Source organism: Labeo rohita, chromosome 23 (assembly GCF_022985175.1).
Source record: "Labeo rohita strain BAU-BD-2019 chromosome 23, IGBB_LRoh.1.0, whole genome shotgun sequence".
NCBI lineage: Eukaryota > Metazoa > Chordata > Actinopteri > Cypriniformes > Cyprinidae > Labeo > Labeo rohita.
Window position 1 is genome coordinate 6,422,740 of NC_066891.1, and position 68,087 is coordinate 6,490,826.

The 68,087-nt window shown below is 36.1% G+C and overlaps 3 protein-coding genes across 3 annotated transcripts in view; 1 reads left to right on the forward strand and 2 right to left on the reverse strand.

Annotated features, from left to right (window-relative positions):
- nhsa (Nance-Horan syndrome a (congenital cataracts and dental anomalies)) overlaps positions 1-8,613 on the forward strand; it is a 108,159-nt gene extending 99,546 nt beyond the window's left edge. The window contains 5 exon segments of the mRNA XM_051096449.1: positions 1,635-1,682; positions 3,162-3,293; positions 3,428-6,295; positions 6,394-6,517; positions 6,617-8,613. Coding sequence (XP_050952406.1) covers positions 1,635-1,682; positions 3,162-3,293; positions 3,428-6,295; positions 6,394-6,517; positions 6,617-7,235 — 3,791 coding nt within the window. The 3' untranslated portion in view covers positions 7,236-8,613.
- A 6,612-nt stretch (positions 8,614-15,225) lies between these two features.
- Positions 15,226-22,231, reverse strand: tgm1l5 (transglutaminase 1 like 5). The gene is made up of 14 exons (XM_051096787.1): positions 22,227-22,231; positions 21,593-21,624; positions 21,276-21,467; positions 20,896-21,147; positions 20,647-20,765; positions 19,826-19,933; positions 19,572-19,749; positions 18,476-18,614; positions 17,825-18,017; positions 17,572-17,725; positions 16,899-17,225; positions 15,704-15,864; positions 15,468-15,604; positions 15,226-15,370 (listed from the first exon to the last, which is right to left on the reverse strand). The coding sequence occupies exons 1-14, from the start codon at positions 22,229-22,231 to the stop codon at positions 15,226-15,228; spliced, it is 2,142 nt and encodes a 713-aa protein (XP_050952744.1).
- Positions 22,232-27,537: 5,306 nt separating this feature from the next.
- Positions 27,538-37,621, reverse strand: LOC127154909 (protein-glutamine gamma-glutamyltransferase K-like). The gene is made up of 13 exons (XM_051096788.1): positions 37,273-37,621; positions 32,569-32,760; positions 31,986-32,228; positions 31,740-31,858; positions 31,547-31,654; positions 31,242-31,419; positions 30,980-31,118; positions 30,681-30,867; positions 30,379-30,532; positions 29,609-29,893; positions 28,050-28,210; positions 27,798-27,934; positions 27,538-27,685 (listed from the first exon to the last, which is right to left on the reverse strand). The coding sequence occupies exons 1-13, from the start codon at positions 37,619-37,621 to the stop codon at positions 27,538-27,540; spliced, it is 2,400 nt and encodes a 799-aa protein (XP_050952745.1).
- Between the last annotated feature and the right edge of the window lie 30,466 nt (positions 37,622-68,087).

A 68,087-nucleotide genomic window follows, 5' to 3' on the forward strand; every position in this document is an offset into this window, starting at 1 on the left:
CTGAAGGAGAACTTTGGTCCATTAGGATCTAGTGATGTTGTAAAAGTTGGTGTACAAACATTTTTTTCCTCATACATTGCTAGTAAATTTTACAAACAATTACAAAGAAATGGCAAGTAACACATGGAATTAATTGATGCTCCAGTAATCTTTTTAAAATCATTTTATTTACAACCTTTTTTTTTCACTGTAAGGGAATCAGATAACGCCAGAAGCTTTTGTGCCAATTCTTGATTAAAATGCCATTTTTGGCATTGGCAATTAACTGTAGTAGTAGCAGTAGTAGTAGTTCTAGAACATAACTATTAGTACATCTTGTGTTTTTATTTTTTATAAATACATTTTAGCTATTTTTTGTATCTCATATACTATCAAATGTTCTTATCATCAGCCCTCAGTAGCCATTTAAAAATTAAATTTTTAAATATTGTTGTCCTCAAATATTTAGCATTAGCTATTTCAACCTAATTCCTGCACCAGAAATGACAAGATATTGTCTTTCATATTTTGCCATGATAGTTTTGTTAGCGCAAGAACAGTTAGTAATGCTTTATAATACCTTTCATTAATAGTTCATGAACAAACATTATATAATGCTTAACAGATCATTAGTTAATATATATATTAAAATAGCTAGAAATGTGAGATAATGTGCTTGTTAATGTTTACTAATAAACTTACTAAACTACCTAATGACAGATTATTATTTCATGTAAACTAAAATACTTACAAATGTCATCAAACTTTCAATTCACATGATCATGCACTTCTTGAAAATGATTTTAACAGATGGTGTACAAAGATTAAAAGCTTTTGTTAATGTACAACACTTGCTGCTATTGATGTGTGATATAGGTAAGGTTGGGGACAGGTGGGAAGGTTAAAGGGTTGTACAGAGTACAGGGTACATTTGTTTTCTCCTCTTGATTTATGACTCAGGGAATATCTTGTTTAATGATATACACTGTTGGGTACTGCAAAAACACAAATGATTAATACATGATTTGTAAAGATGTGTAAATAGGGTGAATCCAGGTCATTCAGGACACTTTTTACAATTGAGATGACTGCTCATAAAAGGACTAATGATTAGTAAATGCCTATAAACATTTACAAATGATGAATAGATTTCAACTTTTATAATGGTATTGGGTTCTGCAAAAAACATGAACAAATGATTAATAAATGATTTGTAAAAATATGTAAATAGTAGAAGTCTACACAACAAAGGCAGACTCAGTATGTGACCATTACAGACTGTGATTGAGTTAGTAAATAATTAGTTAACATTGTTTGTTATATGCTTAAAATGACTAAAAATCAAATTTTTCGATGTAAAAAAAGAGCATTAGGTAATACATGAACGTAAGATTTGAATCTTTTGTGTAATTACTTTCTGTTTCTATATATGCATATATATATAATTTAATGATCTGTTAAGCATTATATAATATTTGTTAATGATTCATTAATGACAGTTATTATAAAGTGTTACCAAACAGTCTACTGTATGTTACATCTCATATCTAAATCTAATTGAGAGCATCAACATCTTGACCAAAGTTCTCCACTGGCATCAATGAGCAGAAGGATTTCCTTGTGAGAACGCTGAATTTTGCGTGTATTGTTTTCAGAGGAGGGCGCCAACGCTACTTCCCCCTCAGCGATATCAGCTTTCCTAAGTGAGAGACCTTTTACATGTCCATTAAGTTTCCCCCTTCAGTATCAGTGCCACTTCATTCCCTAACCATCACCATCTAGAATACCGTGCCATCTCAGCCATAATAATGCTCTCATTTTGGCTGTTGTAGCTTCCTAATTTAATGAAAAAAGCAGTTTCAAAATTGACATTACCAGCCCATACTAGTAAAAGTCGCTGCTAAGTGGCCACTATATACACTAACTTAATACATTAACAGTTAGTAGTCCTGAAACATATATCGCTTTAAAACAGTTTCTAGTTTTAAAGGATAGATTATAAATGCTTTGGACTTTTGCCATTTTAGACTTTTAGACCTTTTGCTAAAAACCATGGGCTGCTGCGCTGTTTTTTGCTGTTTCTAGTTGAAGGTTGAATAAGGCCATGATCAAATCCTCTTTATTCCATGACATGTGATTAATGTTTTAACACAGATGAACCATGGTTTTGAGAAGTTTCATTTTTCAAGTTGTCAAAAGTGCCCAAGCCTAAGAATCACTCAAATACATTAGAATAATAGTATTAGACACACTAGAAAGTAGGTTAAAATCTGCAAGTCATGAAATTTGAAACAAAAAAGTTCTTAGTTGTCGTGGTAACTTACTCTGTGCCAGGAAATGCAAAGAGTCAAGAAAGCGTTTTGTGCATGCTAATCAGTTGCATTAGAATTACAAAGAGGCCAAATATATCTACTCCGGGCTTGACTGGAATGGGACTTTTGAGGTGCGTGTCAGCAAGGATTGAGTCAAAGACAGTGTTCATTAGAAATTGCACATCACAGGCACAGTGGTGTAATTGGTGCTCAAAGGGCCAAGCTTGCGATCACATGAGAGTCATGATGCATGACACTGGACAAACATCAAAACAAATACAGCTTCAAAACAAGAGTACAGCAGCAGACTGCGGTCTAGAGTAAGGCTGGGGTCGGGTAGGACAGTGATATTCCCATTTTCAACCCTGGTTGTTTTCTGTTCTGACGTCCTGAATATGTCGCTCCTTTCACCTTGCATGACATTGCGTATTGTCCAATGTACTTTTGTGTCAGTTAAAATATTTTAACATGACTGAAAACCATCTTTTTTGTTGCATTTATGATTTTATAATACATGCATTTTTTTCTTCTGAAATGTGTTGTTAACCTTGTGTGATGATGCATAACTTGTGTGGACAGTCGGACTTTATATGTGATATGTGAAAGTACTGTTATATAAAATATTATAGCAAATAAATAAAACTTTCAACATATATAAATACTGAATAATATATTTAAGAATATATTGTTAAAATTATTTTATTAATTTAGAAACATTCTTAGTAAATGAACATGCAATTATTATGACTAAAATATTGTATTTACCATGAAAAATCTCTGTGGTTTATGAGTGTGAGAAACATGGGAGGGAGAAGTAGAAAAAAGTGGCTTGCACCCAACCACCTCTCACATGTCTGGTGCTCTTTGCAGGGGTTGGGTTCGACAGAGAGGCCAGTGTGCGCTGCTCACTAGTCCATTCGCAATCAGTGCTTCAACGGCGGAGGAAGCTAAGGAGACGGAAAACGATCACAGGCATTCCCAGACGAGTGCAGCAGGATTTTGGTGTGTGAAGCTGTAACATTCTCCTATTACTCTTTGTGTTTTACATTACTTGTTTATTTACAGCATAGAACATGGCATATAATAAGAGTAAATGCCATGTGTAAAACATTAAAAAAAATGTAATCATTTTATAGATTCTGATGAGTCTCCGGTGGCCAGAGAACGTACCGTGATAGTCCACACCAACCCCGAAATTTGCCAAGAGGATCTCATGCTCTCTCGTCTCAGCACCAAGGACTCTGGTTGCCAGACAGAAGAATTTCTGATTGTTGGGGCTGCACCCTCACGTAGACGGATCAGAGCACAAAGGGGGCAGGGTGTGACTGTGTCACTGTCCCATTCCACGGGCAACATATCTTCTCTGCCTGACAACTCTGACACAATGTTCACTGCCTCAGTAGGCTCCCGTCTGCGTTCCCGAAGCCTCCCACGTGAGGGAGGGCGACTGGTGGACGAAGGTCATGATGACAGTGATGAGGATGACGAGGAGGAGGATGAGGAAGAACTGTCTCCATTTGAGGCAGAGGACTTCCTTCCGGGCCCAGGGGAACATATTCTAAAAGATGATGGAGAAAGCACTGATGATCAGGCAGTCCCAGAGGGCCAGCATAACAGTTTGAAATTCAAGCAGCATCCTGGAAATACAGAAGATGACTGGATGGAGAGGGGTCGATCCCGTCTGCCTCGAAAAGCTGACATGGGTAGCTGTGAGATTTCCTCCAGTTCTGATACATTCAGTAGCCCCATTCACTCTGTTTCCAATGCTGGCGTGCTGACTAGCCAGATGGACCACAAGGAGGATCACCAGTCCTCAAGTGGCAATTGGAGTGGTAGCAGTTCTACGTGTCCCTCCCAGACATCAGAAACCATTCCACCGGCAGCCTCACCCCCACTCACTGGATCATCCCACTGTGATTCAGAACTATCGTTGAATGCAGCTACCAATACTAATGATGACTCCACCGGCTTCATTATTGATCCATATCCTGGAGACCGATCACAAGGCCTCCGTAGCCATAGGACAGGTTCATTCACTTCCACTGCAACTGACATGCTTGATGATGCTGGAGTCAGCACTGCCAGTGAGGGTGAGTGGAGCTATCCACAATACAGGCACAACATGCCTTGCCACCCGGACTTCAGTCCTGAGCACTCTAGGGCAGAGAATATCCTAGCATGTCCCAGTTTTGCTAGCATAGCCACTTTTGAAAGTTTAACAGATAGGCCACCTTCTGAAAAGGCTGACACCACCTCACACTTTTCTGTAGATGCCGAGGGCTACTATACCTCCATGCACTTTGACTGTGGTCTTAAAGGTAGCAAAAGCTTCACATATAACTATGCATCTGTAGACCAGCAGCAGGCAGAATATGGACATCAAACAAACACACTTGGGAGACGTAGTCTCTCTCTAAGGAAACCAAAGGTGAAGCCATCCCCTCCAAAACGCAGCTCATCCTTGAAGAAAATAAGCAGCCATGTTGGACCTCCTGCTGACAAGAATGAACCAAAGATTGCTGGTGGTCAGAACAAATCTATGTCTTCCGGTGAGAGAACACAGCATGTGGGGTTGAACGGAGGCTGCTCGAGTCAGCTGGAGAGTGAGGAGCCACTGGGGGCTTGGGGTGTTGAGAGCTCTACAGAGATTCCAGAAGTTGCTTTGTTTGGCTCCACAGAAACACATTCCTTCAAGGATGAGGGAGCTGTCCAGTCAGACTATGCAGACCTCTGGCTTCTTAATGACTTGAAATCCAATGATCCTTACAGATCGTTGTCAAATTCCAGCACAGCTACGGGTACCACTGTCATCGAATGCATTAAGTCACAGGAGAGCTCTGAATCCCAGACTTCCCAGTCAGGATCTAGGGCCACCACTCCTTCACTACCATCAGTGGAAAGCGAGTTTAGATTGCCTTCACCAGAAAAGCTGGTAGGTCTAGCATCACCTTCCAGCGGGTACTCAAGCCAGTCAGAGACACCAACATCATCTCTTCCGTCGGCTTTCTTCCCAAACGCTCACCCAATGTCCCCTACCGGTGGCAAAAGGAAGCCCAAAGTCCCAGAGAGGAAGTCCTCACTTGCTTCCTTGCAGCAGTACTCATCCAAAAGGGACCTGGAATTGCCTGTCATACCTCCCTCCCACCTTGACCTAAGTGCCCTTCCCAATGTCAGCAAGCCTTCAATTCACAAAAACCAGATGCATATCCTCCACCAGAGCAAACAAAAGGCAGCAGCTTTAGCAGAAACCAAGCGTGAGAGTCTGGCAACTTCGGTTTCAAGTGATGAGCTGGCAGTCACTAGTCCTTTGGCCATCACTCCTACGGTACTTCGTTCAGTTCAGCTACGTTCAGTAGGCAAATCTGGAGAAGGAAGCCTCGATCGACCTATAACTGATACTGCCACTAGGCCTAAGTGTCCCACTGTGACTATCATTACCCCACCTACTCACAATAAACCCCATGAAACTAGGAAGCCTCCACCCTATAGACCCCTTCTCACAGAAACCTCCTCTCAGGACAATTGTGAATCACTGTTTACCCCAGTAGATGGACTAGCTGCTAAGAATATAGCAAGCCATTTTGGTGCAAGAAATAGATATGACCGATTAGCCCCATCACCTCTTTGGAGCATGGCTGCATTTAAGACCCAGTCTGAGCAAGTGAACATGGATGAAGTGACGTCTGAGAATTCTCGAGAAGTTGCAGAAGAGGTGAGCACCTCAAGTCATTTATTTTCCCAGAGCAGTCTGGAAGTAGAGAAAATCCAGCCATTGAAATCTGAGCCAAATGAGGGAATCCCTGGTCAGAATGGTCTAGTGAAAAGGTCAGATAGTCTTGACCAAGTGCCTGACATTGTCAATCAAAGATCAGAGACAATGCAAGCTTATCTAATCAGCAGTGCTGGAGAAGAATCTGTAACATCAGGTGTTCCAACCAGAAGTGCCTCACAGGAACTTGTAGAGGAAGAGTCAACACCAGACACGGAGGACTATTTTAGCAAAGGTTTGTTAGTGTAATATTTGTATTACTATGTAAACTAGCTGACATTTCAATGTTTCAGACATGTTGAATTGGAATGAGTTTCAGAATTTCTCTTTCAGAGTCCACACCAAGTGATCCAACCGTGTCCCCTCTGACAGACGAATCCAAAACTGAGGATGATAGCGTTTTTCTTTCACCAAGTAAAAGTCGCACAACAGAGGATCTCTTTGCCATGATTCACAGGTGTGTTTCAAATTTATCTAGTATATTTTTGATCTGAAAAAAGAATTAAAAATCTCAAAATGCTTATTTTGTCTTACTGTTTGTGTTTTGCCATCTCAGGTCAAAACGAAAAATGCTGGGCAGGAAAGATTCTGGAGAAATGTCAGTGCGGAGCCGTTTAGCTGTTGTTTCTGGGAATGGCTCTGCAACTTCTCCCGCAACCTCGCCAAGCACCCCAAACATGCCTGTAAGTCCATCGACTCAAGCTGGGGCTCAGAGAACCCCGGGCCCAATTTACAGGAGTGCCAAAAAGTCCAGTACCTCAAATGAAGAGTTCAAATTGCTGCTGTTGAAAAAGGGAAGTCGGTCCGACTCCAGTTATCGCATGTCAGCTACAGAGATCCTAAAGAGCCCTATTGCACCCAAAAGTCCTGGTGAGTTCCTGATGGATGGTTCTAGACCATTTGACGAGCCACTTTCTCCTTTACAACAGCAACTTCTAGAGGGAACTCCTGAGCAAATGCCCAGCCCCTTTCCAAAATCATATGCTGAGGGCTTTTCCACAAAAGCTTTTCCCACATCTGCCTCAACTAGACAAGGCCGGTCGAGGATGCCGCCAGCTGCAAACAGCAGCCGCTACAGCACACGTAGTCGGCTGTACACTGCTCCAATGCAGGCCATATCAGAAGGGGAAACCGAAAACTCAGATGGAAGCCCACACGATGATCGTTCCTCCTGAAAAATGCACCTTCGACTATTAGCATCAGTCTAGATACGTTGTTGACATCTAGTCAATAATGCTGGGCACATGGCATACTCAATATTTTTAAGTATCTGTTCTTAAGAAGACCATAAACCGTAGACAAACTACGTAGTATCTGTACCCATTTGTATCAAGAAAAAAAACATTCTAATGATGATTTTCAGTAGTGGTGTTCCAATAACTTCCATGAGCGTATTTATTTTATGTGAATGCTTTATTTGGGAAAACTACATGATAAAAATCCATCACTTTGTAATTATTCACAGTTGATCAGTTGCGGATGTTTTTTGTCACATTTAGCATTGTCTAGAAAGATAAAAACAGTACTGTACTGGGGTAACTGTGAAAATGGGTCCAGACGGTATTAAAAGAAGGGAAATCTTTCTTCTACCTTACAAACAAACTGTTTATGGCAGACAGCTTGGGACAATCAAAGAGTGGCCTTTTGTATAGTTAGCTGTAGCATGAATGGGCTAAGTACTTTTGAGTTAGCCCACAACTGGATCTTATTGGGCAAGAAATGTAGCTGCGTTGGAATATCCTGATGGCCAACCACTATTTTGCACTTCTTTTGGTACTGAGAAAATGTCAGACATTTTAGAGAAACCTTACAAAAATGCCACAAAAGACAAAGTGACATGAAAATAAATATCTATACACAGAATATACATTTTTAAAAATATGTATTTTTAACGAGATTAGCTTAAAAAGGTAATAGACTCTGGCATATTTGGCAGTTTTAAGATATTGACATTTTTAATGTGACATCTAATTTTAAACAATGCTGTAATTAATGACCACATGATTCTTCCCTTTCATTCAATATTTATCTTTTTAAAGCGAATTTCTTTCGCAAAAATCAACCCATTGTTTCTATATCAATAAACTGATCTAAGAAAAAACGACAACAGCTACAACACAGGCACTAAACGTATTCTGTGAATACTGTACCAATTGTTTCCTATATATATATGATTCTGCTCATTATGAAGTGATTTTTTTGTAATGGATCACTGACCCACACAGCAGGACTAATACTGTGCAAGCGTTTTACAGCCAACTTGAAATTATGCCTCTACCGCAGTAGTTGTAGCTTTTGTATATTTCACTTTAATAGATCAAATTAACTGCATGCAATAAAACGTACGAGAGGAGCCAATACATCATGTTTTTAAGCGTATCAAGGAATTTGCCTCACCAAGATGTCAGCTTTGTGAGGCAATGAGCTGGAATTTTTTTGTCAAAAATCAGATTGAAACACTCTTGACAATCTTTTTCAAAAACCTTTGTATGTAGTAAACAGACTATGGCAGAATAATATTGTAGAAGGATAAGTAGAAGTTTTAGAAGTGCGTAGTGGAAGTGCTTTTGGTCAGGAGGCTTTTGCAGTTTGTGTTGCTTTGGGTTTGAATTTGCGATGTTGAGAGGGCAATGAGGAAAGTTACGAGAAGGACTTAAAGTTGGATATCGTCCTTGAAACTGATGGAAAACGTATTCTTTTCTCAATGCTTTTGCTGTTTGTAGCACAGACAGTAAAATATCCAAAGAAAGACTACAGAGGTGTAGAGTCAAGTCAGACTGAGAGACAGAGCAAGTCTGCAGTAAGAGGGTTTGCGTCTTGATAGTCATATAAAGATTTGCTTTTGCTGGAGCAACAAATAAATCAGTGCGTATGAGGATGTGCTGAAAAGGATGCAGAGATTGTAAAAAAAGGTCGCAAAGGACAGATGAAAAAACGTGGACTTGCACTACTGTTTGGTTATCATTCAGCTTCTTTTTTAAATCAGTTTCCAAGAGCCACCTCATGTTTTCATTTTGGTACTAAAGCGAAAGGATTGTTAGTTTCTTGCTGGCTTTTATGAAATATTTGGCTTTGATAAATTGATGACTGCAGATTTATTTATGGATTTATGGACTTACATTTTTCTTTTCAGAAGTTAAGCTTTAGTGGGAAAACACTGGTTTTAAAAGACAGATGAATTTAATGCAGAAAATAAAACCACTTATAAATAATATAAAAGATATTAATGGCATAAGCTACTATGTTAATGATCCTTTGAAACCTAATGGTGTCCAGTGGTGTATTTGGCATTTCTCTCCTTTGTACCATTGACCTTCTGGTGTGTTTGCAATTTACCTTGCTTGGTGAGATTTAGTCTTTGGAACATTTACATGAGCTGTCCTCAACTATTTGATCACTAACAACTAACTAGCTTAAGTTAAACATTTTATACAAAGGGAAAAAAAAACACACATTTACAAACCTAAACGGTCTAAAAGTTGGCAAAGACTTTCACTATCCATCTCCAAGACAGAGGTAAATGATCTTGTAAGCTACCATTCCAACATTGTAAAGTCTAACCTTAAAATTTGCACTGATGTTTAGTATGTCTGTGAAGGTTTTCACATTGTCTATTGCTGTACCTAAGGCTATTTAAACAGGAATAGTTGACACATAGCAAAATCAATGATGAATTAAAATCTCATGTTGTTAGTTAAAGCATGCTTGGTAAATGGTAACATGCAAAGATTTGTGTACCAAAGGATTTCAGAGTTGGGCAAACACTTACTGTACTGAACACACACAGTTACGTGATGTCTCTTCTGGTACTAGACTGAAGTCTTCAAGCAACTAAAATGACTTTTTTGTTGTTGTTTTTTGTACAAATTTGTAAATAGAATACCTTTTAAAATCGTTTCCAGGGTGTTTCTTATGTAAAATGTTTTCAAAGTTTACATTAATTATAAGCCTTTGTATATTTTTGATCTGTGCAACACTTTGAGTCTTGTATTTATTTTTTAGTAAACTTTGTGGAAAGTCCCATTGTAAAATGTCTCTAAAACCGTTTGCCAGCTCGTCTGGCTGTTTAGTAAATGTGCATAGAAGAGGCCAATAAATGTGACTGCTTTAAACACTTAAACGTCTGTGAGTGTAAATGTTAATTTGTAAATATAGGTGAATATGGGTGAAGTCTGGTAAATTGTGCCACATTTTTAAATCATCTCTTTATATTAAATATAAAGCTCAGTTTGCTGAGTTTGGTAATGTGTAAACTAACAGAGATGGGAAGTAACGAAGTACAAATACTTTGTTAATGATTTTTCTGCTATCAGTACTTTACTACACTATTTATTTTTCTGACTACTTTTTACTTTTACTCCTTACATTTTTACACGAATATACACTACCGTTCAAAAGTTTGGGGTCAGTAAGACTTGTAATAGTCTTTAAAGAAGTCTCTTATGCTCATCAAGGCTGCATTTATTTGATTAAAAATATAGAAAAAAAACCAGTAATATTGCAAAATGTTTTTACAATATGAAATAATGTTTTTTATTTTAACATACTTTAAAATAGAATTTATTCCTGTGATGAAAAGCTGAATTTTTATCAGCTGTTACTCCAGTCTTAAGTGTCACATGATCCTTCAGAAAGCATTCTAATATGCGGATTTATTATTAGAATGATCAATGTTGGATAATATCAACAGTTGTGCTGCCAAATATTTTTTGGAACCTGTGATTTTTTTTTTTCAGGATTCTTTCATGAATAACAAGTTTAAAAAGTACAGTGTTTATTCAAAATATAAATATTTTATAACAATGTAAATTATTTATTATTAACTTTTAATAAACTTTTAATTATTAACTTAATACATCCTTGGTGAATAAAAGTATTAATTTCATTCGATAACAAATCTCTAAATCTTGGATCGGTTAGTCTTTCCTGGCAACGCGATTCGGCTCGTGCGCGCTCCGCGTCTCCGCCAAAACGGTTTCTATCAGAGTAATCACTGCGAGTGAATTCGAGAATGGAGTGGAATCGCCCCGGTGGATCATGGAGACAAAACTACTGACTTGTTCAGGACTTCACGTGCAGGTCAGTTTCATGTGTCAACAGGCTGCTAAGAGTTTCTAGCAGTTTAACGCTTAACTAAGTAAACAAAGACAGAACTACAGCAGTAGTACTATAAACGAAACTAAAATAAATTGCTATGATCACTCAAAATACTCTATGCTGAAGGACATCATTATTATTTATAGCAATTTAGCAAACAAATATTATAAAACATCGTTTTGTAATCCGTTCAGAGGGGAGCTAGGGCAGATAACAACACAACCCTGAAAATTAAAACCAAAATCCATGGTTACTATAGTTAAACCACGGTAACCACAAACAAACCATGGTTTTGCTACACTAACCATAGTCTAACCATGAGATGTACGATTGTAAATTAAAATAGATTTAAATCAATCTGCCAAAAAAAAAAATAAAAAATGGTTACTATACTTTTACTGTAATAAACCATAATTAATTTTGGTAAAAGAAAAATATGACTCCTGATAATGCAATAACATGTTCAGTATTAGGACTTTAATCATTATTGTACTAATTTTGACATTTTAGAAAATATAGTTTTGTTAAATCTATAGTATTTAAGCCATTTTAAGATAAAACAACAACACTTGGTCATAATGTGATACTTTAAATTGAAATTGTTACTGCAAATAGAATATAATGAGGTCATTGTTTTGCAACAAGGTGGAGACAGTTCTGCTCATAAAGGTAAATGGCTGATGTGAAAAGTGACAGGTACAAGAAAATCGGTGAAAAAAGCAAACACACACAAAATGAGATGCAGAAAGATATCATGGTAAATGAAGAGACTATAAAGGAAAATGGATGTGAAGGTGCAGTTCAAGAGAGAGTCCTTTTCTTATTTTACACGGCCCCAGCCTAAGGTTTTAAACATTTATTTAAATGTGATGGCCATACAAAAAATAGGGTTGTCCATGGTTTCACAATTTGTTGTAGGTGTATGGGACGGCCTGGATGAGTGTGAGATTTCTCGGCCTGAAATTTTGTCCCAGTCCAGCCCTGTTCTACATTGTGGTTGTTTAGCCTTGATACATTCAAATTTTAAATGTAAGTTATTTTGTATTAATGCGTCAATATGATGTGAGGTCCAGAGCCCATACTTCTTTACTTTAACTTAAGTAAAAAGTGTAGTCAGTTTTTTAGTATTTTTAAACATGAGTATCTGTACTTCTACTTGAGTGAAGAATGTGTGTACTTTTGCCATCTCTGGTAAACTAGAATATGAACACAGCAAGTACCTGCTCTACTTTGACAAATATTTTCATAGTTTTTAAATTACTTTTTTCCCATCCCATTTTAATGCAGTTTGAGTCTTGTAACCCACTAATTGCTGTGGTCATGTGCGTCGCTAGGCCATTTTGACTGCTCAGCCCCCCTAAAAAAAAATTGCGATCGGCTCCATAAACTGCACACGAATTCATGATCGCCTAATTCCCTTTAAAGGGGTCATCGGATGCAAAGTTCACTTTTACATGTTGTTGAACATTAAAAAGTGTTGGCAGTGTATGTACACATCTACCCTGTAATGATAAAAATCCATGCAGTGTTTTTTAATTCATCTGTAAAAATAATATCCCCTTTTTCAAATCGAGCCATTCTCAGATGCATCACACCAACAGAGGCCGCTCCCACAATAGTTGATTGACATGAGCGTCTCACCTCAGACCAGCTGTCACAGTTCGACCTTTATTGTTTCGATGCTGGAGCAGGGATGTAAGTTAGACGAGAATATCTCAGATTGAGCGACTGAGGTGTTGTGTTGCTGGATGTAATAATGAACGTAGTGGTCCGAATTTACTCCCGACATCTGAGCCACTGAAGATGCAGTGGAATACGTTGGATTGTGAAGGGAATGCGCCTCCTGATCTACATAAATGCGTCTATGTTTGTGCGAATCATTCGTGATCCAGCTTCATTTACAGCAGAAGTGAGTATAAGGGTTTTTTTTATGATTCTTTGCGATTGCCTTTTAGTTAGCAAGTTTAGCGGTTAAATGCGGTGAAATGTGGCTAAAGTAAACAGGCTTGTCACTCCACAAAGAGAACGGAGGGGTGGGGCGAGCAGAGCTCATTTGCATTTAAAGCAGCCTCGACCAGAATGGGATGATTTTTGCAGAGCTGATTTTGGCAAGGTAAAAAGGGTGTTGTTTTACACTACCATTGAGAATTTTTAACCAAAGTATATTATAGACTTTTCATTAAGACCCTAAAGAATCATATCAACTTGTGGAAAATGGGCATCTGATGAACCCTTTAAATATCATATGAAAACGGCTCCAGACTTCGGCTCCTCCCTGTCTTTTAGCGCGTATTTCAATCCGCAGACCGCCACAGCTCAGAGCAAGAAACAGATGACAAGGTGTGTGTTTATGGATAGATTGTTATAATATCTGCACCTGTGCAGTTCTTTGTCATAAATACAGTTTACAAAATATCATGGAGGAGTAATCGGTTCCCAATCTACTGTAAAGTTTTCGCTGCATTCACCCCTCAATATACCACAGCTGTTTTCTCCAGCTGAATGAAGCACTTAACACATATGAACGCATACTTTATAAAATGATCATGTTGCCATTTTCATTTGAAAATTTAACTTTAAGTATAATACATATTACAGTACACGTGGCAAAGAGGTTTGCATACTTGAGCTAAGGAAGCGTTGTACTAGAAATGCAAGCTGTAAAATTTTGTCACTACAGTAAACAGGTGTGTGTGCGAGATCAGGAAGACTTGTATTTGGCATATTCAGTTCTCAAATATATTATACCTATCTAGGCAATACAGTGGAATACTGCAATAAGTTTAGTAAACCACCCCTATTAGTCAAACATTTTATTTATATTTTTATTATTATTTTTATTATTATATCCTCATTGGGGGCTAAGCCCCCCTAAAATGAAAATCCTAGAATCGCCCCTGGCTGTGGTTTTGGTTAATTTGTGAACTGAGAGCAGTGGTGTAATGTAAAGAAGTAATAATACTTCGTTACAGTACTTAGGTATTTTTTGGGAGTATTTGTACTTTACTTGAGTTTTTATATTTCAGCCAGCCTTTACTTCTACTCCACTACATTTGCTAATTAAAATGTATACTTTTACTCCGATACATTTTCCCGAAGCATATTCATTACTTTCTACAAAATAGCCAGAAGTCAGAAGAACATGGACTGCAGGAAAGCAGGTTTGACAGATCAGTGGTCTGGCACTTGCAAGTTAGACTTCTAAAAACACCTTTGCTCATGTGCAAACAAGTGCACGCACAACCACGGAAGATTCATTTTCCACTCAAGTTGAGTCTGGGGTGTGCGATATACAATATATCTTCTGCGATAATATGGTAAATGTTGTTGTAATGATGTGCGATCTGACATTTTCAAGTAGGCTACATCACCAAACCACACACAGAGTGCACGCACGTTAATTTATTAGTCTATTAAAACTCAAAATTCCAGGCATTCTAAATTGTAGACAGCAAAAATGCTTCTGTATGCTTTATTTATATAATTTAATATAGTTAACAATCTATATCACACAAAGAGCATAACACATTTAATAATCATTTTATACAAGTGACTTACATTTCAAACATAATATTGCTTGCTTTTGCTCAATTTTGCCAACGAAAATAGATAGAATAGAATAGATTCACTCATTAACACAGTCAAATGCTTTGTTCCAGAATGAATCAACCATTTGAATGAATCGGTTGAATCTTAATTTCACATTTCGACTAGTTTTTAATTTCTTAAATAATTTCAAATATCAGTATTCAACATTTTATGTTAAAAACAAAATAAAACAAATTTGTAACAGCAGTTTAAATGCATCCATGTCCCCTCTGAGATACATTAAACTGTACATACATCTAAATGCTATTTCAGATGCAGATTCCAGAAATGTTTTCTTATGTTGGAATGAAAGACACTAAGTACCGGATGAAGTGCTTCTTATTCTTACCCAGAAATACAACATGGAGGAAAGAGTTAAAACCGAACACAATCTAGGTGTGTATGAACATTTTATATATTGCAGTTGTCAGCGTTTTATAAATGTAGATGTTTGCACTGATTAGAGGAAGTGAAGGTTATTCAGCGATCTTTGACCATGATGTCTGCGACTCCGTGCACCTGAGTGAGCTGAGGACAGTCGAGTGTTGCTAGGAGCTTCTGTGGACCACGTCGTTTGGGAACAACTTTCTCTTTCAGACACACTGACGCTTGGCCTGCAATATCACTGAAAGAAAGTGTGAAGAAGCAAAATCATTGTGAACATTCAATACATCACCCTAGACATTAAACCATCTTTATCAGACCACAAATGCATGTCTTACCCATAGTGAACTGTTTTGACATGCTGCATCCCCAGTCCCTCAATCCGGAACACGACGTTCCTCAGCACACAGGGCATTGGGTTCTGGAACTTGATTGTGAATTTCAGCTCTCTGCCCAGCACAGCATCATCTAAAGGCTAAGAGAGAAAACAACACACAAGCCACATTAATGTAATATAGATACGATGGATAATATCAGCAGCAGGTGGAGTTTCAATGTAGTCCTGTGAACTTACAATGATAATGAGATCTGGTGTGCACAGTCTGAAGCTGAACTGTTTAGCCAAAGTTTGTTTAGTCTCAGTGACACGTCCAGACAGAGTGAGTATCAGCATCGCAAGACCCACCAGATGATCTTTATAGTCCTCATACAGCAGTGTCCACTCCAGAGTCTGGACTATAGAGCCAAAAGATTCATGAACATTAAGACTTTAAAAACAAGTTATCCTTTAGCACTTAGTACTGTATAAGTATACAACCCTATACCAGTGTTATTTTAGTATTAATACTATACTGTTACAGTATTTAGCAATATTTTGAATTAACTTTTATTTTAATTTTAGCTTTTGTTTAAGTAATTTAATATATATATATATATATATATATATACACTACCGTTCAAAAGTTTGGGGTCAGTAAGACTTGTAATAGTCTTTAAAGAAGTCTCTTATGCTCATCAAGGCTGCATTTATTTGATTAAAAATATAGAAAAAAAAAACAGTAATATTGCAAAATGTTTTTACAATATAAAATAATGTTTTTTATTTTAACATTAGAATTTATTCCTGTGATGAAAAGCTGAATTTTTATCAGCTGTTACTCCAGTCTTAAGTGTCACATGATCCTTCAGAAATCATTATAATATGCGGATTTATTATTAGAATGATCAATGTTGGATAATATCAACAGTTGTGCTGCCAAATATTTTTTGGAACCTGTGATTTTTTTTTTTTTTTTTTTCAGGATTCTTTCATGAATAACAAGTTTAAAAAGTACAGAGTTTATTCAAAATATAAATATTTTATAACAATGTAAATTATTTATTATTAACTTTTAGTAAACTTTTAATTATTAACTTAATACATCCTTGGTGAATAAAAGTATTAATTTCATTCGATAACAAATCTCTAATTTCTTAAAAAAAAAAAAAAAAAAAAAAAAAAAACAATACAAATGTACTGACCCCAAACTTTTGAATGGTAGTGTATATATATATATATATAGCTTTATTTTATTTTATTATTTTTTTTTTTTTGAGTGATTTAATAATTATAGTATTTGAACTTAAACCTATTTTAAGTCCATTCCCGAAAAATATTTCTAAACGCTTCAGTTAACAACTAAGTAGTAAGTAAGTAATGTTTTATGTTCTGATAGTGAGCGCCTGTGGAGCTTGGATTTCAGATAATTAGCCGTTCTATCATCTCTCACCCTCATGAGGCTTGAGTGCAATGCTCGTCTGGTCTTTCTTTGTGAAGGCCCTGTTGACTGCAGTGTGGTAGGTGGCTGACACCTGGCTGAAGAGATTGACATTGCGAGGTGAGCTGCTGTTGTTCTTCAGAACGATGGACAGCACTGCATCCTGACCGACACATGGTCCTTTACCATCCATGGAAATCTGAAGAGTCACCTCGCCATTGCCAGCGCCAGCACCAGCACCAGCACCAGAATCAGCACCAGTACCGGTGGGAGAGTATGTGGATCGTCTGGAGCTGTATTTACAGGCTGTTTCCACAGCTTTGCGCTCCTCTGGCGTACCTGACCAGTGAGATGGAAATCAGAATGTTTTAGAAACCACAACTAAACGTGTTTAAATTTATAGCTTTTAATCAATGAGTATGGTATGCTGTTGTAGGATATGTAAGTACAAAAAACGTTACTACTCTTTTGGACGTTTTGATGTACAGTACATTGTTTTTTCAATTGTGCTATATGAATAAATTTGACATTGAAATAATAAAATAAAAAAATAAAATAAAATAAAGCTTAATCTCTTATTTAGATAAAAAAAAAATCTGTATTTTTAATATGAAGCTTTTTGAAAACAAATGTTTGTGTCACATGTAAGTGAAAATATTTTAAATGTTAACTGACTGATTTTCACCTTCTGCATATTTGTAGAGGTGCGTGATGTCCACACGTTGATCTGAGCCGACAGCTTTGGTGCTGATGCAGCGACCTATAACACTTTTGTCAACCTGAACAACTTCAAAGGTCCCATTTTTTTTGCGCTGCCAGTAGACTTTATCGCTATTCACCTACAACCAAAAGAGCCCGATATTTAGTACTAACACCTACCATATTATAATTCTGCGTAGAGAAATGATTTGTGACGGTTTTGTGACCAATTAGCATACTTCAGCGAAAACGAAGGGTGTGTCATATTGAAGGTAGACCTGTCCGCTGCGGACCGCAGCAACAGAGGTGGGGCCGCAGCGGAAGATGCCCTGGCTGGTCTCCTGAGGAGTTGCGTCAACAGCCTGCCAGCCTCCAAATCCAGGTGGCAGGTCTGGCCGAGTCATCCAGGCCTCATTCCACACATGGAAGTTCCTACATAAAGAAAAGCAGCAACTTTAATTACTAAAACCATAACTTTTATGAAACCACAAATACTTCCTGAAGTGTCTTGAACTTGCATGATGCACTTCAGTATTATAAAAACAGGAAGATTAATGCTAATGCTACATAAATCAGTTATTACCTACTGAAATTACTTTATTTACTAAAACTTAACTAAAATCAGAATTAAGGTAGAAAGTAGTACACATCTAGAAAAGCTCAATGAGCAGATGTTCACAGTCACAATTAGTTGCCAGCATTTCGTATTTTCATTTATTTTAACTTGATGTAATAAAATAACTAAAACTTAATAAAAACAAATGCTAATAAAATGACAAACATAACACGCAAATTAATAACACAACATAAAATAATTTTAAATATTAAAAATAATAGGATCTAAATTATACTAAAATGGCACTAACATAAACACAGAGACATAATCTTACCAGACTGAATCGCGGGTAAGGTGTTTAATCTCTTCATTATTCTCATCTAAATAAATATCTGTAGTCAAGGAAGCATCAGTGTCGTGAGCAGAACTGAAATTTGAGACTGGACGTGTGGGAATGCCGAAACACCGCAATACTGAGAGGAAAAGAGAGAAATGTTAACAAAATTTTATTCCCAACAACCGTTTCCTTTTGGCACAGGGTTGCCAGGTTTTCACCCTGCCCAATTATTACTCAAAACTAGCCCAACAAAACTCGTCCAAAAACCTGCCCAAAAGGGATAAAATACACATTTTTTGGCAGGGTTTCCGTGGCAAACTTTGCATTTCAGTGGCTAAATTTCACGTTATTGGGGTCACTTCAATCTGCTGCAACAGTGCTAAAGTAGTACAATTCCACAGGAAAACCATGGACTTGGCAACACTCATTCGGCATTAAATTTGGCATGCGTTTTATCGTTTGCGAAAAATGATAGACTGAGTGGCATCCATGTTGCACATGTCAAAAACACTTTAACAGAGACTTTTGACACTGAATATTAACTTTGAAAAAGAGTTGATTATAATTATTTACTAAATGATGGTCATGTTTAAATTTGATTTACATTTTCATACTATAATTGCTAAATATAAATGCTTGAGTAATGTCCCTGTTGAAAAAAAAAAAAAAAATATCCTGAGCAGGAGCTAGTTGCTTAGGACCAGCACATTACCAGCTTAAATTAGCTCATAACCATCTTATAACCAGCTCTGGACCAGCTTAAACCAACTCAAACCAACTGCTAAGCTTCAAAACATACCTTACCAGCATATGCTGTTTTTTTTATCTTAAGAACTTCAACAGCTAAGAACTTAATTTGGACAACTTTAAGGCGGTTTTCTCAATACTTTAATTAAATTTTTGCACCCTCAGAATCCAGATTTTTAAATAGTTGTATCTCGGCCAAATATTGGTGTATTCCCATACATAAATGGAAAGCTAATTTATTCAGCTTTATGATGATGTATAAATCTCAGTTTAAAAAAACTGACCCATATGGCTGGTTTTGTGATCCAGGGTCACATATTAGTTTCAGTTATACTCAATATCTTACTTGTGTTGGTGACTCCAGCGAAGACCCAGCACTGCCCATATTTGACAGGTGTTCCTCCACTGTTGTGGTACTGTTTCAGGATGGCACTGCTTCCACTCCAAACCATAGGAGAAAGTCCTCCCTCATAGGTCTTTTTCCAGTTACCCACCAGCACACCATAATCATCATTGGAATTAACCTGAAGCATTGACACTATTATGTCATCTGCTTCACATAATCACAAATCATTGTTCATGATTGATTTTCAGACTTACCATGGCAGATATCAATCTGACTACATTTATGGGGTCCCCCCACCCTGAGCAAGGACTTCTACTCCTCTCCAACAAGAACAAACATGCACCCAAGATTCCTTCATCAAACTGAGAATAACAGATCAGAAGTTAAGATAAATTAAGGCTTGTAATATCTATTCCAATTAACAAGTTTCAGTTCCCAGAATTGTCTAGGTATATACATATTTGGGTCGCAGAGTGTTTAGGTTGTACGTGATGGTTTTGGGGAATGTTTTCTTTACGTCTAAAGTCTGAGAACCTTTCTGCAACCATATTTCAACTTTACATCAATAATCAGCTGACAAGTCATGTCTTGTATCATCCACTGTTAAAATGTGTACATTTTGTAGTACACAAACTACCGTATACACCCAAAATGCAATGTGCACATTTTTTGGGAATCAAACAAATGATCTTGGCATTGTTAAAGCAACGCTCTACTGTTTGAGCTATAGGAAGTATAAAATAAATGTTCTAAAAATAAGACATGCAGTGCATTTAAAAAAAAACATACAATAAAGTGCAAAATTCAACTGTAAAAATAAACTAAAAATTAACACAGAAAATTAATACATATTAATACAATGCATTGTGCCCTATTTGTATGGATTTTTTATAGTTTGTAAGTATATAACCAACTTTAGAAAATTAAAAATGAACATTCACAGAACGATGACGGGAATTCTCCAAAAGTAACCAAATAATATCAGGAAACATGCATTTTACTGATATATTTTAACAACTAGTGAATACATTTGAATACTCTTTTGTGTTTGAAATCTGAAATTTTGAAATTTTACCTGACCAAAATTCCAGGTTCTGGTACCAATCTGATGCTCAGTTCCATAGTAGATTTTGCCCATATCATTCAGTACATACTCAACTCTCTCAGCCTCATCATTCATATACACAGCATCATCTGATAAAAGCAGGAAAAGAGAAAAGGTTGACATTTTTCATAATTATTATTATTATTTTTTTTTTTTTCAGTTTGAGGTAGTGATAGACACACACAGTGTCCTCTTATTTTTTCTCTGTTAAAATAATACCTTTGCACCAAGGGTTGAACAGCATGTAGATGTCATTTTCACGTGTGTCTGGTGAGGTGGACTTTCCTGCTGGGCTGTTTGTTACTACAGTGAGTCTGTACCGTCCAATACAAGCGGTTGGAAGAGAATAAACCGCCAGTCTGATTGTGGTTTTTGCTTGTTCAATAATCTTTGCCTCCCAGGCGTCTCTACTGAATTCTGAAACTAATGGAACAACCACGAAACTGCCCTTTTGTACTGGTAAAACATTTCCTGCAAAACACACAAACAAAAGAATACATTTTTCATCTGATAATCTGAGGTGATGGAGTGGCAGATGTAAACAGGATCATAATGGATAACAAGATCGCAACAGGAAGGACAGTAAAGCAATGACTGACCTAGTCTGAGCTCCAGGTAAAGTTGGTCTCTGTTTGGTATGAAGGGTCGGGACAGCTCAATAGACATTTTAAAGCACTGTCCTCTACGGACGATAAGTTGCTTGCTAAAGTAACCCGCTGTGCGATGCTCCTGACGATTCTGTCCTTTGCTGGCCCGGATCAGATCGATAGAATGTACCTGCAGTACTCCACCTAAAAAAATCAGGCATATAAGGAAAATTCATCAAGACAAATTGAAAATAAGCATTGAAGTCTCAAGCTTATTTAGTTCTTGTGTAGTTTCCAGGGGAAGAAAAATTACGATGTATCGCTCTTACCATTGACATGTGCAGATTCTCTATGTGGACTCCTAAGAGAAACAGAGAGAGATTTTTTTTTTTTTTCTTAAGCTTAAGGCTGTAAATATCTACAAAAGTTATTTTTAACTTAATTTTTATTTATTTATTTGTTTTTATTTGTTTTGGTTCAATTTTCATATATACCAAAGTTGTACGTTTTCAAAACTCAAAATCCAAACATTTAAAACATCCAAAGTAATGTTTAAGGAATGTTCTTATTTCTTATTATTATTAATATTTGATACACATTCTCATAACATTGAGAGAAAACACTGGTAACACTTTACTAGAAGGTGTCATTTGTTAACATTAGTTAATGTATTAACTAACATGAACAAACAATGAACAATACATTTATTATACTATTTATTAAGCTTTGTTTAAAATACAGTTGTTCATTGTTTGTTCACGTTTGTTCACAGTGCATTAACTAAAGTTAACAAACACAACATGTGATTTTAATAATGCATTAGTAAATGCTGAAATTAACATTAACTAAGATTAATAACTGCTGTAGAAGTATTGTTAATTCTTAGTTCATGTTAACTAATGTAGTTAACTATTGTTAACTAATGAACCTTATTGTAAAGTGTTATCAAAACATTCTTAATACGGCATTCTCGGGTACACCCTTATGATGCTATGTTTTTGTTATTGATGTTCTAAGACATGTTTTTTTGTCACCTGTTAATAATGATCTAATCATGACAAGAAAACTGGACATTATAACAAAATATTAAAGAAACATTCAAAAACATTATATTTGCATTAAAATGAAATTTGAAAAATGAAACATTTTTGTTAACTTTAAATAACATGGACATTTTAATGTTCTTGGAACATTAAAAATAAATGTTCAAATAACATTATATTTTAAGTAACTATAAAATTAGTAGAACGTTGACAAATGTTTAAGTCAGGAAAATTAACATTTTAACAATGTTAGAATATTAAAAATAAACATTCAAAAAAGGTACATTTTGAGAAAAAAAAAGTTGGTAGAACATTCTAAAAAATAACATAAAAATAACTGGACATTTCAAAACAATGTTTCCACAATGTTTTTATAACTTAAATCTCATACCTGTGAAGTCAACTCTCAAAATCAGATCTAATGTTTTTTGTTACAGTTATAGATATTTTCAGTCCACATAATCATTGATTCAAAACACAAGATCTTTGTAATATGTAAGGAGAACATCTGGTTTAATCACCATAAAGTTTGTAATACTATCTGTATAGTGTGATCTGTATAGATATGACATGGCCACAGTGATTTGTTTTGTACTAAAATGTTTTAATTTTGATGATCTGTTGCTAGATTAGTACTAAAATTTTTGTTTTACTAAAAAGTTTACTGAAAGTTTTACTAAAATGTACAACTTGCTTGTGAAATTTGCACCAAAATGAAAAAACAAAAACAACAAAAAAAACTTGAATGGAATAAGCAAATGCAGAAAACTGTCAATATAAATTAAAATTTCCTAAATGTATGAAAAATTATGTTTATATGCAAATTTTAACCAGATTACAAACATAGATAGATAGATAGATAGATAGATAGATAGATAGATAGATAGATAGATAGATAGATAGATAGATAGAGTACTTACATGTTTACAGTTCTTGTTTCTGAATGTATTTGAAGAGTGTAAGTCCCTGTTTGTTAACAGAGTAACTACACCAAAATTACCTGAACTTTAGGCAGATCTTCCTTTACTGAGATGTTCTTGTCTCAGTAGCCATGGTGTATATATATTCACATCTTTATCTCCACCCCATCCACACCTCAGAGCTGAAGAGTGTAAAGAATTTCCTGTATCATGACAGAGAGAGTTTAGTGTTCATGAATCTCACTAGGTAATTTTAGCAGCTAATTTAAATACGGCACGAGAGCAATCTCTACAGCGTGACTTAAATTCCGGTTGGTCTAGTTGGTTGTAATGATATGAAAGGAGGAGTAATTAGAGGTAATGACAGAATAGAATAATCATTGTATTTGAACTTTTGAACCACCTCATTAAGAAGGCATTAACTTCCCATTAAATTCTCAGCTTGGTAGGTAGAGCTGTCAGTGAGGATTTCTGTAATGAGGACCAGGGCATGTTTATTTAAGGTGATGAAATAAAAAGGCTAATATTGAGCCTCAAATACACATGCACCAAAATAAACACTTACAGGCTTGTATTTCCAGTTTAATTATAATTATTCTTAGAACATCCATTACTGAATGATAAGAGCAAAACTGGTTGCATTCATCAGTTAGTTCAGATCCCTACAAGTCTATAAAAGTACTGCTGGGGCTTTGTGAAAAGTAATATAAACAAATATTTTTATTCAAATATACATTCTCCTTATCTCAAAATGTGTTTGTTTTTGATACATACAACACCTGTATGTCACCCTAAAACACTGTAATAATGACCACAACATAAAAAAACAACAACAACAACAAAATCATCTAATTACTAATCGCACTGTACAAAACTGTGTATAAATTAGGGTTATTATAATTAACTAAAACCAAAATTATAAAAAAAAAATTGCACCTGAAATAAGCTAGTTTCTGAAACTGAAATAAAAATTAAATACCAACTATATAGATATACTTAATAATAATAATAATAAAAAGGGCAAAAACACACAACAAAATGACTAAAACGTTAACTAAAATTAAAATGAAAACACAAAACATTAGCAAAAAATTATACATATTATAAAAATTATAATAGTGTCTATAATAGTACCAGACACTAGTATGAATAGAGCTTTTTTTTAAACACATCACTTTTGTGCTTTAATGTAATTATTTATTAAAATTACACCATCATTGCAAGGTATTACAAATTGTGTAAACCAATAATGCATCAGGAATGTTTGTTAAGTCAGAAATCTTTTTATCAGCCAGTCTGGCACATTGTAATTATCTTTCCACCAGTCCTAAAACTTGTTTCATTACCTGAACAGGAACAAGCAATGAAGATGGAATGTGAAGCAATGTGAATGATTCAGGCCTGTGGTAAAATTATGCTTATGAGTTACATGGTGAATAAAATATATCAGTAACACAATAGTTCTGTTAGAGGCACTAAATCACCACATGTTATGCATATAACAATAAAATGCCATAGCTTTTGAAATTTGAAGTGATTTTAGTTTTAAAAATACTTATTATTAAATTATATTAAAATGACTTTTATTTTGCAATACTGTTGTTATAATGGAAAATGGTATATATATGTAAAATATATGTGTATATATATATAGATAGATAGATAGATAGATAGATAGATAGATAGATAGATATAGATAGATATAGCTATATAGATTTATACACACACACACAAAGAAACAAGTAACAGTAACAGAAGTAAAAGTAACAGAATAAAATACAATATAACAATGAAGCAAATTAAGTAAACAATGCTTTATATTTTTGAGGTAAGTCTGACTTGGTATTTTGGTAAAATGGTTTGGTCAAGAGTGATTTTCTCCTTTTTTGTTGTTGTTTAAGACCTAATTCACAGATCTAATATACTGACGCATCCTATTTTCATACAAATATACCATAACCAAAACGTTTGAATGATTATTATTATTTTTTTAAATATTATTATTATTATTATTCAAACATGTTTTGAGCTGTGGGAATTTGGTAATATGCTGTATATCAGTCCTTTTGAGCTTATTAGAGATTGGGAGCTTTCAAAAAATTTGTCCAGCTGGATTGCCCTTGTTAACCACCAGAGGGCACTTCATCTCATACCTCATCATACTTCACTCAATCTTCATACCTCTGTCACTCAGGACTTAATTTTTACCACAGTCCTTTGCTCGGACTCATCAGCAGTCATTGTTTGCACTTGTGTCTCCTTTTAACCCTGTCTGCTCACCCTGTATAAGCCTGGTTCATGTTTGCCATTCATTGTTAAGTGTTACACATGTCTACACTTCATCGCTAAGCTGCGTTTCATTGGTCTCCTTTATCTTGGTTGCTGGCTTGTTTTCCTGGTTGCCTTTTTGCTTGTGTTTTTGACCTGTTGCTGTTGTTTGGTAGTGGTGGCGAGATGAAGCCTCATGAAGCACTGAAGCTTTTCAGCCAAGTGGTTCACAAAAGGGTTCATTTCTCGAGGCTTCATTTGCTCACAATAGCACCTGCTGACCAACGAGTGTAAAACAAGTAGATACATTACAGATGACCTGATGTTATCTGTGATACACTGTATTTTGCGCTAGTTAAGGCTTAGAAATAACTGTGAAGAAAAAAATAAATTTCCACATATACTAATCAATGTATATCGATATAATGTGTATTTTCTGGGGGTATATAAAAGTTGTATAATATAATATGACATAACTGCCCTGGTGAAAAAACAAGCATATGCTGGTAGGCATGTTTTGATGCTGGGATGCTGGTTAGGTATCCCAGCATCAAAACATGCCTACCAGCATATGCTGGTTTTTTCATCAGGGTGTATATTACCGTATTGGCTTGAAATGAATAAGGCTATCAAATGTGTGCAAATCAAGTCTTTGCTCATAATAGGCAGGAGGGGCAAATATTATTAGTCTAAAACTGCAAAGTGGCTGGTTTTAACTGAGCAGAGGACTGTGAATTCACAAGATTAGAACAGCTTTCTGAACCATGTAGGCGTAGTCGAGGCTTCAGATGTCATCAATGAGGTCATTGGTCTAACACAAGCCTCGATACGCGCTTCACCAAAAGCTTTCAGGATTTCTCGACACACGATCCGAAGCTTCGGCAGAGAACATAACATCACTATTGTTTGGGCTTTGATTTTGGACTACCCCTTTAATAAATAATGTGTATGGATCCTCAACCTTCGTGTACCTGTACTGGTAAAGTATGATTGAGTGAATGTAACCATTTTTTTTGAAGTCTCCTTAATGATTATTAATGATAAATACTAAATTGTTCCTAAAATAACTTTTTTTTTTTCCACCTCAATACTGTTGCATGTCTCACTCTTTATGTAATGTACACATTCAAAACAAGCTGATAACTGTTTGTGAATTACTTTATTGCAATATAAGTAAATGCAGACAACTTGACAATACTCTTTTTATAATTGCTAAACCTGTCACTCAGTTTAACTCCATGAATGTCCACATGGACATTCACAAATGATCACTGAAGCTGTAATCACACAACATATTCACAGCATCTGAAATATCAGTCTCAGTTATTTATTATTTGTACAACCCAAATGCTGTTTACTTTGGCTGTGAAGTGAATTCATAAAGCTTTTGACAGCCAACTTACACTGGAAGTGTTTAGCACATTGCAAATCTATTGACACTAAGTGTTACTCTGTTCACTACAATGTTTGTTCAGTTACTTAAGTCTTTAAAAAAAGAGCATCTAACTGGTTGCATGTGGAGTGTGAATTATAGGTTATTCACTATGCTTTTATATAAATAGCATTTATATTCTTACACAAAGTAAAATATACTAAACAGTAATGCTTTGACCCTCTGCATGTGTATTTTGTTTCTTCCGTTAGGTAGAACCGTTGCTAATGTTGTTATAGGGTACAGAAGCATTATAGAAGTACTAATTTTCAAGCATTATTAAAACACCATTTGCCATTATTGGAGAGAAGAAATTATGTATAATGCTTAGGAAGTTAACACAAAGATTTATTAAATACAAAACCACAATAATACAGTTTAGTAATCTGGCATGTAATAAAGTTTGAATTTAAGACAAGATTCATTGTCTCTGTCAAATATATATTTAATATATTTGGTTATTTTTATTGTTAACCATAAATAAACTGTATGTCCTTCAAAATACTTCAGCATACCTAATGAGACAAAATGTAATTTCTAACATAAACATCCTCTAAACATAAGCTTAATGGTTCCACGGTTAGATGCACTCTGGCAAGCATCAAGAAGTCTTAAATCTTTTCATGAATAACAATGTTGGTGTATCCATGCACCTGAGTGAGCTGAGGGCAGTCAAGAGATGCTAGAAGTTTATGTGACCCAGGATATTTAGGAACAAAGGTCTCCGTCAGGTTCACTAAGGCCAGACTTGGAATGTCACTGGAATGACAAAGAAACTAAAATTATGTACTCCATTTGTATTAATTTAACATTGTGCTCACTGTAATTTATTTCAAGCAGTATAAGTTAATATAATACTCTTGCGTCTTACCCATAGTTAATTTTTCTAACACACTGCAATCCCAATCCTTCAAACCGGAAAACAACATTCTTCAGCACACAAGGAAGTGGGTTCTGAAATTTGATGTTGAATGTCATCTCTTTGCCCGCTACACCGCCGTAAACAGGCTGAAAAAGAAAGACAATTAGGCACTAGTCTGCAAAGTTGAGTTGCGTGAAATCGAACTTGAAAGCAAACATTGACAGATGTGTATATGAAGAGCTCTTAATTAATTAAACTCACAATGATAATGAGATCTGGTGTGCGGAATCTGAAGTTGAACTGGGTGGTCAGTATCTGCGTAGTCTCTGCGACCCGTCCAGAGAGAATGAGCATCAGAGCTGTTTGAGCAGCCAGGTGGTCCTTATAGTCCTCATAGCACAAGGTCCACTCCAGAATCTGGACTACAGAGGAAAACAAGACAAAAAAGTGAACACTAATGCTTTCACAACAAATCTACATTTAAAATGGATAATCATCTTCATTGTTATTTTGTCTTCACAGCTCATGTCAAGCCTGTACTGAGAACGTAATGCTAAAGTAAGAATTTGGTAGGACTGGTTTATCTATAGTTTGCACCAAATTAACGAAAACTAGTGTAAATGTATGTTTGTTAAGATAAACTGATGTATGCTTTAAAGTATTTCCTGAAAGTCTAAATTTGCAGCCTTAGTAAAAAAAGATATAAATTTAAAATGCATTTATTTTATACTAAGTATAGTTCAAGTCTATTAACATATTTATTGACAGTACTCTACCTGGTCTAATGGCAAAAACGTACCTGACGTACAATACGTACCAATAAGTACAAGTCACTGCAGTTTCCAAAAGAAATGAACACTAGAGGCCAGGGTTGCCAGGTTTTCACAACACAACCCGCCCAATTGCTACTCAAAACTATCCCAAAAGTAGCCCAATTGCGTTTCGAGGGGGATCCCTGGTAAAAATTGTGTTCTGGGGGGTAAAATACATATTTTTAACGGGATTTCCCTGGTAAAATTAGCATTGCAGCTGCAAAATGTTACATTATTATGCGTTTTTATGTTAGTTTTGCATTTGTCAACACATTTGCATTTGTGTAAGGCATATTTTTAACATGATAGAGCATTAACTTTTAGCGACAGTCAAAATATTTAAGCTCTGAATTGCCGCAATACGTACCTAAAGCAACCTAACAAAAACACAGCAATACGTACCTATATCAACGTAATAAAAACGTGCCAGGGTTCATGTATTGAACCTGTGTTTTAGCGCCCAACTTAGTGGACATTTCTCTTTGAAACTGCCACGAAACGTGCAGTAAGGTATGTAAAAATGGTGCAGCAGAAAAGTACTCAGAGGTACGTATTTTTATGAGATGGGTTGGCTTGTGCACAATGCACATTTGTTGATATTAAGCCTAAGCGCAATAAAATATACTTAAGTATAGCTTTAGTTTGACTTCAGCACTACTTCCACACAATTAAAGTGCATTAAGTACAAAATTAGTTGTTTCAATCTGGCAAACTTTAAATATACCAGTTTAGTATAATAAAAGTACAATTACAAGGTATTTTTTAAGTACATAATATGTAAACATATTTGTAGTATACTTAGCATGAAATAAATGTATTTTAAATACATTATAGTATATTTATTTTTCACAAGGGAGCTTTAAATACTGTGCCAGGTTTGGTGAACATTGCTTGGAACAACTTAATGTATTCAGTATACACTCACTGTACTGAATATATCTATTTTAGATGTAACTGTCTATTGGGGTGTCTTGCAAAATGCGATTTCAAGGTCCCATCATCTCTCACCCTCATACGACTTGAGCTCAATGAGTGTCTGGTCCTTTTTCACCAAGGCTTTTTGGGCTCCAGTGTAGTATATGGCTGCCACCTGGCTGTACAGAGTGAAACTGCGAGAAAACCGGCATTTGTTCTTCAGAATGATGGAAAGCACTGCATCCTGACCAATACATGGTCCATCACTCTTCATGTTGACTTCAATGATCACATCGTCATTGTTAGACAGTGGGTATACAGACTGTTTGAAGCCATTGCAACAGACTGTTTCTACAGCAGTTCGTGCCCCGTCCGAACCTGATGAATGGGATAAAATAATAAATAATCAAAATCATGAATATTAAATGTGGTGTTTTTGGATACTATGTCTTAGACATCCCTACTTCCAAACATTACTAAAATTACATCTTCTAACGTGACAAGCCTAGCCTGTTAGAAAACCAGCTAAACAGACCTCGTGGAGGTCTGTAATAATATCAAATGCTTTTTTATATAACAACATACTGAGTTTTATATTTTATCAAAGTTCATGGCTACTTTTGAATGACCATCAGTGAAGAAAGATGCTTTTCCCCCACACAGTATGGTGTAGTTATGACATCGACTGGCAGGTGCTAACTCTGCATGCTAACCAGTCAAACCTAATATAGAAACCAAGACATTTGGCTTCAGTGGCTTGAGTAATCAGTAATGATTTATATCATTATGGACCTCTATATTCTGGTAAGTACAGCTCACATTGCAGTGATGTGCTTCTGTGACGTACATGTGGAGGTTTTCACCTTTTGGGTGTTTGTAAAGGTGTGTGATATCTACACGTTGATCTGAGCCGACAGCTTTGGTGCTGATGCAGTGACCTACTGCGTTCTTCTCAACATGAATTACAGCAAAGTTTTTGTTCTCTTTACGCTGCCAGTAGACTTTATCGCTGTTCACCTACAAAAAGATCCCAACTGTAAGTATACCAGAATTGTGCATCTGTCCTTTTACATTCTAATTCAGTTTCTATATTTGAAGCAGGATTCTGAATTTTAATTAATTTAATGAAGATACGAAGATAAAACCCTGTAAGTCATTAACATACTCCAGCAAAAAGTAAGGGCGCGTCATGCTGAATCTGCCCGTTGCGGATTGCAGCAACAGAAATAGGACAGCAGCGAAGATTGTCCTTGCTGGTAAGTTGAGGAGTGGAATCAACCAGCTGCCAACCTCCAAAACCAGATGGCAGGTCTGGACGAGTCATCCAGGCCTCATTCCACACATGAAAGTTCCTACATTAAAAAAAGTATCAACCAAGAAAGGTAAAGAGATAAAGAAATACAAAGAACAATCATTGCCACAAAAATTAACGTTTTGGCAAATGCTGATGCCATGTGATCTTACCAGACTGAATAACGGTTCAGATGTTCAACTGGCTCAAATTTCTCATCTAAATAAACATCAGTTGTCAGTGAAACATCAGTGTCATGAGCAGAATTGAAGTTTGAGACTGGACGAGTGGGAATGCCCAAACATCTGAAAACTGAGGACAGAGAGATTGCGAGAAGAAAGACTTTATTTAATACGCACAAATAAATATAACATCAATTCTCACAGCCCCTTTGACTGTTGACGTTTTCTCAATCCAACATGATTGATTTCTTACTTGTATTGATGACACCAGCGAAGACCCAGCACTGTCCATATTTGACAGGTTTTCCTCCACTTTGGTGGTAATGTTTCAGGATGGCAGTGCTGCCGCACCAGGATGTTGGAGAAGTTCCATCACTGCAAGTTCTTGACCAGCTACCCTTTATCACACCACTGTTGTCACTGGCATTAATCTGTCTCAAAGATGAAATGTCAAAGTATTATTTTGTCATTTGCTCTCTTCATAAGCATCCTTATTCTTATTGTCCAATCAGGTGGTCAAATCTCAAAACTCTGATTAAAAAAGGCCAGAAAACTCACAAATGCAGATATCACTCTAACGACATTAACAGGATCTCCCCATCCAGAGCAAGGCCCACCACTCTTTTCCAACACAAAGAAACACGCAGCCAGAACTCCTTCGTCAAACTAAGAATAAGAGATCAAAGAACAAGTAATTAACAAATGCTTGCATGCATTTTTATATGAATCTGAATGAAAGTTTGGCTCTTACTTGCCCAAAGTGCCATGTTCTGCAGCCAATCTGCTGCGTAGTTCCATAGTAGATTTTACCCATGTCATTCAGCACATACTCAACTCTCTCTGCCTCATCACTCAGGTACACGCTGTCACCTGATAACAGACATTCTTAAATATATTACAGTTTTTCTAGTTTTCCCTAATTTTTGTTTAGTTTTAAGGCTTTAGTTGTGATTTAAAAGCCCAGTAAAATGAAGGATCCAATATCATGTGCACATACATTTAGACCAGGGGTTGAACAGCATGTAAATATCATATTCAGCTGAAGTGGCCTTTCCTCCTGGGCCGTCGGTAACGACAGTAAGTTTGTATCGTCCAATAGAAGCTGTTGACTGAGAGTAAACACACAGTCTCATTCGGTTTTGCATTTGCTCAACAATCCTGGCTTCCCAGCAGTCTTTCTCGAATTTCTTCACTAATGGAACAATCGTGAGCATCTCGCTCGATGTTGATGGGATATTACCTTTGAAACACACACAAGAAAAGGAAATAATAGTAAGGTTATGCTTTTAGAATACATTCAGAAAAAAATGAAAAGATGAAACTGCATTGAAAATATTTGCATTTTGCGTAAATATAGAAAAACTCAGTACTCATGGTCAGATGTTCTTGCTGTCATTGATTATTAATATATAAATTTAGAAAATAGTGCAAAATGCAAGCATTTTTGCTGGTGGTCTTAGACATTTTGGACTTGTTTTGTTTTTCTAAATGAAATATATTATTGGCCAGTTTCTGTAAGTTGTCAGAACACAACTGGGTTGGTAGCAAGGTGGCATCTAATGAAAAAGGCCTTAACTGACATAGTCTCAGCTCCAGGTTAAATTGGTCACAGTTTGGATTAAAGGGTCGGGACAGCTCAATCCACATCTCAAAACATTGTCCTCTACGGATGATGAGGTGGTCGCTGAGATAATGATCTGTGTGATGCTCCAGTCGATTCTGTCCCTTCCTGGATTTGATAAGGTCAACAGAACAGACCTGCAACGGCAGAGCTGAAAAAATAGAAATGAAACTGATTAATGATGAGAGTAGGTTTGTCAATTTTTTAGAAACTTCAGTTACTTATTACACAATATGCCAATAACTGCATATAATCCCCCTATTTAGGAGTTTTGTATCATCTCCAGGGATAAGGAGTAGCGAAATACATGTAACGTCGTGACCTAGGGTGAAGTCAGCTAAAATGGGCTATTAGGTAAAATGGGCCAAATAAGGTTGTAGAGTCATATCTTTTTTTACAGAATTTCACAATAACTGATCTTGCATTGTTGCTTCAGCACTTGTTGACATGTAGCAATCATTTTGATTGGTCTGAGTTTTTTAAGGCAGGCAGGCAGGGCAGGGCAGGGCAAAGTGTTATGAAGCTTGTCAGAGCACAAGCTGACAAGGTAAGTGGGCCAGACATAGTAAATTTCATTCATCACTAATAAAGGTACTAAAGCAATTATAAGTAAACTTACCAACAAAGCAAACATTTATGAACAATGTTTTGACATGCTCTTTGAAATAAAAAAGTCATTTACCAAAACGTGGCCCATTTTAGCTGACTTCACCTTATTTAAAATACAAAATGTGAATAACTGTGTTTCGTTTACATTTTAAATGGGTGGTAAGTTACATCCGAAAAGTATTTTAGATTACCAAAATGAATACTTTGAATTGTAATTCAATGTATTTAATAAAATTACATTTTAATGTAAAATGATTGGAAATTTTAACCAATGAGGCAACTGGTGATTCTCTGACTTCCGTGCAACGCCTGTTGAACAAGCAACCTGGCCTGCTGAGTGCACTGCTAGTGACGGCTCAGGAAAATGAAAAGGACGTAACATCACAGTGCAATGCCATTTCTGTTTGGCTGCAACAAAACGTCTCAAGAGTTCAAAGGAACACCTAACTATGAGATGGCATCTTAAAGTAAGTTGTTCTTATTCTTAAAGTAAGTTGCTGCCAACGTTGTTCGCACGCCACACGGCCGTTTTCTCACGCAGTGCCAGTGAGGTTTGTTTGTACGATTTCTTGTTTTTCTATATTCGTAACGATATATAAATATATATTTATAATATGGTATAGGTATAGTTAGTATATCAATCGAGGACGAAAAGTGATGTTTAGTGATGTTTTAAGAGTAAATCTAGTCGGGATTGACATCATTAGAAAAGACACTTCATGATATGATTTGCCGCGATCTATCCCAGTTCGCATCTGCCTTGTGCCAAACTCGTTCAACTTTGCCCATCACATATTTGCTATAAGTATTATTAGCAACATTTGGCTTCTGAATCAAAGCACCTTATCAACGAATGATTCAATTGGATTCATAAAATCGCTTCCTTCTGAGTCTTTTTGAACGAGTTTAATGATTCCATGGCTCTCAATAAATCAGTGATTTTCCTCCCATCATTTTATATTTCTATGTTCACATTGTTATATTTAAAACATTGATCTCATAGCATTTTTTATGCATTCATAATTGTTTTAAATGCGTCCATGCCACCCATTTTTATTTACAGGTGGTTAACATAAAAACAAGACATCAAAGTAATACTCCCCTTACCTTAAATACTCCAAAGTATTTAGATTAACTTACTAAAATTAAGTAATCTAACGAAATACATTACAAAAAAGTTTTTAAAGCCTGTATTTTGTAATTTGTAACCTTCCCAACCCTGATCATCTTGCATCATGCATTACACTCCGAAGAGCTTGTACCTTGTACCACAGACTCCACATGTGTCCATGCATCTGTGGAAAAATTTGTGAATCTGGTGGTGACATCCTCAGATTCTCGACATGAATTGCGGTGATTGCAACAGGAATGCTCCCAAACGGATGAGGCGCCTGCCTCGCAGCATGTCTCTGTCTGCCTCTTAGACTCAGCTTTAATAAATGACCTTTCACAAGAAAACATCATTAGTTTATCAACAACGATTGCTCATAAACAAAGCTCACATAAAGAACCATTCGAACGAAGGTTGTTGAGGTTTGTACCTTACAAGTTTCTCCTTAAATTCTTTAAGCCTCAACTGAATTTTAACAACAATAACACTTAATAGGGTTCCTCGTTTTTTGTTAATCCTACCAGAATATGAATTTCCTTTATTGTCATTATTATTTGACATATACAGATAAATGCACAGAGAAAGCTTATAAATACAATAGTCTGCTAAAGACGTTCCTGGGCATCACCCTATCAAAATCTTTAAAATGTACCAGTTTCAAAAAATGATGTCTAAAATCAAATCACAGGAGCAGAAAACAATATTTAAGATCATTACTTACATGGTTGTAGTTCTTGTTCCTTAATGTGTTTGAAGGTGGTGTTGTCCGAGTGAATTAATAAAGCAAGTATGAAGTAAGTCTCAACGGATGTCTTCGTTGGTATAAATGTTTCTCTTCAGAACAGCCCGGTATATATTCACATCTTCATCTCCACCCCATCCACAGCTCAGCACTGGAGTGTGTAAAGAATTTCTTGTCTGATGAGAGAGAATTTAGCGTTTATCATGAGTCTCACAAGTTAATTGTAACAGCTTATTTAAACACTGCATCAGCACAAATTTTCAATGTGAAAAAAATTTAGGTATTAAAGATGGAATGCATTGTAAATTACTCCAGTGAATGATTTAATCCTATGGAAAGGTTATCGTTTATTTACATGACTAAGACAATGTCTCATTGACAGTCATTCCGATAGACACACCAAATACCACATTGTTTGCTAGTTAGCAATATCATTGCAAACATATCTAACATTTTAAATTGGCCAGCCCACTATTAGCATTTGCTACATTTACATTATGCATTTAAGCAATATATATTGATATATATTTCAAAAGAACCCATTCAGAAATTTTTATATCATTGATGTGTGGCAATTTCCCAAAATCATGAAACTATTGAGAATATTGACAGAATATGATTTGTATTTGTGTGTGTGTATATATAGCTACAACTGGTCAAAATAACAAAAAATTAAAATAAAAATAAAAAATAAATAAAAGATAATGTTTTTAGACCTCAAATAAAGCATATATTCATTTTTAAACAACACAACACTAATGTTTTAACCTGGGAAGAGTTCAGAAATCAATATTTGGTGGAATAAACCTGATTTTCAATCTCAGCTTTTATTAGACTTGGCATGTTCCCCACCAGTCTTTCACATTGCTGTTAGGTGACTTTATGCCACTCCTGACACAAAATTCATGTAGCTCGGCTTTGTTTGATGACTTGTGACCATCCATCTTCCTCTTGATCACATTCCAGAGGTTTTAATGGGGTTCAGGGCTAGAGACTGGGCTGGTCATTACTGGGTCTTGATTTGGTGGTCCTCCTTCTACACCTTGATTGACCTGGCTGTGTGGCATGAAGCATTGTCCTGCTGGGGAAAAAAAAAAAAAGAAACAGTTGAAGAAGGATGCAAGTTCTTCCAGGACAACCTTGTAAGTGGCTTGATTCATGCGCTGTTTACAAAGACGAATGTGTCAGATGCCAACCCCAGATTATCACTGGTCCTGCACCAAATTTCACACACTCTAGGGGCCTCATTTATCAACAGTGTGTAGAAAAGGTTCTATGGTTTGTCCCTATATTTACACACATGCCTATATATATATATATATATATATATATATATATATATATATATAGGCATATATAAGTTGGTAGATCTCACTTTGCGTGAAACTGTTCTTATGCACTCGTTAAGCACACATCTGTGAAAATTGGACCTTACTCCAGTCCTCTTTGGTCCAATGCAAATCTCAGCCTGGCTCTTAGTTGCTTCTCATTCATAAAGGGCTTTTTTCTAGCTTTGCCCTGTCTCTAGGAGCCTGTTTCGCCGCGTGCTCACCAAGCACTTTGCCCCAGCTGCCGTTTGCCAGTACTTTTGAAGGTCACTTGATGTCATCCTACGGTTGCTGAATGACATTCAAATGAGCTGACAGTCATCCCTGTCAATGGAGAGATGTTTTTGCCCTCTGCCGGTCTGTACCTTTGTTGTCCTTAATGTCTGCAGCTTGATCTTGTTCTCATGAATCGCTTGTCTTTGAAATTTTAAGGATGGAAGATACCTGACACTTACTGTATCCCTAGTTAAGCCAGAATTGAACCCTTTATTTCCTCACTCAAAACTTTTAAACTCTTTTGGCATTGTTAACCATTATTATTTGATTCCAATTACTTCTGAGATACTACTAGCACTGTTTTGCCATCCAGCTATTTATATATTAACCAAATAATCTATTCAACATTCTCTTAGTGATAGATCTGTGTCTGTGCCAGCTTTGTTTACTTTTCTTACCACAGAAATAATATACAAGTTTTCATTCGAACATCTTTATGAACATTTATTGAAGAAAGTTTGTATATGTTATAATCAAGCACAAACATAATAATAACTGTCTGCTTGATTTATGACTTCTGTAATCTAAGAACAGCAGTCATCACAACATACAGTAATCACAGCTTGTTTTTAATTGCAAGGGCATGAACTGGCTTACAGCACGGCCCTTTTGAATCCAGTTTGACAACTGGAGAGTGCCCGATCATCTTGTTTCTGCATGGCTGCATGCCTTTGCAATCACTGCTAACATTCTTGATATCTTGATCATGGCATGTCGTCAGAGTGGCGCACTCACAAACTGGCTTACAGAATGCCTCTTTTGAATCTCCTGAATCCAGTTTGATGACTGGAAAGTGCCCAATCACCTTGCTTCCACAGAGTGGCATGACTTTGCAGTCATCTTTTAATATCTTTGAAGGCAACAGGCTTGTAATCATAATGGCAGCATGGTGGGATGTAGTTGCAGGGGTTATTGAAAGGGTTGCATGCCAATTTCTTGCAGTCATCCTTATATCCACAATTGCAGTATGATGGGATGGAATTTTATGGATTCACAGCAAAGTTTAACTTAGCATGCTACATTCTTGCATTTGTTCTTACAACCATAATTGCAGCTTGATGGGACAGGGTTGTTGCAAGTGTTGCTGCAAACTGGCACACAACATGGCACTTTTTGCAATTATTGTTTTTTACTCAAGCTTGCAGTTACTAAAATAGTCAGTCACATTTCATCATCAGTCTGTTACATGAGTAGAAAAAAAAAAAAAACATCATGGTAATAAAGATGGCATGTGACACACTACATACTTCCATGAATCAGTTGGCAGGATTTTATAGTTTTAACTTTACTAATATTCTAGAATGTGTGTACAAAACTGTAAACTGTAACTAGCATAACTATAAAACATGTAGAGTATTTTAGATATAAAGTTAAAAAGAACATTCACTAAGATATATATGTAATATATACACTTTAGCCAAATCTGAACAGTTAGCATGTGACATTTTGACTCGAGTGACATTCTTTCTGTGTCTAAAAATGGTCGGTTAATATATGTTAACTTGTTTATTGAACTGTTAAGGAATAAAATGAATATCACATTTACAATTGTGGCAAATACCACTTTACTCACAGCTAATTGCCTTACTGTTGCCTTTTTGTTTTAAAAGTGGCACTGTTTGTCACTGCTGTGAAATTATACCAATGTTTAGAGCAAACACAGTCACCACCTGGCAGACGCTTACCGATGTAGGCAGGTCAGACAAACTGCACTTCGCACCTTTAGCATGGCTAGATAGCGCTGATTCTCCTGTTTTCAAACACATTTTACATGTTGCATGTCCCAGGTCCTGCTCTTTCTCAAGCCATGTATTGTACTTTTCCAAGTGAAGTCAAACATTATTAAATCACGCATTTTCATTTAAGTATGTGTTGCGAATAGCAGGCGTTATGACACACAAAGAACGTAATGTCACATGGCGAACTGTCCAAATTGTAAGTATTGTAAGTTAACCAATATTTTTCCATTAAGCAAACATTTGATTACGCATATGTATGAAACCAATTTCCTGGGTTTACATGTTTTTCCAAAACTTGTGCAGTACTGAAAATTACTATTTTAACATTTTGTGACTTTTCCAGGTTTTTCCATGACTGTAGCCTAAACCAGAAGGGTCACTGATATTTCACAAAATCCCCAAATCATGAAACTCTTGATGGAGAATGTCAAAACATTTGTGTCTGCGTCAGCTGTGCTTACTTTTTTATACTAATTAAATAATTCATGTACACGTTTTCATTTTAACATCTTTATTTTCTCAATATAAGTTTCCTGAAGAGTTGTTTACATTTCCATTTTTTGTTTTTTTGTTTTTACTTTTAGCTGTTACAGTAAATAATCAAGCACTTTTTTTTTTTTATGTCTATGGAGTGCACAGTCCAACATACAGTAATAATTTAAATTTAAATAATGCTTTTAATTGCAAATGCATAAACCAGCTCGCAGCACGACCTTTCTGAATCCAGTTTGATGTCTGGAAAGTGCCTGTTCATCAGCACTTTCCACACCATGATGCTTCAGAGTTGCAAGGGTTGTTGCAAGCTGGCATGCAGTATGCCACTTTATTGCAGCCGGGATTACATCCAGAAGCACAGCATGATGAGCCTTGGCCGCATGGGTTTTTGCGAACTGGCACACAGCATGCCCCTGTATTGCAGCCTGCATTACATCCAGAAGCACAGCATGATGAGCCTTGGCCGCAAGGGTTTTTGCAAACTGGCACACAGCATGCCCCTGTATTGCAGCCCACATTACATCCAGAAGAACAGCATGATGAGCCTTGGCCGCAAGGGTTATTGCAAACTGGCACACAACATCCAATGGAGCCACAGTTCGCTGACTTTTGGCCAGACATAGTGTGAGCTGCAAAAAATAAAAAAAAGAGATAATAACAAAACTAGCTATTCAGTCAACCCTTGTCATTAGTTAAAGCATCTGAGTTGAATACTTACATGTTTTTGGTTGGTTTTCTTGATTGTGTTTGAAAGGCTCTTGAAGCAGCTCTTTTCTCTCTGTAATGTTTCTCTCCTCATCAGCCCGGTATATATATTCACATCTTCATCTCCACCCTGTCCACAGCTCAGAGTTCAGGAGTGTGAAGAATTTTCCATCTCATGAGAGGGACCGTTTAGTGTTTACGATTAATTACAGCATCAGAGCAGTCTTTACGTTGTGTCAAGTAATGATGAGGAGGGAGGTTTAATGAGAAGTGAAGAGAATAGAACACAATGCTATTTTGTTTGAATTTAAAATAAAATGTCATTGTAAATAAACAAATTTCTAAGCAATTGACTTTTAAGTTTTTATTGTCTTTTATTTATTGGCTTTTATTGTCGTCTTATATAAAAAAGTAGAACTATAACTAAACCAAACCCTATAGAGTGAAATAATAGAGCAATTTTAAATGAATGCATTTGTTCTGTTTTTAAAACCAATCTTTTAATTAAAACAAATAAATGTTTCATTTTAAAAATAAATCTTTTTAATCCAATTATATAATTTTACATCTAACAGCCACAGATGCAGAACATAATGCGTTTAATTATTGCAATGTAATATTGTAATTTTTGAGATGTTTGTGAAGAAGTCAGGTCTAGTCAGTTTTTACCGACTCAAGCCTGCAGTTACTAAACTAGTCAGGCACATTGCATCGTCAGTCACAAACATCATGGCAATAGAGACATCATGCATTAATATTATTTACACACAATTAATTGGGAGGGAAGTTTAATGAAAAGTAATGACCGTAGAACACAATGCTATTTTGTTTTCATCCAGAATTAAATTAAATTTCATCATGAATAAATTTCTAAGCAACTGTCTTTTTTGTTAATACCAAACCTAGTCTTCTACAATTTTATATCTATATATATATATATAGATATAAGAAATATAACTAAATGAAACCCTACCTCTAAAACTAAATCATAATAATAATAATGATTTTGTTGTAAGCTTTAGCAATAAATCTTTTATATAAAATAAATATTTCATTTTAAAATAAATCTTAATGATCCTATTACATAAAAATAACCCTCATACATAATCTTACTTATTTGTAGCATCATCTAATAGCCACATATACAAAACATAATAAGCTTAATTATTGTAATTTAATATTAATAGTATTAAGATGTATATGAAGAAGTCTCAACTATCAGTTTTTACTGACTCGAGCCTGCAGTAATTAAACACATTTCATCATCAGTCTGTTAGCTTGAGTAGAAAAAAAAAACATATTGGTAATAAAGATGGCATGTGAAACAAACTGTTCCACTGAATGATTCATTCTGGCAAATTGTATTCAATTCAGTATCTCACTGTAATAATGAATTGTAAAGGCATACCAGTTTGGACTATGTGCTTAAAGTTTACATCTTTTAATTTGGGTGTTTTTGTGTGAATTATGGGTGTAACTTTCATTAATCTGTAAACAATCAGTGAAAGGTTCAATCTATGAACGCAATACATTTTTTTTTTATTAACTGGCTACAATGAAATGACATTATACACCCTTCAACCACAGAACATTAAAATGACATTCAAAAGCATTTAAACGCAGTGGAAAAGCATAAACAAGGTCCTTTCAACAGACCATGAAAAACCAAAAGTGATTCTTTCCACGGCAAGAACGGACAGGTGAAATATCACTGTAGTAATATAGTATAGGCCTATATGTATTATTTAATACGCTGCCTTAATAATAATAATAATAATAAAAATTAACTTTCTCATTGCATGATATGATTTCAAAGTGATTTTTGTCATTGTGACAGGTAATAAATTGAAAAAAAAAAAACCTGGAAAGAGGCATGAGGATTTGAGGAGAAAAACTAGAGATTCTTTGTGCATTCCAGGGAAGTATTAATGGGATATATCGTAAATAAAATCGGCAGAACAGACCGCGAATTTGCAGTATATGTTGTTCTTATTCATACTATTACAATGGAATGCAAAGGGAAAAAGAAAATAATCATGGGGGAAACAATGCAGCGACTGAAAAGACTAGATTTAGCACAAACTAGGCTACAATAATATGTGAGCAGCATTAATGTACATGTTTGTGTTTTTGAGAAAACAACGTTTATGCATGGTTAGTGAAAACTAAAAGTCACTGAAATAAGGCTCTAAAACACATGCGGAATATTCGTTCACAAAACCTTTGAGAACAGTGTGTCGTAGACTAGAGTTTTTGCCACAAAATGACGTGAAAAACATTCTGTTTACTCGTTTTGTGATCGAATGCCCATATGTGAGGGGGTGACAATGGCCATGAATATTTAGTGATTTACACCTGAGAGACAAAGGGTCTCCTATAATGAGCCATCAGTCAGTAATGCGTCTGTAAAGCTGGTAACAAAGAATGTGAGGAAAGTAAAATAATGGGGATTTGTGTTTGTATTTGTATTTTACAACAGTATAATCAAAATATACACAGTGAAGGTCAAAGACACTTCATTGAGCACGGTAAACACTAAAACTTGAACAGTAACTTATCTTTGTGTTATTGCTAAAACAGATTCTGTTAAAATGTTGAAACAAGTAAACCATACCTAATATGTAAAATTATATAAAAAAAAAAAATAATAATAATAATAATGGCGTTTTTTAAGAATTAAAAATAATCTAATTTAGTTTGACAATGAACACGTTGCAACCATGCTTGATTAAATAACAGATTGGAGATTAAAATAATAGAATAATAGATCTGTCTTATTTTAAACGAATGCTAAAAACTGAGATTAAAAATTTAATTCAGTCAGAAATGTAAACAAGGCTTTGTGGTGCCATGCCAAAGAGGCACAAAATCACTCTCAAGAATCTTTTCCTGGACTGTTCCCAGCTGGCAGAATGACCTACCTACAGTATCTCATTTCAATCAGCTGAGCCTTTAGCCATTTTCAAAAAATGTCTAAAGACCCATTTTTTACGTCAACACCTGACCAGTTAACACTATTCTATGTTATTCTATTCTATTCGCTATGTGCTAGACTAATTGAGGCTTATCACAGCATTTTTTTATTGTCGTTTTTATTGCCACTTGTCATTTTTTACAGGTTTTACTGACTGTAGCCTAAACTAGGGTCATTGATATGTTCCAAATCATGAAATTCTTAATGGAGAGTTTCAAAACATTTGTGTTTGCGTCAACTGTTTTTATTTTCCTTACTACAGAAATAATTCACACATGCATTTTCTTTTTAACATCTTTATTTTCTCACTATAAGTTTCCTGAAAAGTTTTTGCATTTCCATTTTTTTTTTTTTTTTTTTTTTTGTACTTTTACAGTTTTACAGCTGTTACAGTAAATAATCAAACACAACTTTTTGATGTCTGGAAAGTACCTACTCATCAGCACTTTCCAAAGCATGAACCATGAACCAAGAGTTGCAAAGGTTGTTGCAAACTGGCATGCAGCATGCCCTTTTATTGCAGCCGTCATTACATCCATGACCACAGCATGCTATGCCAGAGTTACAAGGGTTGTTGCAAACTGGAACACAGCATGCCCCTTTACTGCAGCCAGCATTACATCCATGACCACAGCATGCTACGCCAGAGTTGCAAGGGTTGTTGCAAACTGGCACACAGCATGCCCCTTTATTGCAGCTGTCATTATATCCATGACCACAGAATGATGAGCCTTGGGTGCAAGGGTTGTTGCAAACTGGTACACAACATCCGGCAGTGCCACAGTTCGCTGACTTTTGACAAGACATGGTGTGAGCTGCAAAAACAAAAAAGAGAGAGATATTGGGAGATAATTACAAAAACTCTTTAAGTATTCTTTAAGTAGCTATTCAGTTAACCCGTGTCATTGGCTAAAGCATGCCAGTTTTGAAAACAATAATAACATGCTAAATAAATCCAGAATCTGAGTTGAATACTTACATGTTTTGGTTTGATTTTCTTGATTGTGTTTGAAAGGCACTTGTCTGTCTTGCTGGAAGCAGCTCTTCCCTTGCTCTGATGTTTCTCTTCTCAGTAGCCCGGTATATATTCACATCTTCATCTCCACCCTGTCCACAGCTCAGAGCTCAAGAGTGTGAAGAATTTCCCATCTTATGAGAGGGGCAGTTTAGTGTTTACGCTTAATATCGCTTACACAACTTTAAATACAGCAATCTTTACCTTGTGTCTATTAAGTAATGATGGGTTGGGAGGTTTAATTGGAAGTAATGACAGTAGAACACAATGTTTTATTTTGTTGTACTGTATTTAATTTTATTTTAAAATTTCTAAGCATTTGCCTTTTTTGTTTATATTGTCTTCTATAATGTTTATGTAAAAATGTTTTAATATAACTAAACCAAACCAATCTTTTATTAAAAATAAATAAATATTTTATTTAAAAAATAAATCTTAGTAATCCTATTACAGGTGCATCTCAAAAAAGTAGAATATAATGAAAAAGTTCATTTTTTATTGTAACTTATTTAAAAAAAAAAAAAAAAACGTTTATATATTCTAGATTCATTACATGTAAAGTAAAACATTTCAAAAGTTTTTTGTTTTAATTTTGATGATTAGAGCGTAAAGCTCATGAAAGTCAAACATCCAGTATCTTAAAATACAAGAATATTTACATTTGAGTTTCATTAAATGACCATCCCTACAGTATGAATTCAGGTTATCACTTGTTGTTTGAAACCACACTAATGGGGAAGACTGCTGACTTGGCAATGGTCCAGAAGACAATCACTGACACCCTCCACAAAGAGAGTCACAGAAGGTCATTACTAAAAGGGGTGGCTGTTTACAGAGTGCTGTATCAAAGCATATTAAATGCAAAGTTGACTGGAAGGAAGAAATTGGGTAAAGGTGCACAAGCAACAGGAATGACCGCAAGCTTGAAAATACTGTCAAGTAAAGCCGATTCAAACATTTGGGAGAGCTTCACAAGGAGTGGACTGAAGCCGTAGTCAGCACATCAAGAGTCACCGCGCTCAGACGTCTTCAGGAAAAGGGCTACCAAGCCACTTCTGAAACAGAAACAATGTCAGAAGGCTCTTACCTGGGCTGAGAAAAAGAAGTGGACTGTTGCTCAGTGGTCAAAAGTCCTCTTTTCAGATAAAAGTAAATTTTGCATTTCATGATCCCAGAGTCTGGAGGAAGACTGGAGAGGCACAGAATCCAAACTGCTTGAAGTCCAGTGTGAAGTTTCTGAAGTCATTGATTTGGGGTGCCGTGAAGTCTGCTGGTGTTGGTCCATTGTGTTTTATTAAGTCCAAAGTCAATGTAGCCGTCTACCAGGAGATTTTGGAGCACTTTATGCTTCCATCTGCTGACAAGCTTTATGGAGATGCTGATTTCCTTTTCCAGCAGGACTTTAGCACCTGCCCACAGTGCCAAAACCACTTCTTAAGTGGTTTGCTGACCATGATATTACAGTGCTTTATTAGCCAGCCAACATGCCTGACCTGCACTCCATTGAGAATCTATGGGACATTTTCAAAAAGATGAAGAAAAATAGTTGATCCAACAATATACGGAAGATCTGAAGGCTCAATAGTTCCATAAGCTGTGCCACAGGCTGATCATTTACATGTCACACTTCACTGATGCTGTAATTTGTGTTAGGAGCAAGTCATTTGTTGTAATATATGTTGCTGACCAACTATTGAGTGCATAAATGAACATGCTTTAAAAAACTTGAACTTTTCTTTTTTTGCAAATCCGTTTTTTTAATTGATCTTAGGAAATATTCTAATATTTTGAGATACTGGATTTTTGACTTTCATGAGCTGTAAGCTCTAATCATCAAAATTAAAACATGCCTCGGATGCCTTGGAATCTGTCCTTTAATATCCCTACTGGTTGTTTCTCCACATCACCTCCCCTTCAGGGAGGATGTCTTTGTAGTGTAGGCATCTATTTTGGCGTGCTTTTTGTCAAATTTGTTTGCACATTATTCGAGAGTGGTCTGACATTTTGCCAGCATGGTCTGAAGATGATCTAAGCCATTTTTGGTGAAAATCAAGTAAACCATCTTGAATGAGTTCGAAAAACTTTTACGAACTTTTTCGAACTCATTCAAGATGGTTTACTTGATTTTCACCAAAAATGGCTATTAAAAGTTGTGAAAATTTTGGAGCCCCTTTGACTCGGTATAAGCCAAGGAATCAGAGAGAGAGAGAAAAAAATGTTTTTTTTTTCTTCTAATATGTATGGTTTAAAATTGATTAGCATAAACATTAGTGCAATTTTGAAATGTTGCTGGTGCTAGAATTGAGTCGAGACTTCAGACTTGCTATGGTGAATATTGAGACTGTCCTCTATCTGTCTGCCAAAATTCATAACTTTCCTGCGAGAAGAAGAAGGCCTAATAAGAACAAAGTTCAGATTGATAACTCTTTTTCCATAAAGTATAAGATTTAATCATATAAGCATTCAGATGTATTATTGTATTAGTGCAAAGAATTTCCAGTCTCATGAGAGGAACTGTTTAGTTTTTAGGATTAATATCATTTACACAAATTTAAATACAGCATCAGAACACTCTTTACATGATGGGGAGGCAGGTTTAATGAAAACTAATGACTGCAAAACACAATGCATACATTTTATATAAAAAATAAACGAAATATAACTAAACCAAACCAATTAACAATAAATATTTTATACAATAAATATTTCATTTTAAAATAAATCTTAATGATACTATTTCATAAAAATTATCCCCTTACATAATCTTACTTTTTTGTAGCATCATCTAATAGCCACAGATGCAAAACATAACATAAACATAATATTTAATTATTGTAATTTAATATTATCAGTATTGAGATGTATATGAAGAAGTTTCAACTATCAGTTTTTACTGACTCAAGCCTGCCGTGCCTAAACACATTTCATCAACAGTCTGTTAACTTAAGGAGAAAAAAAAAACATTTTGGTAATAAAGATGGTATGTGAAACAAACTGCTCCACAGAATGATTCAGTCCTCTGGGAAATAGGCAAATTATGTTCAATTTAGTATCTCACTGAAATAATGAATTGTAAAGATACAACAGTTTGAATTATGTGCTTAAATACAACAAGTTTACATCTTTTAATTTGGGTGTTTTTGTTCCACTAAATACTTTCATAAATCAGTAGGATTTTGTAGTTTTAACTTTACTATTATTCTAGAATGTGTGTACAAACTTTGTAAACTCTTTGTAACATAACTATAAAAATTAATATTTTAGTTATTAAGGAGAGGTGAGGGAGGGGTAAGGTTAAATCACTACTTCTTGCAGTTAGGATTTCTAAGGGCTGAGTGATTGGACCACTTCTCTTCTCCGTCTATATGTCATCATTAGGATCTGCCATTCACCCCATCACCGCTATGCTGATGAGTCTCAACTCTACTTCCCATTCCGACCAGATGATCTGACTGTAGCTGGTCGCATTGAAGCCTGTTGGACAGACATTTCTGGCTAGATGAAGGACCATCACCTTCAGCTAACCTTGCTAACACAGAACTGCTTGTGGTCTTAGTCAACCCAGCAAAAAAAAAAAAAAAAAAAAAAACAACTGAGACTGGTCACATTACTTTTATTGTCATTTTCATTTTACCTGTCTTTTTTATAGGTTTTTCATGACAGTAGCCTAAACCAGAAGGGTCACTGATATGTAGCAAAATCCCAAATCATGAAATTTTTGATGAAGACTGTCAAAACATTTGTGTCTGCATCAGCTATTTTATCTTTCTTACTACAGAAATAATTCACATACACATTTTCATTTTAACATTTTTATTTTCTCAGTATGAGTTTCCTGAAAAGTTTTTGCATTTCCATTTGTTGTTTTTTTTTTTTTTTTTTTGTACTTTTAGCTGTTAACAGTAAATAATCAAACACAACTTTTTGATGTCTGGAAAATGCCTATTCATCAGCACTTTCCAAAGCATGATCCACCAGAGTTGCAAGAGTTGTTGCAAAGTGGCATGCAGCATGCCCCTTTATTGCAGCCGGCATTACTTCCATGACCACAGCATGATGTGACAGCGCTGCAAGCGTTATCGCAAACTGGCACACAGCACGCCCCTTTATTGCAGCTGGCATTACATCCTGAACCACAGCATGATGAACCTTGTTTGCAAGGGTTGTTGCAAACTGGCACACAACATCCGACGGTGCCACAGTTCACTGACTTTTGACAAGACACAGTGTGAGCTGCAAAAAGGAACCCAACAAAAAACAAAATCAGTTAAGCGTGTCCGTAATCCATGTCAGTGATTAAAACATGCCAGTTTCAAGTAATAGTAACATGCGAAATAACCCAGAAATCTAAGCTGAATACTTACATGTTTTGGTTGGTTTTCTTGATTGTATTTAAAAGGCTCTTGTCTGTCTTGCTGGAACCAATTCTTCTTTTGCTCTGATGTTTCTCTTCTCAGCAGCCCGGTATATATATTCACATCTTCATCTCCACCCTGTTCACAGCTCAGAGCTCAAGGATGTGAAGAATTTCCTATCTCATGAAAGGGCCTAATTAGTGTTTAGGATTAATATTGCTTACATAAATTTAAATACAGCATCAGAGCAATCTTTACACAATCTTTGTGTCAATTAAGCAATGTTGAGAAGGGAGGTTTAATGAGAAGTAATGACAGTAGAACACAATGTTATTTTGTTTAAATGTAAAAATTAAATTTCATTGTAAATGAATCAATTTCTAAGCAATGTTCTTTTTTTGTATATAATGTCTTCTATAATTTTTAAATAAAAAAATGCAAAAAAAAAAAAAAAATTTAGGAAAATAGCAATAATAATGATTTTAAATGAATGAATTTGTTCTGAGCTTTTAAAACCAATATTTTATTTAAAACAAATAAATATTTTATTTTAAATATAAATCTTAGTAATTCTAATATATAATCGTACTTATTTATTCAATCTATTTGTACAATATAACAGCCACAAATAACAGAACATAATAAGTTTAAATATTGTGATATAATATTATCATTTTGGAAATGTTTATGAAGAAGTCTGACCAGTCAGTTTTCACTGACTCGAGCCTGCTGTTACTAAAATATTCAGTCACAAACATCGTCAGTCACAAACATTATAACAATAGAGATGCCAGGGCAGGACCCAAGGTTTCCCAGCAGAACATTGGCCAAAGCATTACACTGCCTCCACCGGCTTGCCTTCTTCCCATAGTGTATCCTGGTGCCCTGTGTTCTCCAGGTAAGCAATGCACCTGGCCATCCGTGTGATGTAAAGTAAAATGTGATTCATCAGACCAGGCCACCCTCTTCCATTGCTCCGTGGTCCAGTTGTGATGCTCATGTGTCCACTGTTGGCACTTTTGGCAGTGGACAGTGCAAGTCACCCAAAGTGCTTCCCATTCCAGTCCTTCTACTTTCGGCTACTTGGCTGCAGCAATGTGTGAGCCAAGAGCATCGGGCTTGGATTTTTGGATGCTGAGCATGACACTAAGCCACATCCAGTCCCAGTCCCTTTCTTTCCATAGGTGCACAAGGAGCTGATCAAATCGTGGAAGCCCCCTATCACGGCCAGAACACGATACACCGGCTCATCCGTCCTTACTACCCTCAATGTGGGTCCAGCAAGAGGGTACACGGTGGTCCCACAGGAGGAGAGAGCAATTGTGGTACACCTCTGCCACTTGGCAGGGATGTCCAAGGCTCTGTCCTGGGCCTGTAAGTTTTCTTCGTCCCTTGTGGCGAAGACTAACACGGCCTCTGGACAAGCAATTATTATACTGCTCGGATATTTGTAAATCAAATTTTATGAATGCATGTGTTTTTCCAAAATGTTTTCAGTACTGGAAATTGCTGATTTAACATTCAGTGACTTTTTCAGGTTTTTCATGACAATAGCCTAAACCAGACTAGTCATGAATGTGTAGCAAAATCCCAAGATTATGAAAATCATGGTGTGGAGAGTCAGAACATTTGTGTTTGGATCAGCTTTGTTTACTTTTCTTACTGCAGAAATAATTTATGGACACATTTTCATTTTAACATCTTTATTTTCTCAATATAAGTTTAATGAAGAGTTGTATTTCATGTTTCTTTGTACTTTTAGCTGTGTTACAGTAAATAATCAAGCACAACAATAACTTTCTGCTAGATTTTTGACTTCTGTAATCGATGGACTGCACAATCCAACATACAGTAATCACAGTATGCTTTTAATTGCAAGGGCATGAACTTAAGCATGGCCCCTCTGAGTCCAGTTTGACGACTGGAATACGCCCAATCATCTTGTTTTCACATGGTGACAGGTTTTTGCAGTCATCTTTAATATCCTTGAAGGCAGCAGGCTTACAACCATAACTGCAGCATGGTGGGATGTAGTTGCAGGGGGTTTTGCAAGGGTTATTGCATCCCACTTTCTTGCAGTCGTTCCTTACATCCATAATCACAGTATGGTGGGACAGAGTTGCAAGGGTTGTTGTATACTGGCACGCAGTATGCCACTTTCTTGCAGTTGTCCTTACAGCCATAATCGCAGAAAGATGGGATGCAGTTGTAGGATTCATAGCAAGGTTTAACGCTGCATGTTGCTTTCTTGCAGTCATCCTTATAATCAGTAACAGCATGATGGGACGTAGTTGCAAGGGTTGTTGCAATCATCCACCATAGTTCAATGACTTTTTGTAACCCTGTAAAATTTTGGAAATGAATTATATAAAAAAATAATTAAAGAGTTTGTTGAAACAATAAATTGACCAGAACGATAAAAGAATGTAAGAAAATTGGTAGAATTTAAGTGAAATGCATTTCAGTGTGATGATTGACATTTTAATCATTGTCCAATTACGTGAAGTCTAAATTGAAGACCCGCCCCACCACCTTAGTGCTGGATGGGGGCAGCCATTTTCTTTGTTTTGGAGACTGATGAGAGACGAGCGGCAGCGTAACTTTAAAAAGGTTTAAATAACGCCAGAGACGATTAAAACAGAGGTCTTCATATGGTGTATTTTCTTTGGATTTGGTGAGTACGCATTTTGCAGTTTGCAGACTATCATGAATGTGATTAAATGTGTACTGATGCATTCAGTTGAGAGAGAGTGAAAACATATTTTCTTGTTAGAATGAAATGCGGTAAGTTGATGTTTTACAAGGCTAAAGAGATATTATGGTTAAAAGATTGTGTATATGAGTTCGTAGTGTTTATATTTGTTGCTGATGAAAACGAACGAGTGTGTTTTGTTTAAAGTATGGTAATGTTATCTACCCAGCTAACAATTTTTGGTTCCCAGAACGTTCTGGGAACGTTAGGTTTTGGTTCCCAAGAACGGTGTTTGGTTAGCCAGGAAAGTTTTCTTAACGTAAATAGAACGTTCCCTGTAGGTTAGGGGAACGTTCTGGGAACCTACAGGGAACGTTCCGGGAACGTTCTTAGAACGTTGCGGGAACGCTCCTGATAGGTTCCCAGAACGTTCCCCTAACCTACAGGGAACTTTCTATTTACGTTTAGAAAACTTTACTGGCTATCCAATAGGGATCGTTCTATTTATGTTACTAGAAGGTTCCCTGAAAGTTCTCTGAAGGTTCCCAGAACGTTCTCCTAACCTCTTCACTCCGATACCGTTGCCGTATGTCAGCACTCCCGCGTCCCGTAGTAAGCAGCATGGAAGACGGACAGATGTGGACCTCAATAATCACTACTACAAACCATGTCTTGTTTTAAACTAATGTTTAATCCTTACAGATATTTAGAGCACATTTAGCCATCATAAGACGCATTAAATTAAATTAAATTATCCTTTAATATGCTAGATTTGTTTTATTCGTTAATATATGAGATTAGAAGTACAGTAACCCAGATTTTGTTTATTAAAGCACCAAATAACACTGACTTCAACAAAATATTGGATTTTAATTATTATAATTATTTTTACAGACATTGGAAACGAATAACGTTTATTTGAATTGACTTACAATAATATTACATTCGTTTCTTACCACTGAATTAACGACGATGTACTTCTCTCTTTTGGTCGGTACACAAAAACTTCTCCGTTAACATCATGTTCTCTTCAATTAGACGTGCCAAATTTCCCTGAAATCACTATTTACTCTCGTATATATATTAATTATAAGTAATTATTCATTAAAGAGATCAATCAACGAATGTTAGTCAGTCAGTAAAACGAAATGACCGTTAATTTTTAAATTACGCGAGTGCGCGGCTTTTTGTGGAAGGCAGGATTAAGCGCGTGCTAGAGAAGCGCGTGCAGATCAAAGGGGCGCAGAAAAGAAATAAACAAACAAACCCAGTGTTAATGATATGATTTTCTGACTACGCTTAACCTTGGCTTAATTTTAGCTATAAAATTGGAATTATATTATAATTATAATGCGATTTGACCACTTTGATGTCTACACTTCATTAAACGCTTATTTCAGACATGAAATTCTGCAAAAAATAGTTTGTTTATGATGAAAAAGTATACATTTCAGCATTAGAATGATCAGAAAGATCTGCCAATTTTTATTAGTTTACAGGGATTTGACAACTAAAAATAACCTGTAGAGAACATTCTGGGAAGGTTAGTTTTAGGATATAAAATTAAACCAAAAAATAACCTGCAGGGAACCTTCCGGGAAAGTTCCCTGTAGGTTGTAAAAATGCAATCTGAAAATAACCTGCAGGGAACGTTCCGGGAACATTCTCTGTAGGTTATAAAAATAAAACCTAAAAATGACCTGCAGGGAACGTTCTGGGAAGGTTGTTTTTAAGTTATAAAATTAAACCAAAAAATAACCTACAGGGAACGTTCCTAGAATGTTCTCATTTGGTTCCCAAAAAATAACCAAACGGGAACCTTAGGGGAACGTTCTGTGTTTGCTGGGTAAGCCATGAAAGTATGATGAAAATGTGACTTAAATGTTAAACGAAGCAAAAAGTGCTAGTATGTTACTGAAGTTCAACTGAAAACAGTGAATTGAATCTGTTGTTAGCTAAACTGCCTGTTACATAGGCAGGTCAGGTCGTTTTCTGTCCTACGCTGGAACTAAGTTTATTTCAATGTGATGATGTAAGATAGCGAGATGAACACGGATTGTTGTGAGAGTTAAGTTCCAACCATCACCCGAGGAAATGGGTAGGAAAGTTCTGATTGCCTACTAGATTTCGTAAACTGAACTTTGTTTTGAGAGACTGTTTAAGAGTATTTTTGTTTTTGCTCTGACGGATCTATTTTTGTCACTTCGGAGCGATGCGAATCATTTTTTCACGATTCAATGTATTTTTGGATTCCTCGAACTGAATCATTTGGATCAACTCTTGGGTCGAATTTTTTTTAACTGAACATTTCAAACGAACTTTCTGAATTGAACTTTTTGAATTGAACTTTCCAAACGAATCTTTTTAACTGAGAACTGAACTGCTTTCTTCTGAACTGTTTATTTGACCGTGTGTTCAACACCAAGGAGTTATTTTTGTATTAAGTATAAAACTAATTTTAGTGCTTTGGTTAAAATGAAGTGTTAGTAAGTATCATAAACTTAAATCCCATTGAAAATAAGCTGTATTGCTGTTACTAGTGTACTTTTTTTAATGTGTTTTTTTTTTTTTTTTTTTTTTTTTTTTTTTTTTTTTTTGTTTATGGTAAAACACTGGGAACCCCATCTAAAGTTTTTTTTTTTTTACTGTAACAGGGTATCCGCGGATCCTTAAAAAGTCTTAAATTCCATAATTTAAAAATAAGGCCTTAATTAGCATTAAAATGTCTTAAATTCGCGTTTCAAACGTCTTAAAAATGAAATCTAACCGACCCTGTAAAGATGATTTTATTTATTTAATTTGAAATCTTTTCGTCTATTTGTCACGTATCACAAAATGGGCGGAACCAATTAAAATACGCGTTCGCGGGGAGTTCGCTTGACACAGGCTTTACGGTAACGCTGCGTGAAAAGTTTGAGCTTTAGCTTTGTTTAGCCATGGGGAAATGTAAATTTAGTGAAAATTGGTTACATAACCCTAATTTTGCGCCGTGGTTAAGACCAGTTAGTGGCAGTGTGTTCGAGGTCCGGTGCATACTATGCAAAAAAAACTTAAAACTGGGAACAATGGGAGTGAAAGCTTTGGAGACGCACATGCAGTGTGAAAAACACAAAGTGGCTGCGGAAACCTGTCGGAAAACACCTGGTATTTACCAGTTCTGCTCCGTCGAGCCCACAACAGTAGGCCTACCACAGAGCGCTACTGCATCCCAAACATCGGCGACTGCATCAGCTTCAACTTCAAGCACTGCAGTTTCCGCTCCAGCAGACATCAGAGCAACGTTTGCCTCTACCACAACACTCAGAGCCGAGGTACTCTGGTGTCTGCATACGATAACGAAGCATCAGTCCTATACTGCTAACGAAGCTGTCGGTGACGTTTTCCGAACTATGTTTCCAGACTCTGAAATCGCTCGTACATTTAAGTGTGGCAAAGACAAAACCGCATACATTGCCAGATTTGGACTGGCTCCTTACATAACCAAGCTCCTCGTTGCAGATGTTAACAAGGAAATGTTTGTTTTAATGTTTGATGAGAGCCTTAATGAAACGTCCAAAAGTAAGCAGTTGGACTTGCATGTTCGATTTTGGGGGCAGGATCGCGTCCAGTCAAGATACCTAGGGTCACAATTCATGGGACATGGAACAGCTCAGGATTTGCTTCACCATTTCAAAGTAAGTACCAACCCATCACAAATTAAATTATGTATCATTGGAAGCAATAATTATTCTTATATGATATGGAGTGTCTTATATATATATATATATATATATATTTATTTATTTATTTATGTATGTGTGTGTGTGTATATGTATATGTATGTGTGTATATGTGTGTATATATATATATATATAATATATATATAATATATAATATGTATGTATATGTGTGTGTGTGTTTAATTGTTTCATTAACAATCAATTATGGTTTTAATAGAACGTTTTATGTATAAAAGTTTTATATATATACATGTATATGTATGTGTGTGTGTGTGTGTGTATGTATATGTATATATATATATATATATATATACTTTTATATTTTTATATTTTTATTTATTTACCTTTTCCCTAGGAATGTGCATTGCAGTTGGACTTGAAAAACCTTCTATCTGTTTCTATGGATGGACCAAATGTTAATTGGAGGTTTTTAGATCTCCTGCAACAGGAGCATCATGAGCAGTTTGGTGGCACACAGCTAATTGTGGTGGGGAGCTGTGGCCTCCACACCCTCCACAATGCCTGCAAACGTGGCTTCTCCATTTGGCGCATGGAGAAGGTTTTAAGGGCCTTGCACATACTCTTCCACAATGCGCCAGCTAGGAGAGAGGATTTCACGGCTCTAACCAAATGCACAAAATTTCCACTTCCGTTCTGTGGACACAGGTGGCTCGAAAATCTACCAGTCGTGGAGAGAGCTTTGGAGGTTTGGCCATCAGTGACCATGTACATGGATGCAGTCAGGAAAAAGAAGATACCAAATCCAGGAACGGCATCTTATGACACTCTTGAAGCTGCTGAAAAAGATCCTCTTATTCTGGCAAAGCTACATTTCTACATGGCTATCACAAGGACCTTCAGTCCTTTCCTTACCTTCTATCAAACAGATGTGCCTGTGATTCCGTTCCTTGCCAAAGACTTGGCTGAGCTGTTGAAGGTATTGTATTTCCAGTGCAGCACTCTCATAATGCTAATAATTAATCTAATAATTTTATTTAATTTTAAATCTTGTTTGGAAGTTTTCCATTTAATGGCATACGTAGTTTATGGAACTAGGAGATGAAGCAAACACTAACAACAATAGTTGTTACAGTAGTATACTAAAATTGAACTCAAGTAAATGTAACTTTTTTGTGTGTTTTGGCAGAGTATGCTGAGGCGTTTTGTCAAGAAAGAAGTACTCAAGGATATCAGTCCACTTCAGCTGGTCAGATTGGATGTCAGTGACAATCAGAGCTGGGTCAACCCAAAGGAAGTAAACATAGGCTTGGGTGCAGAATCTCTTCTTAAGGTATTGTTTTCAAGTTATTTTGATTCAGCTAAAAGCTTGATTTCATAAAAGGTCATAATAGGTTATAATAGGTTTTTGCATCCTCCCATCAGGAACTACAGAAACAGAAAAAGATAGGGGAACTCACAGTTCTGGAGTTTAGGAAAGACTGTCTTAAAATGATGTCTACCATCATCCAGAAAGTACAGGAAAAGAGCCCATTAAAGTATCCTGTAGTGAGGCAGGTGGCCTGTTTGGATCCCAGCATGATGTTGTCTGACCCTGACTGGTGCAAGAGCAACATGACAAAACTGGTGCAGAAGTTTTTGCAAGCCCAACAGTTGTCAGGAGGTGTCTCTGCTGGTAGGAAAGAATAGTTCAGTTCTATCGAAGTGTAGTAAATCAAGTTGTGAAATATGCCATTATTCTAAATGCTTGTGTTAACATTGTATTAATACTTTATATGCATACTTTTTTTTTAAAATAAAATTAATAGTATTTTTTCCTTACTGTTGTTTTCTGTAGGTGATGTGATAATCCAGCAGTTTAGTGACATGTTATCTGCTGAAAATGAGACCCTTGTCTCATACCGATCCACAGAGACCAGGCTAGATACGTTCTTGCATGGTGTACTTGCCGAGCGCTATGATGAGTTGTGGGGCTTTTGCAAGAAACTGCTTCTCTTGTCCCATGGGCAGGCTACAGTGGAGAGGGGATTCTCCATTAACAAAGAAGTGGAGACCTGCAATATGCAGGAGGAGACAATGGTCACGCATCGACTGGTATGCGATTATGTCAACATCTGTGGGGGGCTCCTCAATGTGCCTATTTCTAAAGAGTTACTGGCCTCAGCTGCATCTGCCAGGTCTAGATATAGAATGCACCTTGATCAGCAGAAGGCTAAGAAAATTACAGATGTCCAGGCACAGAAACGGAAATCTTTAGAAGAAAACATCGAGCACCTGAAAAAGAAAAAGAAAATTCTGGTCCAGGTATCTATGAGCCTGCAGAGGGATGCAGATCAGCTTGGCTGTCAATATTCTTCCTAATGATTAGTCAGTGCAAAGACTATGTTTTGCAGTTTTGTTTCACTCTTTCTGTAAATCAATAAAGAGTTTAAGGTAATTGGTTGTGTTGTGTGGTGTTTGCAAATTTGTTACTACAAAATTGGTCTTAAATTTCATTCTGTACGGTATTAAAAAGGTCTTAAAAAGTCTTAAATCTAACTCGTAGAAACCTGCAGATACCCTGTGTAAAGTCAAGTCCCGCTGATGATTTTTGCCATAGTTTTAAGTCCGTAAAACATAAAAAGGTTGCTCCTGTATTCTTCATGGTAAAATACCGGCAACCACAGCAAATTTAAGTCCTGCTGATGTTAATTTGCTGTAAATGTGTCCTGTAAAACCTGTAAAAGGTGCTACTATAGTTTTTCACTCTGAAATACTGGCAACCATGCGTTGTTGTTGTTTTTTAAACGGTGTAATTGTACGTGTTTGTAGCATCATCTAACAGATGCAGAACATAATAATGTAATTGTTGTAATATAATATCATTATCATAATTGTACTGTATATGAAGTCTCACCTATCACCTCTAGTTTTACTCAAGCGTGCAGTTGCTAAAGTAGTCATGTTTAATATCAAGATTGCTTGGTAAGTTAAAATGCTTTATTCTATCAGCCAGTCAGCAACATTTCATCATCAGTCTGTTGCAGTGAATAGAAGGGAACCAAACATTATGGTAATAACAATGGCATGTGAAAAAACTGCTCCACTGAGTGATTCAGTCTTCTGACAAATAGCCAAATTATGCTCAATACATTATCTCACTGAAATACTGACAAAAGCACACCATTTTGGACTATGTGCTTAAATGCAACAAGTTTACATATTTCCATTAGTACCTCCAATTATTTTGTTGTGTTTTATAGTTTTAACTTTTTTTCTAAGGTGTGTGTTCAAACTTTAAGTGAACTGTAACATACTATTAAACATTTCTAATATTTACATATTAAGGTAAAAATCATATTTTAAACTAATGAAATCTGACTGCCTGCCAGAGGGCGACAACATAATACTGCTTAACTGACACACCATTGCCATTGACTTAAGGTAGATAGATAGATAGATAGATAGATAGATAGATAGATAGATAGATACACATCATGTTTTCTTGGCACTTAAGTCTTATTTTGACAACATCGTGGTTACATCTAGAGGCGGACTTAACCAATAAACGAGGTAAGTGGTCGCTTAGGGCCCTGGGAAATCAGGGGCACCCATCTGATTTTGCCGAAACATATTTGCAGCATTGAGCAATGTAGCCAGTCACAGACATATGTTAATTTCTTGAATGCAATGAAAAGTGTTTAAGTTAGAATCCACTCACCACTCAATATTCTGAGTTTGCTGAGTTCTGCAAGCTCGTGAATCCTCTCATTATAGCAAAGTGTAGATACAATGTAATTAGAGATTCATTGTGCACGGAAATTCGTGAGATCACAATGAACTGAAGTGAGTGACGGCTTTTAATGATTATATTAGGGTAGCGCACTTTTTGCGCATTGTCTTGATGTTTCAAAATGAATCTCTTGTGTGCTTTTCCTAAGCGTGCTGGTGTAAACTGCTACGGACTTATACAATATGCACAATTAAATGCACCCGTATAAATGCACGAATGTGATAACTGGAGATTTTCGCTTAATAATAGATTACATTTTCGATTTGTTTCTCGACAAACCCTACTTGGAATATTGAATAATGGGATAATTTCATGTTTGTAAAAAGATTGAAAAAGTTTATTAAATGGACAAGTTCAAGCATTTTTTTCAATTTGTGATTTTGAAAGAAACAATAAGGTAGCTTAATTTGGCTTTGGAACAGCATCAGGTTGACTAATTACTGGTTGTGAAGGGATAAATAAACTATAAACTATGAGATTCTGGTTGTGAAGGGATAAATAAATTATAAACTATTGAGCAATATCAGGGTTAGGCGTAAGAGAGCACATAGTTATTGTGTTGGGGCCCCATGCCTGCAATTTGCTTAGGGTCCCCAAATCACTAAGTCCACCCCTGGTTATATCTGAGTGTGTGAGTTGTTTGTTTACTTTTTTTTTTTTTTTTTTTTTTTTTTTTTTTTTTTAATAATTAATCATCCCATTAACACCACTATATTATTTAAATTGATTTGTGAATGTAGAACATGCACAAACACAAGATTTGTAGGGGAGACGAGAGAGACATGAACTCCCGCTGTAAATTTATCTGCAGGTGTTGCTGTTGGGCAATGTTTCTTTAGAAAAACAAATTATTTATATAATGTTATATTTTGGAACATTGGCATTGTTTTATTATTTTGAGGAGGCACTGCCTCCCTTTCCTCCTCAGAGGAATCGCTCCTGACTCCCAACCAATTAATTTATTATTTTAAAGAGCTAATAGTGAATGTCATGATGATTTTCTGATATCTGACACGGATACCTCATTAGACATTGATCTGGAAAGTTACAGATACAGTATAACCATGGTTTTGGGTTGTATTAATGTGTTTGTAATGCTGTGGTTGTTAGTGGTTGCTTTAAAATATTAAACTAATTAAGTTCATTAAGATCAAAAAGACTACAGATTAATTTAAATGATCATTTCAGTTGATTTATTTTAAAATTGTAAAATTTACTATGTGAAAATCTCTATCAGTACTACATTCTGTGCTGCATATCTATATTTGATTTCAGTAATGCAAGAGCATGTTTAGTACTACAGAAACAATCCACTCAGACGTCTACATACTTTTAACACTTTTTATTTTTCATTTGCCACTGATGACTGCCTGGTGAGGAGAATCCGCACCTCCACTTAAATGGGAATAAGGCAGGCACTTCATTTCCACAATGTCTCCAGGCTTCACAGCCATTCTGGATACCTGTCCTGACCACATGATTATGGCATGACGTCAGGTTGCTGCAGGGGTTGTCATGACAAACCGGGCTCATGCAGCCACACGCCGGGCTTTCCACACGGTTCACTGCATTTACGGTCATCCTGGACGACAACAGCCTCACGACCAGAGGATGTCACACAGCTGTAAGGGGTCTTGCTTACAGCTGTGGAGCTTGTCACTTCACTGCAATCGTCCGACCCGGTTTTGAAGAAGTCATTGACAGCTGATGTATCACAAGGCATAGTGTGAGCTGAAACAGGAGAAAAGGGAGATCGTGAAAGGATGAATGGCAAGAACAAAAAAAAACATGAACGGCATGAACGTGAGTTAAATACGTGTTCAGTCTTGCTAGTAGCAGCTCTTCTCTCACTCAGATGTTTCTCTCCTAAGCAGCCCGGTGTACGTATATATATTTACATCTTTATCTCCACCCCATCTACAGCTCAGAGGTCAAGAATTTTATTTGTCATGAAAAGGCAGGTTCAATGTTTAGAATGAGTCTTACTTATTTAAATTTAAATACAGCAGTGCAATCATTATAGACTGTTTCACTTGTATTTTAGGTGTAGATTTTACAGCATACAGCATTACATAAGTGGAAATGTGAGTCATTTTAGCAATAATGGGAAAGCAGGTTTAACAAAGTAATTATACACCTCATTAGAATAGAGAATTAATCACATGAAGATTAACCAACAATTTTAATCTGAAAAGCATGATATAAAGCAGATGTCATCACTCAGTAGGTTTTATAAAACCCCTTAATTGCACAAACAAAAACAAGATACAGCATTGCAGAAAAGCAGCAACTGTGCAGAATAAAGTTAAAAGTGTGACTATGAGGACGTGAGTATGAACTGTGGATCCAACATAACAGAATGACTACACTGAACAAACAATGGTGTAAAAACAATTTTCACAAATAATTTACAATGAAACGGCATGTAATGTATTGAATTTGGTTGTTGTTGTTGTTGTTCTCAGAAAACAAAAAGAATTGTTGAGGAATAAAGTCTGAATTGTGAGATGTAAAAAAAAATAGTATTTTTCTTGTATATATTAAAAAATACACATTTATACGGATAGATACAGTATATTTTAAAAGTGTATATTTTAAAGAATGATCTTGTTTGTAATTTTTTTTTTTTTTCTACATATAGTCCTTTTTTCATAGTATGAAAGCATGTAACCGTTTGATTTATTGAATGAACGTGCTTTAGGATGGCATTAACCATCACATAACATGAAGATTCCACACATGCTATTCATTAAACTGATTTAAATTATTTCTTAGTAAACATCCCTTCGTAATGTGAGCAAAAATTACACTTACTTCAATGTTATGCTGTAAAAACTGCACTAATTCTGTATTGAAAATTACGTAATGATTAAATAATGAAATTTAAAATAATGATAAACACTAAATTCTGGCTCCCATGAGATGAAAAATAGCTCACATTCTTGAGCTCTGAGCTGTGGACAGGGTGGGGAAAAATATGTGAATATATATACAGATAAGGAGAGAAACATCAGAGTGAGAGAAGTGCTGCTACTTGGAGTAGAGTAAATCAAGACTGAAAAGGACTGAACACATGTAAGTATTTAATCTGACATTCATTCCTTTTTTTAAGATAATCGTTGCTTTTTAATAAGAAAGTCATGTTTTTCTTGCCTTTCATCCTCTCACATTCTCTCTATTATCCCGTTTCAGCTCACACTATGTCTTGTGATACGTCAGCCATCAACGACTGCTACAAAATCGGCCGTTTCCCATCTTTAAGAGTGAGGACGGATGATTGCAGCAAAGTGAGGGGCTCCATACCTTTTTGCAAGAAACCTTGCAGTTGTGCGAGATGCTGTGGTCGTGAGGCTGTTGTCGTCCAGAATGACTGTACATGCAGTGGACCATTTGGAAAGCAGGTGTACGGCTGCATCAATCCAGTTTGCCAGCACAACCCTTGCAGCAACCTGACATCATGCCATGATCATGCAGTCAAGACCGTCATCCAGGATGGTTGTGAATCCTGGAGAGACTGTGGAAATGAAGTGTCAGTCCCATTCCCAGTCAATAAGTGCAAGTGTGCGTGCTGCAGCTGCGCACAGAATTATCAAGTGCCCTTGCAACTGACTGACAGAAAGCTGTGATTATGTTGGTCTGTGAGGTTTCACTCCTTAGGTTCTTATGTCAAGCATTAAGATGAATCTTTTAATGAAGCTGAAAATTGAGGCTAGAAGTATAAAGAAATCTTAAATGGAAAATAAAAGCATTTAAAAGAAAACATGAGAATGGTTTATTTCTGTAAAGTTAAAACAAACAAATGGACTCCAACAGCAAGCCGAACTGACCCCGATAGAAAACCAAATCTGACCAGAACAACACGTATCACTCTGGCAGAGTTTATTTTGCGATAAGTAGCCTTGTAATAAGCAGAAAAAGGGATAATTTCACAACAGTGTTAGTGTTTTTTACATACAGTACTTCCTTAGTCTTTCCAGTTAGTTTGTTGTAAAGTCCTGTTTTACTAGTAGTTTCTAGTCTAAGTCACCTTTATTTGTGTACCACTTATAACAATACAGAATTGTGACAAAGTGGCTGTACAGTATTAAATAGGAAATAGTGCATCAATAATGCAAAAGGGCAACAGTAAACACTCAGTTCAGTTCAAATAGTTCAAATATTTTTTTCTAGAGTGTGTGTACAACTTTAAGTAAACTGTAACCTACCAATAACCATTTCTAATATTAAAATATTATGTGCAAATCATATTTTAAACAGATGTCACTGACCGCTAGAGATCAACAACACACACTGATCTAACACACACATTGCCATTGACTTTATGTATAGATAGATTTTTAATTTATTTAGAATGTAATTTGTAGGCAGTGACTAAAGAGTAATAAAAAGTGAATAATGGTTGATATAAAACTTATAATGTAAGTATAACTTCAGTACATAAACTTATGAGGACAGATTTATTCATGCACGCGATGTCACTAAATCGGTTTAGACTAGAAGGGATACAGCTCTGGCTAACGTTATTTTTGTCACACTGTACAACAATAATACAGTTTTTGTATTATAATAAGGGCTAAGTTTAGGGTTGGGGTAGGTGTACACGTTAATAAAACACAATCTAATAAGTAGAACAATTAATTTAATTGTTAGCTTCCAGTCAGCATTGTTGTCACTTTCCCGCCGGGAAACGCCCTCTCAGTTGGACTCCATGGTAAAAGAGCCTTTAGCGTGAATTTAATAGGGAAGATGCGAAAACGTGAGTAAAACAAACGCTAATCAGTTTAAACTGAAGGTTGGTGAACTTGATATAATGTTTCTAACAACTTCACAAATATCCAGTGGATATTGATTCAGCTAGGAATCATGTTTTCTAACACTTTTATATGTGTCTGATTTTGACGTCGGGAAAAATAAATAAAGCAAATTTGCCTGTGAACTCTTTTTGTAAATACCAAAATTGGTCTAAACCCCGGTGATCACTTCTATCATTAGGCACGTTTCCATTACAGATTTGCGATATTATATAAATGTCGATTAAAAAAAAGTATTGCAAAATGACAACGTTTCCATTAACCGATGTTATGCGACTAAAACTTAATTTGTTCCTCTTGCGATAAGTCATGGCAATGGATTTTGGTGGAATTTTGACATATTTTGACTTCATTTAATCGAAATGCAGGTATAAGCATAACATAAGCTCCGGTGACTGTGTCGGAGCCCTAACTGTGCGTTCACACCGCCGCCGGCGAGAGCGTCAAAATTCGCTCTGGGCGCGCTGCCAACAACGCTGTGCAAAGATTCTTTGACGCTCTGACGATCGAACGCTTGGTCTTGTATTTAAAGCGGCCGCAAAGCAAACAAGCATGCCGATCTTGTGCAGACTGACCACAAGTAGGGTGTAAGTTAACCTCATTAAATATTTTAAACGTGAAAATAAGAAATGTAATTTAATTGTAGTTACATGTTTGCTAACGAAATAAACCAATTAAAAGCCATTTGTGTGGTGTGGCTTTTGTGTTCATGGTTAAGTGCTAGTGTAATTTCAAAATAATAGGAGACATTTACTAGCCTTGGTCTTTAATTAACATTAACATGAATTTGTGTGCAGCCTACATTGCAAACCATCTTGGTTGCAATTGGTCAAATCAGTGTTGTTTTGAGCAAATGAATTGCATTCCCGCTGAAAAACAAGCGTTGGGAACTAATGTGGCCGGAACCAAAGTTTACAGGACTGCGTTCTCTGGAAACCTCTCAAGCGGTGAACTTCTACATTCCGATTGGTTGCCGCCGAGCCGCGTCATAGCTCATTACCATAAAGTTGACCTGACTTCAACTCTCCCCGACGCCCACACCGTCCAAAACGCGCCGCGCCGCTTCTCGCCGCTTCTCGCCGCCGGCTCACATTGAAAATGAATGACTTCCGGCCACTTTGACGCTCTCGCCGGCGGCGGTGTGAACGCACAGTTACGCGCCGCAGATGCGTGCAGCGTACATCATCTAAGCATTAATATCAGGGAAAGCCCCTTATACTTGAGAGTGGCTACGTATGAAATGTTTCTTGGAGTTTATTGTACATTGAAGAATGGTCATATTACTTTTTACATGTGCCATGTGACCTGTAAATGCAAAAACTAATTTCCATTGCAGTTTTGTGAAATATTCCTTTTTCGAATTGCCTGAAAAACCACCTCATGCGAGCGTAAAAACTTTTTGCAATATATGGGAGTTTTTGCGAAATTGACGCATTACTATTAGGCGTATTTTCAATTCGCAATTTAAATTTGCACATCTTGAAGGGTAATTGAAACGCAGCTACAGTTATATATACTGCTATATATATAAAATATATATATATATATATACACACACACACACACACACATATATATATATATATATATATATATATATACACACACACACAGTACTGTGCAAAAGTCTTAGGTCACTAGTATTTTCACCAGCTAAAAGTGGTTTAAAGTAAGTTATTTTTCTTTTGCTGTAGTGTTAGTTAAAAATATCGGTTTACATTTCCAAACATTCTGTTTGCCATTAATTGTAATAATCTAATGAGATTTTTGTTTGCACAAGGAGTCTGACAACAGCCAGTGCTCCACACAGAGATCTGATCTCACCATCATCCAGTCTGTCTCTGGAATGACATGAAGAAACAGAAAAACTGAGACAGACTAACAGAAGAACTGTGGCAACATCTCCAAGATGTTTCAAGTAACCTACCTGCAAAGCTACCTGAAAAACTATGCACAAGTGTACATAGGGCAAAAGCTGCCTTAAACGCAAAGGATGGTCACATCAAATGCTTATTTATTTTAGTTAATAGAAGTTCATTGATAAAGAAAATCTATTTATGACATTGTTTTTGACAGCAACCTCATTTTATGTGCCTAACTGCCTAAAAAGTTTAACAGTACTGTAGCTTTGTAGGTGTAGGTCTCTTAAAGCATCTTGGAGATGTTGCCACAGTTCTTCTGGATTTAGTCTGTCTCAGTTTTTGCTGTTTCTTAAGACAGACTGGATTGAATGATGGAGAGATCAGATATCTGTTTGTACAAGGAGTCTGACAACAGCCTGTGCTCCATACAAAAATCTCACTGGATTATTATAATTAGTGGCAAAATGAATGTTTAGAAATGTAAACTGATATTTCCTACTGACACACTACAGCAAAAAACTGACTTTAACTGACTTTAAACCATTTTTTAGCTGATGAAAATACTAGTACATATATATATGTGTGTGTGTGTGTGTGTGTATATGTATGTGTGTGTATATATATATATATATATATATATATATATATATATATACAGTATGAAGTTTATTCACAAGTGGAAGACATTTAAAACAGACACCTCTCCTTCCAGGAGTGGACGTCCCAGAAAATTCACCCTGAGATCAGACCGTGTAAAGCTCAGAGAAATGGCAGACAACCCAAGAACTACACCTCAGACTCTACAAGCCTCAGTTAACATGTTAAATGATAAAGTTCATGACAATACCATTAGAAAAGTATGGGACAAAAATGGCATGTTTGGAAGGTTTGGCAGAAGAAAGCCTCTTCTATTTAAAAAAAAAAACATTGCAGCACAGTTTAGGTCTGCAAAGTTGCATCTGAACAAAACACAAGTCTTCTAGAATAATGTCCTTTGAACAGACGAGACCGAAGTGGAGATGTTTGGCCATAATGCACAGCGCCAAGATTGGTGAAAACCTAAAGAGCATATCAGCACAAACACCTCATACCAAAAGACAAGCATGCTGGAGGAGGGCTGATCATTTTGGGCTTGTTTTGTAGCCACAGGACCTGGGCAACTCACAGTCATTGAGTTGGCCATGAACTCCTCTGTATATCAAAGTATTCTAGAGTCAAATGTGAGGGCATCTGTCTGACATCTAAAGTTGGGCCAAAACTGGGTCATGCAACAGGACAATAATCCCAAGCAAACCAGCAAATCTACAACAGAATGGCTGAAAAGAAAAGAATCAAGGTGCTGCAATAGCCCAGTCTAAGTCCAGAGCTCATCCTGACTCAAATGCTGTGGTGAGAGCTGTGCATAAGCAAATGCCCAGAAACCTCAATAAACTGGAGCAACGTTGACAAGAAGAGTGGTCCAAATTCCTCCAGAACGATGTGAGAGACTGATGAAGTCACACAGAAAATGAATGCTTCAGGTTATTGCTGCTCAAAGTGCATCTACAGGCAATTGACTCATAGGGTGTCCTAACTTTGTCACACATGGCCTTTCCCTCTTGGCTGTATTTTTCTTAAATAAATAATGACTCTGTGTGATATGTCATGTTATGATGTTTATCTGAGAATTCACTTTGCAAATTTTAAGACCTGCCAAGGACCAGATAATTTTTTATTATGGCCTGATACAGAAAACCATGAAATTTAATAGGGTGTCCTAACTTTTTCACATGACTGTAGTTACTACAGAAATAATCGACTCACATGTGTAGAATACATACTTTTAATTTTCATTTGTCATTTCTTTGTATTTTTAGCCTTTTTCCAGCTTCATTAAATGATCAAATTCAACAATAACAGAAGAACCCGAGGAGTGAAACCTCACAGTCTAACATAATCACAGCTTTCTGTCAGTCATTTGCAAAGGCATTTGAAAACAGTCCGATGTACAGCATGCACACTTCCACTTATTGACTGGGAATGAATTATTTCCACAGTCTCTCCAAGATTCACAGTCATCCTGGATGACGGTCTTGACCGCATGGTCATGGCATGATCTCAGGTTGCTGCAAGGGTTGTGCTGACAAGCCGGCCTGATGCAGCCATACACCTGCTTTCCACACGCTCCACTGCATGTACAGTCATCCTGGATGACAACACGACCACAGCATCTCGCACAGCTGCAAGGATTTCTGCAAAAAGGTATGGTGCCCCTCACTTTGCTGCGGTCGTCCGTCCTCACTCTTAAGGATGGGAAACGACCGATTTTGTAGCAGTCGTTGATGGCTGATATCTCATAAGGCATAGTGTGAGCTGAAACATGAGAAAAGAGAGATTGTGAGAGGAGAAAACATGACTGGCTTATCAAAAGCAATGATTATCTTAAGGAAAAGTAAGAAAAACTACTACATAAAAATACTTACGTGTGTCTTTTTCAGTCTCGATTTATCGTACTCTAAGCAAGTCTTGCTAGTAGCAGCTTTTCTCTCGCTCTGATGTTTCTCTTCTCAGCAGCACGGTATATATTGACATCTTCATCTCCACCCTGTCCACAGCTCAGTGCTCGAGAATTTTTTTTTGTCATGAGAGGGCAGGTTCAGTGCTTAGAAATTACATACAGCAGTGCTGTCATTATAGTGTTACCTAAGATTGTTTCACTTGCTGTATTTTAACTTTAAATTTTACAGCCTATAGCATTACATAAGTGGTAATGTGAGTCATTTTAGTGATAATGAGAAAGGTGGTTTGGCAAGAAGCAATACACCTAATTTGTCATCTAGAAGAATTAATCAGACAGGTTAACCAACTTCCATCTCGATTTAAGTATGATATGAAGATGTCATCACTCAGCGTTTTTTATAAAAGCATGCCGATTCAGAGGTTTAAACACAGAATTGCAAACTACAAAAACGTTTTCCTCCAAATGTTTTTTTTTTTCCCCACTATGGAATAAAAAAAAGTAATTGTGACTTTTTAATCTATAAATTCTGACTTTCACAATTGCAAGTTTATATCTAAATTCAGACTGTTCTACTATGGAAGCCCATTTCTTCCACAGACTAAGAAAATTTAAAAAGGCAGTTGCAACACTTTTCTTGCGATTCTGAGTTTATATCTCACAATTCAGACTTTTGCTGAGAAAAAAAAAATCAAATTGTGATATATAAACTAAGACTCAGAAAAATGAAATAGTACTTTCTTGTATATTCTAAAGACCGATCTTAATCGTAAATAAGAGTTTTTTCCTAAATAGTAGAAATGTATTTATTTTTTATT

Bases quoted from the DNA above. Each gene is read 5' to 3' on its own strand.
- tgm1l5 (XM_051096787.1), bottom strand. The intron at 21,148-21,275 runs GTCAGTCATTGC...TGTGTTTTGCAG, and splicing joins TTACCTGGAGCTCAGACTAG to GAAATGTTTTACCAGTACAA. The intron at 15,605-15,703 runs GTAAGTTCACAG...TTTCTCTCTTAG, and splicing joins CACCAGATCTCATTATCATT to CCTTTAGATGATGCTGTGCT.
- LOC127154909 (XM_051096788.1), bottom strand. From the start codon at position 37,621: ATGACTGCAAGAAATTGGCATGCAACCCTTTCAATAACCCCTGCAACT. The intron at 32,761-37,272 runs GTAAGCCAGTTC...CTATTTTTTCAG, and splicing joins GGATTCAAAAGGGCCGTGCT to CTCTGCCGTTGCAGGTCTGT. The intron at 27,935-28,049 runs GTGAGTTTAATT...TTTCTTTTTCAG, and splicing joins CACCAGATCTCATTATCATT to CCTGTTTACGGCGGTGTAGC.